Source organism: Adiantum capillus-veneris, chromosome 18 (assembly GCF_014529385.1).
Source record: "Adiantum capillus-veneris isolate H3 chromosome 18, ASM1452938v2, whole genome shotgun sequence".
Classification (NCBI taxonomy): Eukaryota; Viridiplantae; Streptophyta; class Polypodiopsida; order Polypodiales; family Pteridaceae; genus Adiantum; species Adiantum capillus-veneris.
In genome coordinates this window covers 116,736,213-116,808,301 of record NC_140948.1, presented here as the reverse complement: position 1 = coordinate 116,808,301, position 72,089 = coordinate 116,736,213, and the positions used below count along the sequence as shown (strand labels likewise).

The 72,089-nt window shown below is 41.8% G+C and overlaps 1 protein-coding gene and 2 pseudogenes across 2 annotated transcripts; 2 read left to right on the top strand and 1 right to left on the bottom strand.

The window, feature by feature from the left end:
* Positions 1–11,396: 11,396 nt before the first annotated feature.
* Positions 11,397–30,292, bottom strand: ER (enhancer of rudimentary protein). Of its 2 annotated transcripts, none has more exons than XM_086489192.1 (5): positions 30,148–30,292; positions 12,535–12,628; positions 12,255–12,375; positions 11,835–11,977; positions 11,397–11,756 (listed from the first exon to the last, which is right to left on the bottom strand). In XM_086489192.1, the coding sequence occupies exons 1-4, from the start codon at positions 30,160–30,162 to the stop codon at positions 11,881–11,883; spliced, it is 327 nt and encodes a 108-aa protein (XP_086345318.1). In that variant the 5' UTR covers positions 30,163–30,292; the 3' UTR covers positions 11,397–11,756; positions 11,835–11,880. The 2 variants fall into 2 exon arrangements, with proteins under 2 accessions (XP_086345318.1, XP_086345317.1); XM_086489191.1 differs by lacking the exon at positions 30,148–30,292 and adding an exon at positions 12,741–12,761.
* Positions 30,293–30,862: 570 nt separating this feature from the next.
* Positions 30,863–34,300, top strand: LOC147436262 (uncharacterized; annotated as a pseudogene).
* Positions 34,301–36,527: 2,227 nt separating this feature from the next.
* On the top strand, positions 36,528–63,674 carry LOC147436261 (uncharacterized; annotated as a pseudogene).
* Positions 63,675–72,089: the final 8,415 nt, after the last annotated feature.

Here is a 72,089-nt window from a genome sequence, read left to right as displayed (position 1 = left end):
TCTTATGCCTATCAAACTTGACCTTCTGGCATACTAAACAACCACGTACAAAGTCATCCATATCCTTCTTGAGTCTCGGCCAAAAGAAGTAACGCTCCACACCTTTCAGGATGGTGTCGATGCCGCAGTGACTTGTAAAAGGTGTACAATGGCACTCAGTCAGAACCTTTTCCCTCAATGGTTGTGTAACGCACAACATCGTTTTCTTCATCAAGTATAGTCTCAATTTTGGCCGGGTCCATCTGTACTCCTACTGTTGAGATGATGTGTCCCAAGAAGTGTATCTCCGACAAGAAAAAAATCGCTCTTTTTGGCATTGATAACTAACTTGTAATCTCGCAATGCCTGAAAGACCTATAACAATAGGTGTCTGTGCTCTACTTCATCCTTGGAGAAGACTATAATGTCATCAAAGAAAGTGCCGACAAATGAGCTATACTCTCAAAAAATCCTATCCATTATTCGGTTGAAAGTGGCTGGAGCATTGGTAAGGCCAAAAGGCATCACCAAAAATTCATACAAACCGAAGCTCGTCCAAAAGGTTGTCTTGTAGACATCTCGTGGGGCGATTCAGATCTGCTGATATCCGCTTTTCAAATCAATCCTGCTGAAACAAGAGGATCCCTGAAGACTGTAAAGAATATCATCCTTGAAATCAAAAATTTGTTCTTGATGGTGATTTTATTGAGACCTCTGTAATCAATGCACATTCTTCAAGATCCGTCTTTCTCTAAAACTAACAGCACTGAAGAGCAGTAGGGTGAAGTACTCAGTTGGATAAGACCTTTTTCGAGGAGGTCTTTCACTTGGTTCATGATCTCTTCATTCTGGGCTCGGCTAACACGGTAAGGTGGCTGGTTCGGTGGTGTGCTTTCAGGAATCAAATCAATGGTGTGATCCTCATAGCATGTTAACTCTTTCAAGTAGATCGAGTAAACAAAGAGACTGGATTTCATTAATTTGGAAATGGTCGAAAACGATACGATAGGGACGGGATTCGCCCTTCAGGTTTACATCAAGTACAATTTTTTGACCCTTTTTATTTGTCAAAGTTGCTTTCCTTGCCCGATAATTGACCACGACGTTGTTCTTATGGTACCAAGGGACTCCTAGGAGGACGTCACAACCTTTCAAGGACATTATGTAGAAGTCCTCATGCCCTAAATATCCCTGATAATGCAACCAAAGTTTGTCAATGATAGTTGTAATGGCTATGTCCCGTCCGGGCCGCTAGAACTGCATCTGTTGGTGGTGGTCCCATCCTATCGGGGTTCTCAAACCGCGCCGCTAATTCAAGTGAAATGAAGTTGGCCTTGGCTCCTCCATCGAAGAAAATGAAGGCTTCTTGATCTTTCACTTTGCCCCAAGCTTGGCAAAGTTCTGTACTTTCATCAATCAGGCTTGGGTACCAATCCTGCTTTCATCTTGCCTTTTCTGCCACGTTCCTCTACTGCTCTAGAACTCTCTGGCCTGTCTTCAATTTGTTCCTGCGGTGCCTTTTTGGGGCACTTTGCGGAGATGTGCCCATGTTCCCTGCAACCAAAACACTTCCCCTCTCTGATGTAATTGGCCCTCTCTCGAAGAGTGAGCCAAAATCGTGTATCCTTATCCTTCTTTTCTTGGGAACTCTTTTTCTTTCTACTTTTATTATTGGAGGTCTATCGAGTTCTCTGAGTCAAGATCTCATCAATGGGGTAAGTCAAATTTCCCAAATGTATCAAGAAACCTCGTTTAGCATGACCCATCAATTCTTGTATAGAATTTGACTTTTGTTCAAAGTAGTAGTCTCGGATCTCTGTAGGGAGTCCACAGCAAAACCACTCAATCTGTTCCTTAAAAGAGACCTTTTTGAATGAAGAGGTTGGTAGAAAAGAGTCCCAAAATCTCTCGCAATAAGCGTCCAATCTCCCTTGGTCATCCGAAGATGGTTCCAAGCGTTTCGTATATCCCGTTCGTACTCCTAGGTCAACCAAGAAGAAATAAAGAGCCTTTTGAATTTCAACCACTTGATTGGAGCTTCCTTCCTCATAAGAAGAGTGGACCACCATGTTCAAGCATTGTCTTTTAGAAAAGATGCAGCCCTCCTAATCTTGGAGTGCTCTGAGTAATGCCCTCCAAAGAAGTCTATGTCAAACTGCTAGATGAAGGCCAAAGCCCTCGGAGCATCTCGGAACCCAGAAACGGATTCAAATTTAATCGACTATCCACCTTCTTTGAATTCTTTTGCTTTCTTGCTTTTGTCTTCGTAGAAGTCATATTGGTTGGCTCTGTAAAAATGCTCTTTCTTTGCATAAAACGTGTGGTCATGAGAGTCTGAACTGTCAAAGGATGACTCCTCTGTAGAATTGTCAGAAACTGGGTGAAATCTGGATTTCTTTGCCTTTTTCTTGCCAGCTTTTCTTTTTGCTTCGCTTTTTGCCTTTTCTTGTCCTCCTCGCTCGAGTCAGAAGAGCTAGAAGAACTATCAGAAAAAGAGGAAGAAGGAGAACTAGGTAGTCCTTCAGAGCGTACATGCTTCTTCTGTTTTCTTGCAGATGCAAAAGAAGATTGACGACCCAAATAATCAGGGTAGTCAGTCCCCTTCTTGCGCTTTTTCACTGGCTTTTTAAATTGATTGTTCACGTCCAATAACCGACTGATCTGAGTATGAACCACCTCCTGTAGTTCTTGTTTTGTAAACATCCTTAGAGAAGGAGGTTTCTAGATTGCCGGTTTGATGGGTGGTTCAGTGGCTGAGTATGCACTTCAGCCATGGATTACTCATACGAAAAATTTACAAACTGAGGGTCCTTTGCAACTTTAATCATCTGCTTCGTGCAATCATCAACTTGATGTTTATGTTCCATCTCTTGAAGTTCGTACTGAGTAGGCCGAGGTGGCCCGTTCTCTTCCTCTGTTAATTTGGTTGAATCTTTTTCGTGATCTCCTCCCGCATCAGCAAATGCAGAAGAAGTTGACTGATTCTTTTTGGAATCCAAAAGTGTCACGAGAAAAGGATTGGATTTCCCGGTAGAAGAGAAATCGGCCGCGCTCTGATACCACTGTAACAAACTTGGACACCCAAGTCTAAATTCTACCGCGACATTGCAGAGATTCACTTTAAAACAATTCACAAAAGATGACACGGTCGGCGTAGTTCCGTGCCGAGAGGTATTGGCCCCAAAGACTGGCGCCCCTTTCGGTATTTCTTTTTATATTAACCTGTGTGCAAAGTACAAGAGCCCGCGGGTGCTCACTCTCAGTCTCTGCGTCCAGACCCCCTGAGAAGTGAGCCCGTGAGGCTTATTTATTCTTACAAGGAATGGCCAAGAGCAGAGCCCCAAAAGTTAACTCAAAAGCAAAGTTTTCCAAAAGCTTCTCAAACTCAAAAGCTTTAATCTCCAAAAGCCGCCAAATTCAGCGAGCGTAATTTCCGTACGGCCTGTAAGTAGAAATCACAGAATTTTGTACATTGCCACGTCAGCATGTCAGCGGAGTTTGCGGAATATCCGTACGGCACTGCCATGTCAGCCTGTCGATGCGTTTTTCTGGTCCTGTACTATTGCCACGTAGCATTTCTAGTGTGTGAGTGTGTTCGGGGACGTGCCACGTCACCAATTTGTGGCAGTGGAAGTGGCTGGTCTGATAGCAGTCGAAACAGCGGTTCTTCTTCTAATCTTCCATACGAGCTACCTTTGATTTCCGTCATTCTTTGATTTCTTCTATGGAGGGTCCGATGACTGACTTGTGGCTGTCGAAGTGTTTGAACGCTTGTACTTTGACGTGGAGGGACCATGGCAAGGAGCTTCCCCATGCGCTGGGCCACCTTTAGAAGCTGCCAAGGTATTATCATGATTATTGGCGAACTTATAGATGTCCTCAATAGATGTTATCGGATTGCATGATACTTTGTTTTGATATACTGGCAGCAATCCAAAAAGGTACAGCATTCTACAATGATATTAGGATCATCAAGAGTCTTCATTTTGTGGAGAAGATCCTTGAAGGCCTGTGAGTAAGCATCTAGAGTTCGCGTTCCCATCTCACAACGAAAAAGCTTCTTAAATCATTCGATGCTATTGACCTGCATAAAGCGGCACGAGAGATCGGTTGGATCTCCGCCCAAGTTGCGGATTGCAATCATAATGCAACCCACCAAGAGTAGGCCTTCCCCTTTAGCATGAATAAAAGTTGCCCACCAAGATATTGGGGGTCTGTAAAACGATGCATGTCAAAGCAAGTGGTCCATTTTGCCAACCACGAGTCTATAGCGGTTTCCTCACACTCTTTCATTTCCCCTTTGAAGGGTTTGGGATTGAGCTGAAGAGGCAAAGCACTCATGGTAACGGCAAAAACGGGACCTACGTAGAGCGCAGCTCCGAGAGTTTCCTCATGCGTGTGTGTAGAATGGGAGAAGAAAGAGGCGCCTCCTCCATGGGTTGATGCGTGCCAGCGACCTCATTCTCGTGCGGAGAAGTGTCGTGTGACGCCATGGCGTGTGGATATGTAGCAGAAGGTAGAATGAAGAGAAAAAAAGATGGGGAGCTATACGCAGGAGAGAGGACACACGGTGATTAATGGATGTCACTTCCTTGCTCATCTACGCGATGAAACAGATGGAGAAAGAAGCGAAGAGAATCAAGAGAGGAGTGGGGTTGCTTAAGAGAGTGCTCAGAGTTTGCAGAAGTGGTAAAAATGTGGGTTTTTCTATAAGTGTGTGAACCTTTTTGGCCTCTAAAGGCCTTAGTATCCATATGGATGAAGGTCGTTCAAGTTTTGTTGCTTGAGATATGTCCCTCAAAAGATCCTTAAAAAGTCTTGAAGAGAATTGAAAAGAGAGAAACCATGTACTTTCAAATGATCTTTACCAAAACCATCTCCTTTCAAATGATCTTTCCTAAAAGTTGCATTCAGCTTTTCATTTTTTTTTTGGAGGGGGATGAAACAAATGATTTGAAGTTTGACTATAATAAATTTTTAAAAACTTTTGATTCTTTTTTATTATATACCATTAATCATTTTAAAATTAACTAGATTCCATAAAAGCATGGCACATTGCATATACGCAAGGATACTACTTTATATAGACTTAAAGTCTTCTGGTTTTCCCAATGCAAGAAGCTTTTCATTTTCTACACCCTTCACTTTTGTATTTTAGACGGAGTTTTTATTTTTTCCAAATTGTGGAGACCTAACCACTTCAGAAAACTACAAATCTACATTTGTTCTAGCTACTCGGTCCAAAACCCCAAGTACCCATTCATTTCTCAAATTCAGACTGGATCTCTGAATCTTAAAGGAAAAGAAGCCTCCCTCTGCCTCGTACGCACAGAGCTTCGCCACCTCTCTATCTCTATCTCCACCATTGCCTCCACACATATGGTTTCTCTCTGTGTTTTTGCCATCATGCTCGTACATATCAACTATCTCTCTAATTGTGTCCTTAGACTGGGCCGGGGCTCTCAACCACGCCCTCAGACACCAAGGCTCTCTGTATCTTCCACCACAAAGAAAATTTTTTTCCTGATCACGATGCCTAGCATTGCATCCTTACAAAGCCACTAGAAATTATTAATGAAGCACCATCGCCAAGGACCAGGGCCCTGCATCCAGATGATTGTGATAGCAAAAACAAATCTCTGTCTCTTGGCTCTAACACACAACATCAAGATGACCACGATAGCAAAAAAATCCTCTTTGTCTCTGTCGGTCGTTGCTCTGACACATAATCTCTCTCTCTCTCTCTCTCTCTCTCTCTCTCTCTCTCTCTCTCTCATGCACGTGTCATTCCCTCCCATTTTCTCTCAGGGCATCTTTGTATATTCCTATCTAAACAAAGGGTTCAAAATTGAACAAACATATTTACTTTGAAATTAAGACATTTGGTGAAGGGGTTTTTTTTTTAAATTGTATCCAATAAGAACAAAAAAATACAAAATTCATTTTAGTCAAGGCAAAAAGAGCGAGGCAAGTAAAGGCAATGCCCATGTGCATGCCAAAAATGAGTGAATGCGAAATTTTTATCTGAGATTTGTTTTATTTTATTTTTTACCAAACTCACAATTGTGAGTATATGATATGCAGGATGATTCGAACTTTGGAGGTTGGTAGTCTCATATTGTAAATGTTAAACCAAACATCTTTTTTAAAGTAGATTTTCAAATCTCTCTCTCTCTCTCTCTCTCTCTCTCTCTCTCTCTCTCTCTCCTCCCCACCCCCACACACATGTATAAAGTCATCTCATCAAATACATTAACTAGTTACAAAAAAAATAGATTCGATATTTTTGGATGATTTTGTGAAAGAGTACTTTTATATAGTGATATGCATGATTCTTTAAGGCTCCAATCTCCCTCCATGGCACATGAGATAGAGCAAGATGTACTCTAAGAAGACATGCTTTTAGATCCCTTTTAATGAGGTTCTCTAAAAATGCATAGGTAAACAATCAATAGCTCAAAGTCTTTAAAAAATGTGTATTTTTAAGCTTTGTAAGTGACTTCAATTAAAAATGATAATCATCCATTTTTATTTTTTGTATCTTAATTGTTACGTGTAAAGTCTGTGCACTTTTAATCATAAATTGCTTAAATTTTGTAAATCTACCATTACATTAAGGGTTAAGTAAAACGTTTTTTTTAAACACTATTGTGTGTGTGTATGTGTGTGTGTAGAGATTATTATGAATTTTAACCTTTTTAAAATAGATTTTTAACTCTCATGACCCTTCAATAGTCACTTTTTTTTTCCCTTTTGAAGGCCCATGTGAAGAATTAATTCACCTTATTTTAAAAAGGGACCGAGTTTACACTTCTTGTTTAAAATGGGGAGTTACTTAAAAAACTTGGGTGGTTACTCAAGACTATGAAGTCTAAAAACCTTAAAAGAAAGAAAAAGAAAAAAAAAAAAAAGAAACCCTTGGGGGCTGGGCCACCGCCTTTGATGTGTCGCGTGCCTGTAAGCCTGCCGTCTGCGCACAACCGACCGGCTCGCTATCGGCCGCTCTGCTCGCTGCCTCACGCCGCCGTCGTTGCTGCGCATGGCCTCACGCTGGCGCTCGGGCTAGCATGTTGCGCTGCACATACGGCCTCACGCTACCCCCTCTATCTACTGCGTATATATCAGCCAACGGAATTTTAAACCGTGGGTCGAGTACCTTAGCCACTGTGGCCACCAGGGGTACCACCCTAACAAAGGGAGTTGCCCCCCCCGCACTGATTAAGAAATTATTCCTCTGCCATGAATACCAATAAAGACATGCTCCATATACGAGAAGACCTCTCACTAATTGGTTGCCATGTCCTAATAGTCGCAGCTCTCGAGGACACCCTCATGCGATCATCGGCAATGGAGAGGCAAAACAAAGGCATACCAAGCATCCATGTGACTGCCACTGGCCATCAGCATTCCACACACGAAAATCTATGAAAAGGGACTTAGAAGATTCCCACCACCGGCTAGCATGTGCCCCTCTTGCCCTCCTCTCTTGCTAGTAGCGTCCCATACCACCCTATATAAGAGTTGGGAGAACCTGTGAAGTTGGGTCATCATGGCCCCATGAGCTCCAGTGGTTTTGTGCACGCTGTCAAGTCGTGCATACGAGTAGGAAGTAGGCTCTGATACCAATGTTAGTCCCTTGCCGGATCCATCCTACATACATGACATGACACAACCAAAACTCACGCGTAGTGAGCAAACATTCGGCTCATCTCCCAACCATAGAGCCAATACGAGCTCACCCCCGAGCATGGGAGCCTGATCCAAGCGGGCTAGCCTCTATCACAAGGGCCGATGTCCCATACCACCAAGCCTATACCAATACGGGTTTGCGGGCAGAGCTACCAAGGGCCAAGAGTCCAAGTGTGGTGATCACAGAAGATGTCTCACAAATGAGACTCAAGTCCTATTTATAGGACTTCATAACCCAAAGGACCGGGTTCACACTCGGACAACCCACTTGCGAGCTAGAAAGTTTTGAGGTGGTTGAGGGAGCTTGGACATCATTGCTTGATTGACCACCCACATGGAATGGGGAATGAGAAGCAGGGAGATAGGGAATGGTCAAGAATAAGGAATGAGAAATAGGGAATGGGAGGTGGGAACGGGCTTGAAAAATAGAGGAACGGTATTCATGTTATTCACATTGTTATATATGAGACAATGATGCTCTAGTAGTGTTACGTCCTCGGACATCAGGATGGGCACCTGTTTGAGCAAAAGCTAAACCACTATCCAATGTTAGAAAAGCTATTAGAGTAGGCAATGGAAAATGTGGCCCCTAGCCTCCACCTTGAGTCTCTAATTTTGTGGACACCTGGTTGCCGATCTAGCAATCTACTATAGGGTCGCCGACCACCTGAGAACACTTGCAATGCCATGAACACATTCAATTTTAGGGCAACTATGAAGGGAGAGTATAATTTGACACATACCATAATGAAAAGACACATGATTAGACCCCATGGTCATGACTACAATACCTACAATCAGTCGATGACAAGTTGTGGCCAATCACCAAAGGAACATAGTTAGTCATCGAAAGAATGTAGCTTTTGGTGAAGAGGTGTGTCTTTTTGGTGAAGAGTCGCTACCAATCAAGAGCAAGGGTCCTCTTGGCTAATCACTCCACATCTGCAAACATGAAGAATATAAAGGTAATGTGGTGGCAAGTCACAATCGTAAGAAGGGGGGAGAGAAACAAAAAGAAACAAAGATTACATCAACATCCTTAGGAGGACAAAGCTAACATTTAGGATAAATCAAATGCATCATTGGTCACATTCCACTTCGTGTATCATGCCATGAAGGCATATAAACTAAAAAGAAAACTAACTCTGAAAATTCTTATGATGAGAGAGAGAGAGAGAGAGAGAGAGAGAGATGAAATGAAATGTTATATTAACGTCTTCAAAAGGCCAAAGTGACCTATGAGACCAGAAAGTTACAATGTGGTGGATCTGGTGCAACGTAGGAGTAACAAAAATGACAAAATAAAATACTATGGAATCCTAAAGTGCTAGGTGTGAGCTAAGCAGCTAGGTGGGATAGCTAAATCACAAAAGATTCAGCATCGGCCGCTGGCGGATCTCAGCGAGAGATCTGAGAAAAACTCTCCATGCTAAAAACAAAGCAGCTTAGACAAGTACCAACATAAGTAAAATTTGGCATAGATAAAGCGTGCCCTCGTAGAATGACCCCTCGCATGAATAATGTAGCTACAATTGTCCCGTACATATTGCTGACAAGACCTATGGCAGCCACCACATAGGAAGATCGTAGTTAGCCATCCTCACAAGCTCTTGGAACAAGACAATGTTGTACCTCCTCGTAACTGCTAGGTTGAGACTTAGAGAGAGGAAAAGATTCATCAAGGCTGCTCTAAATGAACAATGCTCTAGAGGCTATGCTCTCCACTACCTCCACCACCCTTGCAACCTATTTTTTGATGTACAAGAAGTTCGGTGCATGCTTCCCCAAATGTACCATGTAGGTCTTATTGCTTCCTAAATTAAGCCATGAAATGTGTACATTATTCATTGAGAAATCTATTTAAATAAATCAATCAAGAAGGCATAAGAACTTAATAAGCGCACATACCATCAAAACTAACATCAGAGGATGAATATATACATACTTAAGTTGACTATGGTATCCATTTTGTCGACCTATACATGGTATTTACAAAGTGCGGTGCATGAATTTTATGTGTGAAAGTGATCTCCACACTCTCGTTTCCATCTAATAGCATGCTAGGCTTCACAATGTTTCTTTGTGCACAAGTATAAAACAAGATATGGAGCTTCCCAAAGAGAGTGAATGCATTTCCACTTCTATGATGTGTTGGACCAATCAAGGCTATGTAGGGTGGTTCTCAAAATGTGGGGTTATTCTTGGAATATAGTTAGGTAGAAGCTGTTGTCCACTAGTTTTTTAGGACGAAAACTCTTCTTCAAGGAGGGAGTAGTTAGGACAATGATCTTTTGGTTGACCCTTATAAGAGTTCACTCTTAGATAATCAAGGCTATGACTACAGAATCCCAAGTATTTCAATCATTTTACATCATATTTTTCTATGATTGATATCCCATTCAAACCTCTTTCAAGTGCTTGAAATTTTCATAATTGAAGTCGAGAAACTTTCTCCACATGCATGAAGCAAAGATATTGTACCAATAAACTATAGTATCTAATCTTCTTTAATAGACAATACAACTTCTCAGTTTTAAGTTTGATTTACTGGAAAGACTAAAAGTATGCTTCTTAGGCAAGCAATTGAAGCTACTTTCTCATCTGTTGTGACAACTACACAATATCTACAAGATTGCTTAGAAGATAATCCAAGTTACAGTCTCATTCAATCAAACACTTCAAAGATAATTTGCTCCCCTTCCTCATAATATGGTCTCATTCTATCAAACACTTCAAAGATAATTTGCTCCACTTCCTCAACACGAGCGTCTTCTATGTTAATCACTACAAGGTCCAATTCTATCTTTAGCCTTTCTCATTGCTCCTTTTAGGAAGTCAATTCTCAATCATATCTTATAGGAGTCCTCGCACTCAGCTTGAAAGTCCCACCCACCATACCATCAATTCTCTTGAGCTTAGGATTACAAAATGTCACTAATGATGATTAAATAAGTAAGCTGGTGCCATTATTATTAAGACCAAAAGTGATTGAACAACAATACATGCATGAAATTCCCTTGTGACTATAATTGCATAGAGACGTGTAACACCATCCCAAATCAAAAAGCTAACACAAGGTCCAGAACAAAATAAAGTGATTACCATTATCATATAATTTTTTCTATGTCTACAAAGTGGACTGTGAACACCTCACTACAACAAAAGACCATAAGCAATTTTTTGAAGGTGACACTCCAACTTAAACTTGTAAGCATCAAAGAAAGCCTTGAACACATTACCCTACAAAGGTGGAACAACTAGATATGGTAAGAACAAGGTGAAGGTCATGTTGACACTCCGAGGCACTTCAATGAAATGGACTCATATCAAAACAATTTAATAAAATGGACCCATTTGAAGCTCTTATATGAAAGGACTCTTTTACAAACTGAAATATCAAAAATTTCCATCTGTCAATACTTCACATTAAATGTATGCATAACTCTATTCTTCACTAAGGCTTGTTTTAGAAAGCCAAAAATGTGATGTCATTGCAAAGCATTGTCATCCACAAATGAAGATGGTGAAGACTGCAGTTCAAAGAACTCATGCAGAACAACCCAAGTATGGGACACTACAACTGGTGTGGAGGAGGTATTGGATAAATCATGGAAATCATAGCTGGGCTCAACAATGAAAGGATTGGAAATGCCACTTCTGACTCCAGGCCACCAATGCCTTAGTACAAGCTCTTCTACTGGCATAGTTGTAACCTCTACAAGGCAGGAAGCAAACAACGATAATCCTTAAATATATTTTTCAGTAATTTATTGGTTAAAACAACACAGCATGTGCAAATTCAAGGGGCTTATTTACAATATACTCAAAACTAGATATACTTTGATAAGTGGGTAGTCTACGTATGTCTATAAAGTCCCAAGAACACCACAAACCAGGCCTAGTTCAAACCTTAGTAGCTCTGGGGCATAGAACGTTGCATGGTTTATAGCTCCAGAGTACCATCAACAGGTAAACCAAGATAGTACACAGTGAACAAAATAATACGTCGTGTTAGTCTGGACCATTGTTGCTCCCAATCTATGAGTGTAACGATAGCTCATGGCTCTAGACTGAGACCCAAATTTTTCCTGCAAGAAAGTTGAGACAAAATAAGGGGGGGAAATATAAAGGCCACAAGGCTTCAAAAAAACCCAAAAAACAGTTACATAGAATCAGGTTGCATGCTTCCAACAAGAACTCTGTGGGGTCCTCCTAAGTCCTCCCTGCAAGCTTCTTCAGATGTTGAAAAGCACGCTGTTTAATCCACTGCCGATCATAAGGCAGATATGCCTGAACTGCAGGATCGAAACTGGGGAGAAAAGCCATAACAGTTAGGAAAACAAGCTAAAAGTCTGTGGCTCCTTTTGAACAACCCCAGCCATGATCATTCAATGTATAAAAGTAGAACATGCAAGCTTAAGCACTAAGCCAAGAGAAACGCAGAAGTTCACAAAGCATCCCACTTGGTAACAGGTTAACAAGAAAATAAACTTGCTTCTTTAAGGCACAGCTGCTCTCATACATTGACCAAGAGATACAGAGAGAAAGTTGAGTAGTCTCCTTTCTTTGATATGAGAGATACATACACTAAGGCGCTCATGTCCACCTGCCCATCAATGAATTTGTAAAGATCCGTTATATCATAGCTGATATTCCGGACATTTGGATTCAATTCCTTCAACTTTCTTTCAAATAAACCACAGATACCTACAAAATAAAAGCACGTGTGGTTAATCCGATATGCATACAAGCCATTCGGCTTTCTTTCAAAATTCAAACGAATCAAAGATACGCAAAACATCAAAGCACCTCTAAGGTATTCTGAATCAAGTAAACAGAAAACAGGTTTTAAAGCCTGGATCTTACCATCCATGGCTTGTGCAACAGTATCGAAGTCCATAAAAGTTCGAGTTGCTCTACTCTGATTAGGTTGAATCAAAATAATTGTATGCTTGCTTGCCTGAATTAACAGTTGCATAAGCAGTTAAAAGCATTGCAAAGTAACTTGTTGAATTTTAGATATTGTAAACACACTGAACAAAACGAAACAATAAAAGGTGATATTCCGTCACCAATTTGAGAATGAAATCCAACTGTGAAAAACAAGGCAACAAAAAAAAGGTGTATGAGCGCATGCAATGTATCATATATATTACAATAGAGCAGTAGTTTTTACCATAGACAATGAGTCCACATGACTGTATGAAAAAGGGGACACACACGTGCGCGTTTTTTGTGAACTGATTTTGTATTTATTTTACAAAGGAGTACAGATATAGCAACCAAAATGCATGGAACCATGCAAGAGAGCTAGAAATAATCGTAGGACAACGCTCAAATCCGGTGTGGCTAAACAAAGCCCAAATACCATAACTTCGTTCCTGCAGGGTCCTTTGGCTTTTGTCACAAACGGGAGCGCATAACAATATAAAATATATTCAGATAAGTAGAATTTATTACTTAATACTGAAGCTAGAGGGTATATAGAGAGAGATAAAGAGGAGAGAGAGATTGAGAGTGAGAAGATCGACACAGTACTAGGGACGAGAAGATGGGTTGGTCCCCCCCCCCCCCGTAATAGTATCTTTATTATTGAGGAGAAGTCTATACAAGCACTTGAACCGATCGAATTACCACGTTCGTTCTAGAATAAGACTTGATGGTTCCTGGAAGCCTTGGCTTCCTATTCCTAGGGCAAAACCCTATTCCAAAGAACTTCCGTTCCTTATTCCAAACCCTCGAGAACTAAGGTTCTTGCCTCTGGATCTCACCTTCCAGACTCAGAGCATGGTACCCCTGCAACTCTTTTCCGCCTTTGTTTCCAAGGTCCTCTTTCCGCAGAGCAACTCTACTTTTGTGGACACGATGTAAGGTGCAGCGGAAGTGAATGTTGAACTTTGCTCAAGATGAGTGCTCCGAATTGTGCTCGAGGGTTCCTTTAACTTACGGAAGGGAGAGCCTTCCGTTGCTTTAGTGAGAGACTGCAATGGATACAAACAAAGTGAATAGACACTGTGCGTGAAGGTGCATGAGACTGAGAGATAAGAGAGAGAAGAGAAGACGACACCGGGGATGTTGTAAAACCCTCCTCCAAGGGCCCCACTCTCGATGGCGAGAGTGGTCTACTATTGATTGCACAATCTGGTACAAGATCTGATGCAAGTCTAAATGATGCTATGGCTGAAAACTGTGCTGTACATACGACGGGGCGACGACTGTGATGGGCTGAATTGACTTGCCTTCTGCTACTTCTTATGGGCTGTTTTGTTGTCGCAAACGCTGCCCCTTGCTGGTCCCCAAAACGCTAACTGCTGCAGGTATAAAACGCTAGCTCATGCTGCTACAAAACATTGATGGCTGATAGCAAAAACGCTGAATTATGGCTGCCGAATCACTGCTGAAAAACGCTATGTTGCTGGCTGTATTGCTGCTGCAGAATCGCCAATTGCAGGCCTGATAATGCTGGGGAGTTGTTACTGAAAACGCCAAGGCCAGGGGCTGAATGACAGTGAGGTTCTTTGCTGAAAACGCCAGTGAGTTCAGGCTGAAAACGTTGGTGTGTTTAGGCTGAAAACGCTAGGGGGGTCTAGGGTAAAACGCCAGATTCTTGGGGGTAGTCTTGCTTAAGAAGGTGCTTGTTGAGCAATGCTCTTGCTGCCTCTTCTGCCAAAAAGTGCTAGCTCTAGTTTGCTTATATATTTCATTGACAAAATTGCCCTACCTAGTTTCCAACAAAACTCACTTAATAAATAAGTGAAAAATGTCAAAAATAGGGAAAATAGGTTTTAATGCACTGGAAAATTCCCTTGATGGATTTTGATGGATTCTAATGAGAATGTTGATGATCATGCTGTGTGCAACCGGAGGATATGCATCTACTCTACGTGTCTCGTCATGCACGGTCTGCGAACAGACTCACAAAAGTGCTAGATCGCTTCCTATTCTAGACTGACTTGACTGAACGGAACCCTGGTCATGCTGTAGCTTGTCCACGGGCACATAGGGTTGGATGTGTCATGTGACATCCCCTCCTTTTCAAAGTGAGGTACTGGTACCGAACTGTATGGCGTCGAGGGAGATTGCCAACAACTTCTAGAATCCTGGGAAGGACTCTTCGTCGGCCCACTCTGATGCGTAGGTCGTGCGATACTTGAACTTCATAAATGTCAGCAACGCTTGCTTCTTTGGGCCGCGCCGAAAGCGACACAAAGTCTTATGCGGCTCCTTCGATGCTTCATCTTTGTCCATAGTCATGCTTCTTCTTTCTTCAAGAATCTCCGAGGCTGAAAATTCTTGAAACCACTTCCAACACAAAACCATGAACATACTCATTCCATGTAAAGTGATTGGAAAAATTCTACTCTTCTGTAAAGCCTCTGCATGCAATGTAGATGAACATAGAGACGGAGTGCCAAACCGTTCATCAAACACACGCAAACAATGAGATCGAATCTTGACTTTCTGATCTAAATCAATCAACTGTAGCAAATCACAATGGACATGCCCATGCTTGGTGCTCATACTTTCTTGTGCTCTTTCTAGAATTGTGTCGTGCCAAGCAAGAGACATGAAATGTGACTTCCTTGAATTCATACTTTTCAGCTTTTCATGAATAATCCGCATACATCCGTGCTCATTCATGAGTGAAACGTGCTCAACGTACAATATGTCATGCCTAGGAAAAGGGATCACATAAAGACGCTGACTAAAATACAGGAAACGATCACGAATGAAACACTCGAACAATGCTTGTTGACTAATCATTCGAAAACATAGTACTTTCGGTAAGGGTTCTTTGGACCTAGGCTCAAGAGCCAAGATCGGTTCGTCGTGTTTGATCAAATCTACCTGGGGGGGTGTTGTGGACCTCGATTCGAGAGCCAAGATCGATTCTTCGTGATTGCTCAAATCTGCAACGAGATTAGCTTCGCTAGAAAAAGCATCAACTAAACCATCATCCTTGTGAACAATCACGTCTTGATCATACAAATCATCATGCTTGTGAGAAATCACATCTTGATCATGCAAATCATCATGCTCATCATTATCATTCAAATCATCATGCTTATCATCATGCAAATCCTGTGTGTCATGCTTTGGAGAAGAAGAGACTGAGAGAGTCTCCTTTTCCATAATCCGTTCAATCTTCGCCTGCACATTAGAAATGAGAGATGAAGAATGAACAACTTGCTCTCCACGAATGACAATAGGAGTCACTTTTGGCATTGAAAGTGAACGTATTATCTGCCCAATCAATGAGAGGGTTATGCTCACGAAACCATCGAATGCCCAAAATCATATCACATCCTGAGAGAGGAGAGACTAAAAATTTTCTACGGAAAGCAGCTTGTTGAACTGTAAACAACACATCAAGGCACTCCTTCGTGATGAGAGTCCATACCGAGAGCGAAGCCAAAGACCTCAAGAGGAGATTTCTGACTAACCTCTAGGCGGGCTCTCTCAACAAGAGAGGGACTAATCACATCATGCATACTGCCTGGGTCAAACAATATGACAAAACGCCGCCCGTCATATGAACATAACATTTAACGAGAGATTCATCAATGGGAGGGTCATGAGAAACTTGGGACACACTTGTGTTGTCATTTATTGCATTGACAGAGGAAGTGGGTTCTGTGGATTCTTTAAATTCATTCGATTCAACCTTAGGACATGTTCTTTTTATGTGACCCTTAATGTGACAATGAAAACAACGACCTTTCCTTAGAATAAGTGCTACCTTTTCATCTAGAGTGAACTTAGGTTTAGCAATTGTGTTCGCTTTACTCTTAGGTTCATTGGAAGAGTTCTTTTCTGACAGACTATTGGAAGATTGGTTAGAAGAGTTACCGTTCTTACCGTTCTTATCGTTCTGAGGGTTCTGAGAGGTCTGAGAGGTACTTGTCGAAGTCTTGTTTTCCTTAGGCTTTCCCTTGTTGTGCTTCATCTCCTGTGTAAGAGCAATCGCTACCGCCTTGTTGAGATCGATTGGATCGAGCACCTCGACATCATACTTGATATACTCGTCCAATCCATAAAGAACTGCCTCCTTGCGCTCTGCATCCGATTTGCGAAATTAGTGCCGAGCTGTAGAACACGATTAGAGAAAGACATAACTGGCATACCATTTTGCTTGAAACCGCGCCAATTGTCCTTCAATCGTGCTAGGTACTGTGGAGGCATAAACCGCAGCTTGAGCTTGTCTTGGAAATCGGCCCAATTGAAGGAAAGGGACGTGAATTCGTCGGTTTCCTCTAGGTGCGCGGCTAACTGTGCCTCTTGCCATGCGTGGTACCAATTGATGGCATCACCGGCAAGGTACATAGCTACCGTCAAAACCTTGCTATTTCTTGTCTTCTTAGTTGTCGCAACATAAGCATTAAATTGATGTAACCAAGAATGAATAACCGTAGCATCCATCTTACCATCATACTTACTGAACTGAATCTTCTCTGTGACTGGGTTGATAGAGTCCGAATCTTGGCTTGCACCTCTTGATGAACTACCAACATCTTTGGTTGGCTCGGACTTCGAGGCGAGAACATGTCAGACCAACTTTTGCATGCACCGTTCACTCTGTGCTGCACGCTCTGCTTGTCTTTCTTCGGCCGCCAAACGATTCGCTTCTTGTTGTGCGGTCATGTCCAGCATTGTCTTGACCAAAGCCTCCATAGGATTTGGTACAATCCGTGGCATAGATGGGGAAGGGTAGGAAAATGAAACCGGCTCGTGGGACGGTAGGCTTTAGCTTTCACCCGAAATTCTTTACTTTAGACACACACAGTGAGAACGTGCAAAGGAAACCTGCGACGGGAATTAACACTTAAGCACACACACGGCTCAGAAGCTAGAATGCTCCGAGCAGACGCCGACAACCTGTAGGCCCCAAAATTGGCACCCCTTTCAGTATTTCTTTATACTTTGAGAGGGTAAATTACAAAGTAGAGTCCTGGGAATCCTTTATCAGTATCCCGCTAGATACCACCTCTTTTGGCCAAATTTCGGCAACACAACAGCCCCAAAACTTGCGCGAAATCAATTCCCCTGCTGAAACTCACTTCCACTCGTATAAACCCTCTGATTCCTACCCAAAAACAGTAAATTCAGCACGCTGTATTTACTGGTTTTTGCCCTGTTTTCAGCCCCAAACAGTCCCCTAACTGTCCTCTGCCAGTGGGGCACTATTCCCAATGGTTCTGGCGTCTGTATGGCTGAAAAACAGTCAATATACAGGCATACACAGCGCTGAAAACGCACCTGTATGGTGAGGTTATGACCCTCACCGGTGCCTGCTTTGGAGTAGCATTTAGCTACCCCTGTTCCTGCTCAAGGAGGCTCTTGCCTCAGCACAAAAGCATGAACCCACACAGCTGTACATCAGTCAAATGAAGAGCCCTCTTGTGGGGCATCACATAACTGCACGTAGGGGGGAGAGAGAGAGAGAGAGCAGTGTGTAGTGTGCAGGGTATCACTCCTAGCACCACATTGTGCATGAGAGGAAAAGAAAGCACTCCATAGCTCTTAACCTGTGACAGGTTCTCAATGAAGCATCCCCCTAGCATAAATCGAGCGCCCCCTCTTCTGCGCTTGACTTGTAATGCATCTGTAAACAAATAGATGCAAAAAGGGAAGATTTCCATGGCTGCCAAAACCAGCGTATCACTGAAAACGTAACAAAACAGCTCTGTAAACACGCATTTGATGCCTTCCAATGCTGAAAATGAGCTCCTTAGTCCTAGGTAAAGTCATGGGAAGCTCAAAAATGGAGAGAAATGGCTGAAAATCAGAGTTATCAGCCTCCAAAACTGCTCCAAAAAGTCAGTTACGAATTCTCTTCTCCAAGACTTGGTAAATTGACCAAAAAAATGCCACTTGGCACTTATACAAGCAATTTCCCCGCATTGGGCTTCCTGCTTAAAAATCTCTCAACTAGTGCATCAGTTGACTTTGCAACAGAGTAATAAAATGTTCCCCTTGTCATTCTGAAGCTAATGACACGAACAGATTTCGTGGCCCAAAATAGCAATTCCCTAAATATTAGGGGATGCTTCCGTTGGACTCCCATTGGTCATCTAACCATTAATGCCCAAGGAGACCGCATCCAAAAATGCAATGTAACCGAGCTATCGGGTACTCTCCTTTGGTGACTCCACCTTGACATTGTACCTTTATTGAGTTCACTTCCTAGTATCCACCAACTTGCTAAGTGTGACGAGGTAACCTACATGATCTTGAGCTGAGCCTATACATCCTTTTACTTTACGAGTTCCAATGCCGACCAACTTCCCGTCTCCATGTGAAACTACCGTTCACATTGACCATACAATGTCCGACCATTTGCAACTTCAAAAAGAGGGTCTCAAAAATTAAACAAAAATTATTAGAAAGAAACAAACAACTAAGGTTAGCAGTTGCCACGTCCTCGTGACAGAAAACCTCCTGGTGGGGAAAACTCTTCTTCGCCACTCCCATGCTCACCACCTCCATGCGAAGTATCCATACCGCTTCAAGTGATGACCATACACTGTGATCTTGGTTCTTAAGTTCTCAAGAAACTTGGGTTCTTGTGGGTCTTGGGTTCTTAAGGGCCTTGAGTTCGTGAGGTTCTTGAGGTTCTTGAGGTTCTTCTTTCGCTTGCAATCTGTGTTAGAGAAGGATCTTCTCTTCACCCGAGTTTTGCTCTTTTCCGCGGGCACACACCTTGGCGGTCTTGTGCTCACACCAAGGTTGCTTTTTCCCACCTCACGTCGATTGGCCGGCCGCTAAGTGCACGGTCCGCTCTCAATGAGTAAAAAGAGGCACAAGGGGAGGCTGGTGTCACGTGACACATCCAACCCTATGTGTCCATGGACAAGCTACAGCATGATCAGGGTTCAGTCAGTCCAGTCAATCTAGATTTAGCAGTGATCTGGCCCCAGACACTTAGTGTAGATGCATATCCTCTAGTTGCACACAGCGTGATCATAAGCATTCCCATCAAAATCCTTCAGGGGAATTTTCCAGTGCATTTAGCCTATTTTACCTATTTTTGACATTTTTCACTTATTATTTTTAAGTGACTTTTGTTGGAAAGTAGGTAGGGCAAATTGAGTAAGTTTATATATAAGCAAACCTAGACTAGCACTAATTGGCAGAAGAGGCAACAGGAGCCAAGCTCAGCAGGCAACTTCTCAACAAGACCCCTTGGCGGTTTCCCCCTCCAGGCAAGAAGAACCATCAGACCCTTGCCCCTAGCGTTTTCTCATCAGCAGATCGTCGCCAGAAGCAAGCTCAAACTAGCATTTTGCATCAGAAGATCATCGCCACAGTACCCCCATCAGCTAGCGTTTTTGAAGACCTTCCCTAGCGTTTTCAGAAACACATCAACCTAGCGTTTTTGCATGTCCCAGCGTTTGCAGATTTGTAGCGTTTTCAGCCACAGCAATGCAGCGTTTTCAGCAATGAAGAAACTAGTCAACCCCTAAAAGAGTAGCAGAATCAGCTCGGAAAGACCATCAGTTTTCAGCCTAAAGAAACCTCAGTTTTCAGCCCTAAACCTGCAGATTTTCAGCGACAAAGACCCACAGAAACAGCCCCAAAATCAGCATTTTTGGACTAGCCGTAGATTTCAGCCCATAGCGTTTTTGGACAGCAGTAGAAAAATTGTAGATTTCAGCCCTAGTGTCAGCCTCGTCATCCCCCTCGTCGTCGTCTACATAGCCTAGACTTGTATCAACACATGCATTCAATTTGTACCGGTTTGTGCAATCATAAGTAGACCACTCTCGCCAACGAGAGTGGGGCCTTCAGAGGAGGGTTTTACAACATCTCTGGTGTCGTATTCTCTTCTCTCTCTATCTCTCAGTCTCATACACTTGCACGCACAGTGTCCATTCACTTTGTTTGTGATCATTGCACTCTCTCATTAAGAACGAAAGGCTCTCCCTTCTATAAGAACAAAAAGGAACCTTGAGCACAGTTCGGAGCACTCATCTTGAGCAAAGCGCAAACATTCATTCCGCTGCACCTAACATTGATATCAGAGCTTTGACAGTGTTCTGTATCGCTCAAGGAAAGAACCACAAGAATCACAAGAATTTCTTTTGCTTGTTGCGGTCGCACGAACCCAAGTTCGCTTGGGCATGTAGATTCCTGATCGTGTTTTTGAAAAGTGACAGGAATCCCAGGAAAGAAGGGCTTGTCCAGCCTCCCCTTGTCTCTCTTTTTCACTCATTGAGAGCGGACCATGCACTTAGCGGCCGGCCAATCGACGTGAGGTGGTAAAAAGCAACCTTGGTGTGAGCGCAAGGCCGCCAAGGGGTGCGCCCGCGAAAAGGAGTAGAACTTGGGTGAAGAGAAGATCCTTCTCAAACACAGATTACAAGCGAAAGAAAACCTCAAGACCCTCAAGAACCTCAAGAACCCAAGACCTAGTGCATGGTCATCACCCGAAGCGGAATGGATACTTCGCATACAGGTGGTGAGCATGAGAGAGGCGACGAAGAGTTCTCCCCACCAAGAGATTTTTCCGACCCTCCCCCTTCGCCATCTACGCTACGAGTTGTACCAACTTCTATGGAGGTGATGGTCAAGTCGATGTTGGAGATGATGGCACAACAAGAAGAAACGAATCGAGTTGCGTTGGCACAACTAGCAAGAAAAGCAAAACAACAAGAAGCCAAGGACCGCGAGCGTGAAGAAAGAAACGAAAGAATTGCCGCACAACAAGAAGCAAATCGCATTGCTTTAGAACGCGAGCGCGATGAACGAAACGAAAGAAAAGCAGAAAAAAAGGCCGAGCGTGAAGCTCAAAGAGTGGCCGTAGAGGTCGAGCGTGAGGCTCAAAGAGAACTACGCACTCAAGAATTGGCTCAACAAGTACGTGCCTCGAAGTCCGAACCAGCCAAAGATCTTGGAAGTTCCTCAAGTGGCGCAAGCCACGATACGGATTCCAACCATCCAGTCACAGAGAAGTTGACTTTCAGTAAGTATGATGTAAGATGGATGCTACGGTTATTCATTCTTGGTTGCATCAATTTAATGCTTATTTTGCGACAACTAAGAAGACAGGGAATAGCAAGGTATTGACGGCAGCTATGTAGCTTGTCGGTGATGCCATCAATTGGTACCACGCATGGCAAGAGACACAGCTAGCCGCGCACCTAGAGGAAGCCGACGAACTCACGCCCCTGTCCTTCAGTTGGGCTGATTTCCAAGACAAGCTCAAGGCGCGGTTTATGCCACCTAGTACCTCGCACGATTGAAGGATGATTGGTGCGCTCTCAAGCAAAATGGTATGCCGGTTATGTCTTTTTCTAATCGTGTTTTGCAGCTAGGTACCCAATTGCGCAAGTCGGATGATGAACGCAAAGAGGCATTCCTTTATGGATTGGACGAGTATATCAAGTACGATGTCGAGGTGCACAGGAGATGAAGCACAACAAAGGAAAGCCTAAGGAGAACAAGATTTCCACAAGTACCTCGCACACTTCTCAGAACCCTTAGAACAGTAAGAACAGTAAGAATGGTAAGAATGGTAACTCTTCTAACCAATCTTCCAACAGTCTCTCAGAAAAGAATTCTCCCAATGAACCTAAGGGTAAGGCTAACACAATTGCTAAACCTATACTTACTCCAAATGAAAAGGTAGCACAAGGAATTGTAGGAGGATACATCACGTCGGAAGAGCAAAGCACTTATCCTAGAAAGGTCGTTGTTTTCATTGTCACATTAAGGGTCACATAAAAAGAACATGTCCTAAGCTTCAAGCGAATGAATCTAAAGAATCCACAGAACCCACTTCCTCTGTCAATGCAATTAATAATAACACGAGTGTGTCCCAAGTTTCTGTTTGATCCAGGTAGTATGCATGATGTGATCAATCCCTCTCTTGTTGAGAGAGCCCGCCTAGAAGTTAGTCAGAAATCTCCTCTCGAGGTCTCTGGCTTTGTTCCCGGTATGGACTCTCTCATCACGCAGGAGTGTCTTGGTGTGTTGTTTACAATTCAACAAGCTGCCTTCACTAGAAGATTTTTTGTCTCTCCTCTCTCAGGATGTGATATGATTTTGGGCATTCGATGGTTTCGTGATCTTAACCCTCTCATTGATTGGGAGGCTAACACTATCACTCTCTATGCCAAAGGTGATTGTTCCATTGTCATTCGTGGAGAGGACATTGTTCATTCTCCCTCTCTCATTGCTAATATGCAAGACAAGATTGAAAGGATTCAGGAGAAGGAGACTCTCTCAGTCTCTTCTTCTCCAAAGCATGACACACAGGGATTTGCATGATTATGAGAAGCATGATGATTTGAATGACAATAATTTGCATGATGATTTGAATGATAATGATGAGCATGATGATTTGCATGATCAAGATGTGATTTCTCACAAGCATGATGATTTGAATGACAATAATTTGCATGATGATTTGAATGATAATGATGAGCATGATGATTTGCATGATCAAGATGTGATTTCTCACAAGCATGATGATTTGCATGATCAAGATGTGATTTCTCACAAGCATCATGATTTGCATAAAGAAGATATGATTGTTCACAAGAAGGATGATGTGTTAGTTGATGCTTTTTCTAGCGAAGCTAACCTCGTTGTAGATTCGATCAATCACGAAGGAACGATCTTGGCTCTCGAGCCTAGGTCCAAAGAACCCTCACAGGAAGTATTATGTGTTCACATGATTGATACGCACGCATTGTTCGAGTGTTTCATTCGTAATCGTTTCATGTATTTTAGTCAGCGTCTTTATGTGATCCCTTTTCCTAGGCATGAAATATTGTACGTTGAGCACGTTTCACTCATGAATGAGCACGAATGTATGCGGATTGTTCATGAAAAGCTGAAAAGTATGCATTCAAGGACGCCACATTCCATGTCTCTTCCTAGGCATGACACATTTACAAAACGAGCACATGAAAGTATGAGCACCAAGCATGGGCATTTCCGTTGTGAATTGCCACAGTTCATTAATTTAGATCAGAAAGAAAAGATTCGATCTCATTGTTTGCATGTGTTTGATGAACGGTTTGTCACTCTGTCTCTATGTTCATCTACATTGTATACACAATCTTTAAAGAAGACAAGATTTTTTCCAGTAACTTTACATGGAATGGGTATGTTCATGGTTTTGTGTTGGAAATGGTTTCAGGAATTTTCAGCCATGGAGACTCTTGAAGAAGAAAGAAGCATGACTCTAGACGAAGTTGAAGCATCGAAGGAGCCACAGAAGACTTTGTGTCGCTTTCGGCGCGGCCCAGAGAAGCAAGCATTGCAGACCTTTATGAAGTTCAAGTACCACACGACCCACACATCAGAGTGGGCCGACAAAGAGTCCCTTCCAGGATTCCGGATGCTATTGGCGATCTCCCTCGACGCCATACAGTTCGGTACCAGTACCTCACTTTGAAAAGGAGGGGATGTCACGTGACACATCCAACCCTATGTGTCCGTGGACAAGCTACAGCATGATCAGGGTTCACTCAGTCCAGTCAGTCTAGATTTAGCAGTGATCTGGCACTTTTGGGAGTCTATTCGTTGACCGTGCATGCCCAGACACTTAGTGTAGATGCATATCCTCTAGTTGCACACAGCGTGATCATAAAAATTCCCATCAGAATCCTTCAGGGGAATTTTCCAGTGCATTTAGCCTATTTTACCTATTTTTGACATTTTTCACTCATTATTTTTAAGTGACTTTTGTTGGAAAGTAGGTAGGGCAAATTGAGTAAGTTTGTATATAAGCAAACCTAAACTAGCACTAATTGGCAGAAGAGGCAACAGGAGCCAAGCTCAACACGCAACTTCTCAACAAGACCCCTTGGCGGTTTCCCCCTCCAAGCAAGAAGAACCATCAGACCCTTGCCCCTAGCGTTTTCCCATCAGCAGATCATCGCCAGAAGCAAGCTCAAACCTAGCGTTTTGCATCAAAAGATCATCGCCACATTACCCCCTTCAGCTAGTGTTTTAGAAGACCTTCCCTAGCGTTTTCAGAAACACATCAACCTAGCGTTTTTGCATGTCCCAACGTTTGCAGATTTGCAGCGTTTTCAGCCACAGCAATGCAGCGTTTTCAGCAATGAAGAAACTGCAAGTCAACCCCTAAAAGAGTAGCAGAATCAGCTCGGAAAGACCATCAGTTTTCAGCCTAAAGAAACCTCAGCTTTCAGCCCTAAACTTGCAGATTTTCAATGACAAAGACCCACAGAAACAGCCCCAAAATCAGCGTTTTTGGACTAGCCACAGATTTCAGCTCATATCGTTTTCGGACAGCAGTAGAAAGATTGCAGATTTCAGCCCTAGTGTCAGCTTCGTCATCCCTGTCGTCGTCGTCTATGTAGCCTAGACTTGCATCAGCACATGCATTTAGTTTGTACCGGTTTGTGCAATCATAAGTAGACCACTCTCGCCGACGAGAGTGGGGCCTTTGGAGGAGGGTTTTACATCTCTGGTGTCGTATTCTCTTCTCTCTCTCTATCTCTCAGTCTCATACACTTGCACACACAGTGTCCATTCACTTTGTTTGTGATCATTGCACTCTCTCATTAAGAACGGAAGGCTCTCCCTTCCATAAGAACAAAAGGAACCTTGAGCACAGTTCGGAGCACTCATCTTGAGCAAAGCGCAAACATTCATTCCGCTGCACCCAACAATTGGACAAGCCCTTCTTTCTTGGGATTCCTGTCACTCTTCAAAAACACGAAGAGGAATCGACACGCCCAAGAAGTCTTGGGTTACGTGTGACAACCGCAACAAGCAAAAACAAATTCTTGTGGTTCTTTCCTTGAGTGATACAGAACACTGCCAAAGCTCTAATACCAATGCAAGGTACAGCGGAAGTGAATGTTGAACTTTGCTCGAGATGAGTGCTCCGAATTGTGCTCAAGGGTTCCTTTTACTTACGGAAAAAGAGCCTTCCGTTCGTTTAGTGAGAGAGTGCAATGGACACAAACAAAGTGAATAGACATTGTGCATGAAGGTGCATGAGACTGAGAGATAGAGAGAGAAGAGAATACGACACCGAGGATATTGTAAAACCCTCCTCCAAGGGCCCCACTCTCAATGGCGAGAGTGGTCTACTATTGATTGCTCAATCTGGTACAATATCTGATGCAAGTCTAAATGATGCTATGGCTGAAAACTGTGTTGTACAGATGACGGGACGACGATTGTGATGGGCTGGACTGACTTGCCTTATACTACTTCTTATGGGCTGTTTTGCTGCCGCAAACGCTGCCCCTTGCTGGTCCCCAAAACGCTAATTGATGCAGGTATAAAACGCTGGCTCATGCTGCTACAAAACGCTGATGGCTGATAGCAAAAACGATGAATTATGGCTGCCGAATCACTGCTGAAAAACGATATGCTGCTGGCTGTATTGCTGCTGCAGAATCGCCAATTGCAGGGCTGATAAACGTTGGAAAGTTGTTGCTGAAAACGCCAAGGCCAGGGGCTGAATGACGCTGAGGTTCTTTGCTGAAAACGCTGATGGGTACAGGCTGAAAACGCTGGTGTGTTTAGGCTGAAAACGCTAGGGGGGTCTAGGGTAAAACGCCAGGTTCTTGGGGGTAGTCTCGCTTGAGAAGGTGCCTGTTGAGCAATGCTCTTGTTGCCTCTTTTGCCAGAAAGTGCTAGCTCTGGTTTGCTTATATATTTCATTAGCAAAATTGCCCTACCTAGTTCCCAACAAAAGTCACTTAATAAATAAGTGAAAAATGTCAAAAATAGGAAAAATAGGTTTTGATGCACTGGAAAATTCCATTGATGGATTCTGATGGGAATGCTGATGATCATGCTGTGTGCAACCGGAGGATATGCATCTACTCTACGTGTCTCGTCATGCACGGTCTGCGAACAGACTCACCAAAGTGCCGGATCACTTCCTATTCTAGACTGACTTGACTGAACTGAACCCTGGTCATGTTGTAGCTTGTCCACGGACACACAAGGTTGGATGTGTCACGTGACACACGAAGTCCTTACTTGGGAATCTCAACTAGCTCTCTCCGGTCCATGGAACTACTTCCCAAACTCAGGTACGAAACGCTTGGGCTGATCTCGCTCTAATTCCTCAGAGCGCTTTTCTCCTACAAAGGCTCATGCCTTCCTCTGCTCCTATTCCCTCACGTAGAGGAAGTTCACCTGCAAACAAACACTCAGAGATCATAACATGGAAATCGTTACCTTCAAAGTCCTGACGCTCGAAACACAACTCGGTTCTCAAAAAGCATCTTCCCGGAAGAGATCTCTACACAGAGGATCCTCTCTTCCAATCCCACACACATACGAGGTGTGCTCTTAGGTTTCCTTCTCGTAAATCAGCGCCGTCTACGACGTTTACGGGCTGAAAACAGAGAAAACAGCAACTTGTCGCGATGGAAACACACATTGTAGGCACTTCTTCGCGATAGCGGCATCTCTATGGCTGAAATCTGCAGCAACCTCCCCTTCTTGCTAGCGCTGGCCTTTTTCTCCATCTTCCTCGCAGCAGAGTTTTGCTCCCATCACTGGCACATCTATCCCCCTGAGAGGGAACGCCTTGTGTGCTTTTATAGGCCCCAAAGGCGGTTAGAATAGGGGTGACGGGGGCTCCACAGAAAGAGAGAGAGAGGGTCGTTGGCCGCCAAGAAAAGCAAGGAGAAGGGGTGCCCAGGTCCTATTTTTGCAGATGGCACACAAGGAAAGGACAGTGAAGGGTAAGCTAGTACGCAAGTGTTTTGTCAAGCTCAAAAACTATCCCGCTCTTAATGCAAAGTAGATGGAGGAGGAATTGGCAAATACTTCTTAGATGTTGGTGCTTCACCTTGAGGTTTTTGGTCTAGCTGCAACTATTCCAAAAGTCCATGTTGAATCAGCAGGTTGAATAAGTTACACAAAAGGGGAGCCACTGCACTCCTGTGTCGTAGATTGTCTAGATGGGAATAAAGTCAACTGATTTATCCTTGACATTTTGGGGTGTTACACGGTGATAGTACTTTGCTGAGTGACTTTATATGATATGTACATAGTTTGATTTCTATAATATGAAAATGTTATGGTTGTAATTGCTTAAACAAAGTTCTTGGGAAAGCAGTGTTTCCGAGGGAGGGAGGCCTCCCAAGTTGTTTGGTGGGTCTCGAAGTTCTCTCTTCTTTTTTCCACAAATTTGCATTTGCCATCAAGAAATGACTCTCCTGTCAATCTCAATTCTCAGGTAGTTTGAACCTAGTCTAAGGCGACCTTGGTAACCAACCTTGGTGAGACTTTAGTTGCGATCTCACGGAGCATGCCAATGATTGAGAGATGATCAACCTTACTTTGTACTCACAATAATCCAGCTTTTTGAGGACTCACCTTAAAAAGTCGCTTTCGAACTTCCTATCAATATTTGATCTATCTGTGCAGGCTGACCGTGTAACTTGTAGAGATGCTCAACAAATAAGTTTTTGCATCCTCCCTAGTAGGTATAAACGTTGCCATCTCAGTCAACCTATCCATCACAACCCAAATCAAATCATTGAATCATTCCCTTTTTTAGATTTATGCGATCACGCTTTGAAATCCATGGAAATGCTTTCTTATTTCCCTTGAAGAATATGCCACGACTATCATGAACTTCCAGCCTTGAGAAGCTCAGTTTTATTCACCTGAAACTCCTTGCTTTGCATCGCAAAGTTTTGGATATCTTGCCGATGTAACCATCTCTTCACTAGTGCATAGGTCCTTTGAAATTCATGATAACTTGCACTTGAGCGATTGGGACTAGCAACGAGAAAGCACCGGAGGAAGAGGCATAAACTCTTCCCTTGTAGATAAGTTGCCCATTGTCCAAGGAGTAGTTGGAAAATCTATCCCTCCCTTGACAAAGTTTATCAAACCCCCCTCCTCCCCAATGTTAGAGTTCAGTTTCCTTTCCGGTGGTAGCTCGAGTATCTTCCAGAGCAGATTAGGTAGTGAGGGTTGTTTTGTGGCTGTGCCCGGGCATACTTGAGATAGACGTACTTGTTCACGGTGTTGCTCACCCGGTAGGCTGGCAGGAGACAGGACCCCAATTCCTAGGGTTTCCCGAGGTCAAAGTTTCGAGTCTTCTAAAATTCTGCTACTAATTGTGTGTCAAGTCACTTTTAGTGAGTTTACATATTTATTAGCGTTTTAGGTCATTTATCAAGGATCGTGGGGTTTTGCAGTAGACATGGCAAATATGGGATTTGCCTATATATGCAACCTCTCCCCTTGTACTTTTGGCATATGTTGTGTTGTGCATTGCAGAGATCCAACGTTTGGACACTCTCTCTCTCTCTCTCTCTCTCTCTCTCTCTCTCTCTCTCTCTCTCTCTCTCTCTCTCTCTCTCTCTCTCTCTCTCTCTCTATCATTTTGCAGTTTGCTAGGGTTTTTTGTGTTCGCCACATTCTCTCTCTAGCGTTCTCTCTCTCTCTCTCTCTCTCTCTCTCTCTCTCTCTCTCTCTCTCTCTCTCTCTCTCTCTCTCTCTCTCTCTCGTGTTTTTCCCTCAGCAATCCCTCTTCCAACAACTAGCGCTCCCTCTCCCTTGCCGTGTACACACTCTCGGTGTGGCATTGCGCGCGGTGAGTTCCCGTGCCCGTTCTGTGGGCGGTACATGCTAAGAGCTTGAGATGAGGAGATCCATCGCGATAGATACAAGATCTATTGGTTGCACAGTACGTAGAGGAGGTTTAAGTTGGGATTCGGCGACTCATACCCTTATCCCAGCAGAAAAGAAGGCATGCAACATCTTCAAGAGTAGAATCGACACCAACATCATCTAAAGAATCAAGACTCAACTCTCGTGTATGACTATTACACAATCGCTAAGTTTTGCAATAGAAAGTGACCCATTTCAGCCTTGTGGTTGTCTGTTCAAGCCCAATCATGATATCTTGACACATTGACACCAATTGGAATGCAAAAGATTAAGCACTCAAGTGACATGATGGTGTGCTTATGCATCCCTACAATTGATACACCCGTGGCAATAATGGTGTCACTAACGATGAAATGCTCTCTTGGTTAAGCACCCTTTTTTGACTCAGTTGATCAAAGTTAAATCTCAAGGGTGTTTGGGAAGCTTGTTCACTCCCATATACAGCTTGTAAAGGCTGTGTTTCTACCCTAAACCCTCAACGGTCAACAAGCACCATGAGACCATTTCGAGAGGAATACTCTTCCATTGCTGCATCTGATTTTATCACTTCGCTTGGCAGAATGATCGTGTTCACTGGCCTTTGATGGGTATGCACTCCTTTGAGCCCTTGTAATTTCATGAAATTCCCGAGGTTCTACTGTCTCAGGAATCCACATTACATTAAGAAATTGTTGTTCAGCCTATGAGACCCATCCCAACAGCACCACCCCAAGGCTCAACTCCTCATCAACACGCCCTTCTATGTGTGTGTGTGTGTGTGTGTGTGTGTGTGTGTGTGTGTGTGTGTGTGTGAGAGAGAGAGAGAGAGAGAGAGAGAGAGAGAGAGAGAGAGAGAGACTCCACCTGAGCGCCCGCCATCCTGCGCCTCCCGATCCCGAGCGCTCGCCCTTCCCCTCGTCTTGCGCGCTAAGCAGAAGAAGAAGAGGAGAATATATTTAACTATCCCACAGATCTATCCGACGAGAGTTGAACTCAAGACTTGTTCTTCAAGAGCATAACTACCACACAGCGCTGCCTGTGGGTTGGTGGGCATTTCTGGAGCCGTTCATTTTTGAGGGTGAAGATCAGTGCCACGTGGATAGAGGCATAAAGTTTAGGTTTTCTGGGTGTAGAAGGTCTTTTCGGGCTGAGGGGATGTCTGCAGCGCGTGGAAGAGGGGAGGTCTGCAACGCATGCGCCCATCTGGAACGCATGCCGAAACGCTGGTGGACGTAACGCTGGTCTGCAGATGAAGACAGGCGGCGTTTTTGCATGCGTGCTATACAATGCTCTCCCCTCGTAAGCTAAGGCACCGTATTTGCATGTTGCGCCTTGCAAGGCATTCAATGCGTGATGGCAAGCCTGTCTTTTCCGCATTGCAGCACATTTAATGTGATGCGAGCTCACTGCAATGCAGAAACGTGCCGTTTCGGGCTTCTAGCGAGTAGGACAGTAAAGACTCGGCATTTGCTAAACGCCACAATGCAAGGACTGTTATGAAATTGTATAAAAGCAGCGATTGTTCTGCGTTTGTGTATCTCAAAGACTGTATATTGTAGTAAAATTACTTTGCTTGCCAATGGCTTCCAAACAAAACAGTGGGAGTTCTTTTGCTCCTGAAGGACGAGAATGGTACATAAGCACTGGAGATTCTGATGGTGCTGACAACATGGATTTTGAAGGTGGTGAGAGCTATTGAAGACTTTTGTGTTGTTCTACTTTCTGTTTTTGCTTGGCCAAACTCTTTAAGAATTTGTATCACGCAATCTATTGCTGAGCAACATTACAAATATGTTACTCGCTGCGAGATTGTTGGAATATTATTGTCTGATCATGCTTATTTTGATTACTGTTTTGGAAATTTGATGATTGCTTCGCACATTGCTTTGTTGTCGTCTTGTCCTACTGTTGAGTCCTTGCATAGTCTTGGCTTTTTTCTTGTGATGCGGTGAGTCGTTGTTCGTTTTTTTATATCTAGCTTTCATAGCGCTTGAGTAGTAGCAATTTCAATTGCTATGCTCATCTCTTAAACATCTCGAGGAGCGTTCCAAGTGGAGAAAATAGAATTACGTGGTAGAATTCTTGCAATACGTATAGATTGTGAGATTACATAGAGCTCTTTCTATGTGATGACCATTTTATCACCACAGCCCCAGCGAAGCGGAAATTTGGAAGCTCATTAGTGCCACGATATCTGTCTAGGCTCGAATCCATTTCACTATTGTCGATTTGATTTCTCTCTCGTTTGTACTTTTTGTGTTGTATCTTGTCCCATCGTGACGTCAGCAGAAAAGCAACAGCACCTCGAATTTCGACTCACATCAACCAAACAGAGTCGAAATGGCTTGACCATTTCATATGCATGTACATTTTGTGACACGCTTTAGGCTTTATTTTGCATCGCCGCATCGTGCCTTCTCTCCATGATCATAGGCTTGCACGCCTACAATGCTTGTACTATGTAGTTCAAAGACCAATGTTCTAGGTGCATGCCCTCTTCTCCATGTTTGTGAATACATACATGCGTTTCTTAAGTTTGTTAGCTTTTAACAAGCCAATTGGTAGGCAGCTCTTAAGCAATCGCACTTGGTCGGCATCCACTCCTTTCGATAGGCCATCTATGAAGAAGTTGTAGTCATCATATTTTGTGTGGAACTTCCTTGCATCATAACCATGCTACCTACGTAATATATGAAGATAAGAATTATTATCTTGTGTTGTGTCATGTCATCTACGGTGCTTAATATGTCGTCATTCTCGCCACATAATCATTGAATCTCTCTCTCTCTCTCTCTCTCTCTCTCTCTCTCTCTCTCTCTCTCTCTCTCTCTCTCTCTCTCTCTCTCTCTCTCTCTCTCTCTCTCTCTGTAGCACACACAAACATACATAGACCCGTATCACAAGAACATTTTCCACTCTCATATGATTACCACCTTCCTATAATTGCAAGCACCTCTTTGCCTTCTAGGTGCTTTGATATGCAAGGAGTAGTTATACGACAAGGTTGTCATCTTGAACAATTCGTATGACAAATGATTGCTTGTGTTTCTAGCTATCGTTATCAAATGTTTCATTATATATGGAAACGTTAGGTCCCCATCAGAAGGTACTCCTATCTCGAGTGGTAAATGTATCGACGCGCCCCCAACTGCATGCACATCATCGCCGCCTCACAAAAGATCGAAGCAGGAGCTTCGTAGGCCTCACAAGCCTATTGCACGTGCATTGTTTCATTTGAACGTGCAGAGTGAACTCTGCACGTGAGCATTCATTATTGCAAAAGCATGTTTGTTTGAGAGCGATTTCATCAACTCATAGAGGTGTTTGCTTATGTTGCTATGTTTTGGATAATGTAGGCAAGCAAGCCGTGGTGGAGCCCATTAATATCAAGAAGGAAGCATATGTTGAAACAATTGTTCCGTCCCATTTGTTAAACAGTTGTTCCGTCCCATTTATTAAACAAGGCAAGACCTCTTGATATTGAGCCTTTGTCTGCCTCCCTTGCCACTCCAAGCAACAATTGTCCCAAACCCTATTGAGGACATACCTGTTAACAATGCTAATGATCCGAGTCCGATTGAAATTGAGTCTTCTATTCAATCTTCTGGCATGTATGGAGTGGGGGAATCATCTCAACTAGATAGCAAGGCTATTGATCATAGCATTGTTCCATTTCCTCAAAGTCTTCTCTCACAATATTGATTACTGATATCTCTGACTCAAGCCCACGATTCTGTATTGAGGGCCAGATATTGAATCTATATGGGACCTACAAAGTTGGCCTTGACCAACTGAAATACAACTGTTACTTGAAGCTCGACTTGGTTGATGAAGAATGCACCGACACTATTACGGTGGTGGTCAATGATCCATACATAGAGCTCTACATCGACAAGCTCCACCTCGGTGACTTTGTTCACATTGACAGCCCAGTTGTCAAGTGCAAAAATAGGGCAGACTGGGGGTCAGCATTGTATTCCTTGTACATCGGTGCTACTACTACTGTAAGCGCAAGAGAACCTTTCCCAGTGTCTCTTACATTCGCCCCTGATTTCAAGATACGTGCATTTCTTGATGACACAGGTGCACAACAATCTTCAAGTGAACATTCTCAATTGAGCACACTTGCTTTTGTTATTTTACAAAAGCACAACTCGCAATCAAGATTTGGTGGGTCTGTTGGTGACCCTCTGGTTGCAGATGGTCCTCTCCCATCAGATAGGGCATTTGTAAGAATTGACCTATCTTGCTTATTGTTTTCTAGTCTTTTATTATACATTTAAAAATCTTCCATGATATATTCATGCTCTTTTTTATTTCGTTTCCATATTTAATATTTTCTTGTAGCTGAGTTTTGTGAACTCTCGCAAAGATGATTGCCAACAATTGCTTCAAGAAATGGTTGTTGATGGCCCTGTAATGTGCATTGCAAGAAACATTGGTGCATTCCTTGGCAAGCCCAATACCTTGTCTATAGTGGATGTTACAATTCTAGTGCATGTGCGTAGTGCGCGCCTCAGAGAGGAGCTTGATGCTGTCTTTTAGGCTCAAACCGAAAATTTGGGCTACAATCGTGAGGTGTGCTCATATAGTATAAAGTTATATATTAGAAGTGACTTCTCTCATTTTCTTACATAGTTACCTTGTCTAGGTTGTTGGTACCCTCCGATTCATCAACTTCAACAGTGTGCTACTGGAGAAGCATTATTCGAATTGTAAATCCACAAAAGTGTATAGATTTAGGCAAGCACCTTATTGTGGATCTTGCAATAACAACACCACAATAATCACAACATCGAAGCTGGAAGCACGTATTGCAACAAAAGACAAAAAGCTTCTTGATGTGCAAGTCATTGGTACAGCAGTCGATTTAGTCCTTGCATTGGATAGAACCTTCAACCAAATTTACATTGAGTCCATTTCTAAGGCAAGAGATACCTTGGCAACAACCTCACGCTTTGGCTGTTTCAAAATCAATGCGATTGGCCATGTAGTGGCGTATCAAAATGAATCTTAGTGTTGTGAATGTTCGCCTTTCATTATTAGGTGCCCTTTACTTTGCTTGCTTGTTCCAACTATATCCTCAAACGAAACCAATGCTTCCGTCCTCTACTTCTTTGTAACGTGCTTTTGCACACTTTTGTTGTGCTCCTAAGTATTGTGGTTATGCTTCTAAGTATTGTTCACTTCCTCTCCGTATTGAGAACTCAAAGTTTCTCTTCTCTCTCTCTCTCTCTCTCTCTATGTGTGTGTGTGTGTGGGTGGGTGTGTACTCCTCAATTCCTCTCTCTATCTACCTGTCCTCTTCCTCTCTCTATAATGGAAAATCCTACTGGTTTGAGTATTCCAAAAGAGATAGACATTGACATGGTATTTATGTAGACACACCTTTTTAATCAGCAATTGTTTCTAGCACTCCATAGCGTATTGCAAACAAACTTAAGCTTTGAATCATTTAAGCTTATGATGCAACAATGCTTGTTTGAGAACCACTTAACGAATTTTATCACACACTCTTCAGCTTCATTCTCCTTTTGATCACAATTGGAGTCATTAAGTAAAAGAGCTACACAATTCCATGCTCTATACGAAACTTGTAAAACATCGATGAGTCTCACAATGGAAGTCATCAATATTTTGGCTCACAAATTCGAAAAACACTTACTGTAATCCTTCACAATGCTACAAGTGGACACAACAAACAACAAGTATTGGAAAATTGATTGAACAGTTTAAAAAAGGACTTCTGACTTGGCAATCACGTCGTAAGCTTGTCCATTGGACAATTAGAGAGTGTGATGCATTAACCCACTTGTGGAGAGAGAACATGCATAAGCCAGCTACTCAAATCGCAAATCTATTCATTGAAAAGGAACCACTTTGTGTCCATACACACTCTACAATTACAACAAAACTAAAGCGACTAAGGCATATAAAGCTGACAGAGACTGCTTCATTGGCGCAACATCCTTCCATTCATCCACAACAAAAAACCAAGATTGTAAACAAATTCCTCAAGAGGCTGAATGACACACCTACATATCCATGCAAAAAATGTAGTCGATTGTTTTTCCGCTCGCAAGACACGCAATTCGCTCCTCCACTGTGCTTACATGCTGGAGGTGGAAAACGAAAAAGATGTTGCTCTATATTATGTTGTTGTGCATGCAAACGCAAATCAAAGAAATATAAGCTTCCATTTGAGAGCTTGCATACATTGGGCTTTAACGAGCCTCTGCTGCCAATCTTGCAATTGAACAATGTCGAAGCACGCCTAGTCTCCATTCGCATACCGTTTGCAAAGATTCAAGAACTAACTTATGATGGCCAATATGGTTTGTGAGGAGGCTTCTTCCTCGATTTATCCAAAATGAGGCTTCAGTCTTGATAGGCCTCAAACGCAAGCTCGAGTACACACATTGCTACTTATCTGGCCTTGTTAGACCATTTGTAACACTAAAGGCCACACACGCTCATCTTGATACCTCTTTGTATCAAGCACATATGAGATGGACGATGAAAAAACTATTTGACACTGATGTGCTCTTGCACAACATCACTACTACTGAGCAAGTTGTTGATTACAACGATAAAATTTTGCATGTTGCACCATCAGAGGGGAACAGTCCACTTGGTTTATTTGCTTGAGTTCTGTGAGGAGCTTAGTTTTCCTACGATCTTGTTTGGAGAGCCTAGAAAATACCACCAACATGTATCTAAAAATTACCAAACAGTAGCCAAATGGGAGCTCATGCGCAAAGATAGACGTTTTGCCCTCAACACGAAAACTTATTTTTCAAATTAGTGAAAATCATGACACAAAAAATAATATCTTCCATTTGGATACGCCTACGCAAAGAAAAACTTGAGGGAGCAACCTTGTCTACTGGACATGTTTGTTAGGACACAAACATAGAAAAAGTACTCTCATCACAACTAGGCTACAAGGACTTCGAAGCGCTTTGTACCTCACCGAATTACAAGGAAAAATAATAAAAAAATATTTTTGGCATGATTCAACAACTAGGGCCACCAACCTTCTTTGTGACATTCTCTTCAGCTAAAAAACGTTGGAAAAAATTTGTTGATGCCTTGGAACAAATAGTCCCACTTAAACAAGATAGCAATGAAAGCGATAGCTCCTTCCATAGACGTTTGTTGTGGGCAGATCTAATAACAACAGCTCGCTTCTACCTTAACCGCTTCACAGCCATGAAAAGAATACTACTTAACGATAGCAAATTATGCGAAAAAATTCTCAATTATTTCTTCGTGTGACAGAGTTCCAAAGCCATGGTAGACAGCATGATCATGGTCTTTTATGGGTTGAAAAAGCTCCTGTATTCGAACATGACACAGATGTAACTATTGTGACATTTGTGGATAGGTACATAAGTACAGACAGCTCCAAGCTTCCATCAGACCTTTGTGAAATATGAACACATCGTCATAGAAAAACTTGCCTCAAGAAAGGCAGATGATGTCGCTTTGCTTTCCCAAGGTTCCCCATGCCATTCACAATCATTCTCATACCCACTACCAATGACTGCGAAAACCAAATGAGAAGCAAAAAAACTTTTAAATGCAATAAGAATAGCCTTGATATACTTCCCACTAAAACTAGCATTTCCTTTGAGGAATGGCTACAAAGCATGCATTTGACGTTCGAAGAATATACTTTGGCAATAACAAACTCACTATCCACAGCAACAATCTTCTTGAATCAAAATATGAAGGACATTTATACAAACAATTTCAATCCCATGATTGCAACACTATGGGATGCAAACACTGATATTCAGTTTGTCTTGAACGCACATGGTGCAACAAGTTATTGCACATCACACATGACAAAAATCGACAACACATTGATAGCAACAATAAAATCTCAATTTGATATTTGTATGGCCAACAACGCAACAACAATTGAGCGGCTACGTAAGGTCGGCAACACTATTCTCAACACACAACAAATTAGTGCACAACAAGCATCTTACATAGCACTATCGTTACCACTCCATATTACAACTCGTGACTTTGTATACATAAGTACTAACCCTCCTGATCAACGTGCATTAGTTCTCAAAGAAAAGCATCTCTACAGAAACTACACTCATCTGGCACAAACATATTCTTCCAAAACATTATTGATAAATATGTTGAAAGACCACAAAGTCTCCATCATCTATGTTTGGATGAATATGCATCAACAAAACAAGAGGGAACAACATACAAACAATTGTGCCAAGCTAAGAGCATAAGATTTGTGAAATATAACATCCTTAAAAACCCAGAAGACCACTATAGAGAGCAATGCTTGTTATATCTTCCTTAAATCAATAACGAAAACCAACATTTGACAGAATCCTCTACATGGAGTGATGTATATAACCAATATATACAAGCCATAAAATCAAAGGAACTCATCTTCAATAAAGACCCAAGCCCAATAGAAAAATTCCAAGCACTACATTTCCTCCCCAACCACAACTAGTACAACCAACAACAACTCACATGCCTCGCATCATACATACATTCTTAATGACCTACACATTAATATGCACTCTAAAAACCCTTTCCACTTGCAAAATTTCAAGTACCTCCATGAAAAATGACGACTTCCATGCAGGCATTGACAAATTAAATGACCAACAAAGACACATATTTGACGACATAATGTTGAAAAAATGAATTCAGTTCAACAAACAGATACACCTCTTTCTCGCAGGAGGTGCAAGTACAGGAAAAAAACATTCACATCACTATTGTTAGTAGAAGGATTACAAAGATTTTACAACCATAGAAGCACACCAAATCCAGAATCTCCAACAACATTGCTAATGGCATACACTGAAAAGGAAACTTTTAGTATTGGTGGCACCACAATCCACTGAGCACTTCACTTGCCTCTAATTACTTCTACACAAACAAGATTGAGTGCCGAAAAATTTGATGCGCTTTCTCTCCTTTATAAAGACTTGAGAATTGTAGTTTTTGATGAGGTGTCCTTGATAGGTTCAAGCGTGCTCCCCCCCCATGCCATAGCATACCAAATGGGAGCTATATAAGAAAAAATCATGGACAATCAATGGGGCTAGATAGATACATTTGAATAAAGATGGAAATGAAGGCTGATGATGAGATATAAGCACAAACATATAGCCACATCATAAGTGAAGGAGTACGAGCGGAAGTGCGACGCGAGAGAGAGTGCGAGAAGAAGAGCACGACGATATGGTGAACTCGCTCTACTGTAATGTGTAGAGCATAGTGAGTTCTTATTAGGTTTTTACAAAAGAATATGTGTACATACCTGGCGGCCCGCCCACTTACCTAGGCGACCACATTGGGCTTTATACCCCAACAACCTCCCACTTAAAGTCCAATGTGATACTTTAAGTGTGAGAGAAGCTACTATACAAGCTAATATACAAGAGATGTAGAGAAGTGATGTACTACCCTACACCTATCTGCTTGCGAAAATGCGCAAAGCTCTCTGAGGGAAGTCCTTTTGTAAGTAGATCAGTAGGATTTTTTGTGGTGTGAACTTTGACAAGCTGAAGTTGCTTATCCTCGAGCATTTCCCTGATGAAATGATACTTCACATCCACATGCTTTGTCTTTGAGTGATAAACTGGATTGCGAGCCAATTGTATAGCACTTTGACTATCACAATATAACACAGGCATCTCTTCTTTGATTCCCAAATCTGTTACTAGTCGATTAAGCCAAATTGATTCTTTGCATGCCTCTGATGCTGCAACATATTCAGCCTCTGTAGTAGACTGAGTAACACAATCTTGTAATCTAGAACGCCATGATACTGCTCCACCAGCCAATGTAAAGACATACCCTAATGTAGACCTTCGGTTGTCTAAGTCACCTGCATAATCTGAGTTTGTAAAACCCTTTACACTTAACTCCTGACTCCCATAGCATATACGCATACTCTTTGTAGCTTTCAGGTATCTCAATATTCCTTTCACTGCCTCCCAATGTTTCTTGCCTGGGTTTGACATGTATCGACTTACTACTCCCACTGCAAATGCAATGTCTGGGCGAGTAGCAATCATTGCATACATCAAACTACCCACTGCAGACGCATATGGAATCTTATCCATTTCAGCATGTTCTTCCTCAGACACAGGACAATCTTGTTTGCTAAGTTTCACATATGGTGGCAATGGAACACTCAATGCCTTTCCCTTCTCCATATTCAAACGTTGCAAAACCTTGTCAATATACTCTGTTTGAGATAACCAAATCAACTTCTTTGATCTGTCTCTCTCAATGCACATACCAAGTATATGACTTGCCTCACCCATGTATTTCATGTCAAACGATTTTGCCATCTTTGACTTCAAAGCTGAAATTTCTTCCAAGTGCTTGCCAACAATCAACATGTCATCCACATACAAAATAAGGATCAGCCAACTGCCATCCTTAGCCTTCTTTGTATATAGACAGTGATCGAACTCACTACGTTTGTAGCCTTGAGAAAGCATAAACTTGTGGAATTTATGGTACCATGCCCTCGGTGATTGTTTTAAGCCATAAAGACTCTTTAACAACTGGCATACCCAATCTTCTTTGCCTTTCTCAACAAACCCTTCTGGCTGATGCATGTAAATTTCCACATCTAAATCACCATGCAAGAACGCTGTCTTGACATCCATTTGGTGCAACACCAAATCTAATATGGCAACCAATGCAAGAAAGCATCTCAATGTAATCATCTTGACCACCGGAGAGAAGACTTCATCAAAGTCAATGCCTTGTTCTTGCTTAAAGCCCTTGGCAACAAGCCTTGCTTTGTACTTTGGCTGACTATCATGAGCGGTGATCTTATACCTGTAAACCCATTTACAAGGTAGAGCCTTTTTGCCCCGTGGTAATTTAACTAGCTTCCATGTCTGGTTTTTATGCAGAGCTGTCATCTCTGAGTGCATGGCCAATTGCCAATTCCCGGAGTCCTTCATTTGCACTGCTTCCTTGTAACATGAAGGCTCATTGCAATCAGTCAACATGACATAGTTCATAGATGGAACAAACCTATCAGGAGGTCGTGTGACACGTCCAGATCTACGCACAATAGGTGGCTCAGGCTCAGCCACAACCTGTGGTTCCACTCTATCCTGTCCTTGCGCCTCTTGAGCCATGACATTATGTCTTGCACGTGCAGGTCCATCTTCTTGGAAGACAACTCTTCTAATCTCCTCAACCCTCTCTGGTTTAGAATGATATTTGGATTCATTAAAGTGAACATCATTGCTGCGGACAACCTTTCTGGATTCGGGATCCCAAAGTCTGTACCCCATCTCACCAGATTACCATAGCCTAGAAAGATGCACTTTCTACTCTTTGCCTCAAGTTTGTTCCTAAATTCTTTTGGAACATGAGTATATGCCTCACAGCCAAAGACTCTGAGATGCTTGTATGAGGGCATTTTGCCTGACCATACCATCTCTGGCACTGAATCCTTCTGCAAAACCTTGCTAGGAGATCTATTTACAAGATGAGCAGTTGTGCATTAGACAACATACTTCTGACCTTCTCTTGTATGGTCCTATTCATCCTCTCAACAACACCATTTTGAGGAGGATTGTAAGGAGCAGTAAGTTCACGTTTTATACCTTTTGACTCACAAAAGTCCTGAAAGGCCTTTGAAACATACTCTCCACCATTGTCAGTGCGTAAGCATTTAAGCTTCTTGCCACTCTGATTCTCCACAAGTGTCACAAACGTTTTGAAAACACTAAACGCTTCATCCTTGTGCTTGAGAAAGTAAACCCATAATTTCCTCGAGTAATCATCTATAAATGTCATAAAGTAAGAAGCTCCCCCTAGAGATAGGTTAGGCATAGGTCCACACAAATCACTATGAACCAGTGCCAACTGTGTATCTCTTCTACTGCTTCTATGCTTATGTGGCTGCTGTGTTTGCTTACCATACAGACAATGTTCACAAAATTCAAAATCATTAAATGAAAAGCCAGGCAAATAACCAGAACGAGACAAGATTTCCATTCCCTTCTTGGACATATGTCCTAACCGGCTATGCCACAAAGAAACGTTCGGCTGCTCGGTTACATTGATTACATTTTTAGAGACATTTGATACATAAATCATGTAAAGTCCTCCAGAATTTACTCCATGTGCTACTGTCATAGATCCCTTGGATATCTTCCACATGTTCTGTCCAAAAGTGGTGACGTAGCCAGCATCATCAAGTAAACCTGTGTTGATCAATCTCTTTGTAATTGCGGGAACATGTCTCACATTCTTCATCGGAAAGAAGAGCCATTTTGAAACTTCAATTGAACATCTCCAACACCTAAGATCTCACATGTCTGCCCATTGCCTAGCCGAACATGATCTTTAGTGGTCACATAAGAAGTAAACCACTCCTTGTTTGGAGACACATGAAGTGATGCCCCTGAGTCTATAATCCAGTCACTCAGTGCATTTTCATCAGATGCTGTAAGAAGAGCTGAGTCCATTGTATTCTTCAAGAAGTAGATGTCTCCTGACACTAGACTGTCATCCTCTGCAACAGTGTTTGTCACATTTATTTCTTGAATCTTCACTGAGGACTTGTTCTTCTCACCATGGTCTTCAGCTTTCTCTTTGCCTTTTTCTGCTTTCCATTCTCTGCAGTCTCTTTTCATGTGACCCTTCTTGCCACAATGGTAGCATTCTATGTCACTCTTGCCTTTAGCACTGCGGGACTTGCTACGAGACTGATTCCTCTTTCCACCTTTGTACTTTTCTTTGGTCCTTTCCCTGACAACTAAGGCTGTTCCTTTGCCTTTGTCCATTGTCTTTCTATTGGTTTCTTCAGTAAACAGACTTCCTTCTACACCTGCTATGTTCAAACCATCTGGAGGTGCAGAATTACTCAAAGCTATGCGAAAAGTGTCCCAACTTTTCGGCAATGTGATCAACAGGAACATAGCTCTAGCAGGTTCATCAAACTTGACACCTTGAGCTGACAACTGACTATAGATTGTGTTGAATTCATTCAGATGATTGGACATAGGTGTCCCTTCTTTCATCTTCAAGTCAACAAGCTTCTTAAGCCAGTATACCTGTGAAGCTGCACTCTGCTTCTCTTAAAGATCACTCAGCTTTAACCATGCTTGATAAGCCGACATCTCGTCTGCTACATTGAAGTAAATGCTTTCTGCCAAAGTCAGCATAATGGTAGAAAGTGCCAATTCATCCATTTCGCTCCATTCATTTTCGTCCATATCTTCTGGTTTTATCCCCTTGAGCTTTATAGGTTTTATCTGCTTCTTTTGTACCAACACGTGATAGCTACGCTTCACAGTAGTTTACTTTTCTGGGAAAAATTCGGCAGAGTTTCCCCTGTAAACTGACCTCTGAACCAATATCAACCTGTCAAATGAACCAAGAAAGCTTCAGATTCTGCAGAATTTTTGGCAGAGTCTCCTTTGTAAAATGGCTCTGGTGTACTAAAAACAGACCAAAAAATAGCTCAAAAAACACTGTCTCTCTGACACTGTAAGCTGTGGGTAAACCTGTCCTGCACCTGTACTGTCTCTGAGTTTCCTGTAAGCATAGACTGCGGCAATGCCTCAACGGCAGTAAAGCAAAGATGCAATCCCAACTGTCTAACTCACAGTCAATACATCCTAGCTGCCTATCTAAGGGTGCTCGAGGGATCGCTCCAAGACTTGTATCACCGAAAGGATCTCAACATTCGAGAATCCCCTAGCTCAATAAAACCTCACTCGACCCTCAACAAAGGCTGCAGTAAATCTGACAGTACATAGACTTCCCACAAAGTCATACATCCACAAATTTCCCACTGTATGCTATAACCGCTGCTGCGGTTGTTTGCTGTGTGACTCACAGCCAACAAACCCTCAACAAACATACATCATCTCTGACAATACATCCCATGTGGAAGTACCTGCAATGTCAGGATGAAATCTGGAATATCAAGCAGCAAACACAAGCTACCTGATGAACTAGTGGATGTCGCCTACAGTCTGTGTGTAGATGCGCCCGTGTCGTATGTGACACGCCTCCAAGAACTGTGAGCCGTCCTTCGATGTGTAGACAGCCACAAATCAACACTCTGGGAGTGTCGATATCCTCAACACCTGCAGTTGTAGGCCGAAAAACCCCAAATTTGCAGAGTCGGATCTGCACCCGCCGAGACCACGTAATCGAAAATGGCCTGCGCAGACCTTTGTCGAAGCCGAACGGTGGCCGAGATGACCTCAGAATGAAATTCTTAGAACACCGAGTCCTACGGGATATCCCACAGGATTTGGGGCCGTGTCTTCGCCTGTCGAATTTCACTCCAATCTGAGTTGGTGACTCTAGCCTCCTGCAGTGCTGCCCCGAGCCTCGATCTGAGCTCTGATACCAGTTGAAGGAGTACGAGCGGAAGTGCGACGCGAGAGAGAGTGTGAGAAGAAGAGCACGACGATATGGTGAACTCGCTCTACTGTAATGTGTAGAGCATAGTGAGTTCTTATTAGGTTTTTACAAAAGAACATGTGTACATACCTGGCGGCCCGCCCACTTACCTGGGCGACCACATTGGGCTTTATACCCCAACAATAAGGAGGACAAGAGACGAATGAAGGGAGGGGGTTGGGAGGCCAATCTAGTTTAGGGCCTGTACTGAGGTCCACCAAGTCAATGATTCCTTGCAAATCCATTTGAAAATATGAAAAAACCCCAAATCAAAACGCAGTGCTACGGTTTGGAGGGGTTTCTGTTATTGCTTCCTACGATGGCCTTGGCAAATGGTGCGCACACCATGGCCAAAACGGCCAAGAGCATGAGTTTGAGAACCACCGTCTTGGAGACTGCCATCCTCAGATTCTTTGTAGGCAATGTAGTTACTATGTTGCAATTCTCTCTCTCTCTCTCTCTCTCTCTCTCTCTCTCTCTCTCTCTCTCTCTATCACAAAATGAAATAAGTGGATTTTTATTTTAGTTTCACATTGCAAATACTCTGAACAAATGAATAAGGCACACAACACTGGGCCGATAGCGATAGTGGGCCGTACGTCCAACCTAGCGATAGTTCATAAAGCCAATGTCCTCGAAAGTTGGAATAGATGCGGAAGCATTGTGCCATTGCCTACAACACATTAGATTGTACTTTCATACAGTGTTCAGGAAACATAATTTTTCAAACATACAAAATTCCTTTCCTTGAATTTACCAAGAGGAAACCTCCGCCCACAACCCTGGCGGGTCCCCCACTGCCATACCAAACAGCCTGCTCCCTTTTGTCTTCAATTGGCCGTACACAGGCCCTTACCATGCAGCCCCTACGTCTATAGCCGGCCACACAACCCCTCTGTCATCCTCGGCCACCCTTGGCCCTTCACCTTCTCGTGCTCAGGCCCACCACCCCTCGTTGCCTCACATGATGGTGCCCCCACCCTACAGCCCGTCTTCCTTCAACTGGGTCCACCCTTGCCACTGGCTGCCTCCTCCACATGCGCCCCTTCCTCCTCGTCACCACTTGCATGCAACAACAAGTGGCGCTCTTTCCTTCTTGCCTGCAGCTTGCCCTCGATTTTTTTAGCATGGCAAGCTTTTTTTAAAAAGTTCACTTTGCGACTTGGGCCGCCTTCCCACGAGAGGCAACCCGCGTTCCTCCGTGTATAGCTTTGCATCCCGTACCATAACCTGAGGACCCGCTTTGGAACCACGGCTTTCACGGCTTTAAGTACACACAATTGATTTTTAGAAAATTAAGGATATTTTTTGAGTTTTTATATTATTTTGGGGGGGGAATTTTCTTAACCATACATGCTACCCCTGCTTGCCCTCTTTGTTGCTTGAGATTCTTTGACCACATCAATGAATGTACATTGTAATCCTCCAAGCTGTTAATTCTTTGTGTATCATGCTCCCAAGTTTCAACAAGAAGTACAACATCGGCTTTGCTTGTTAGTTCATCAATGCCAACCCCCGCATTCCATGGGTATCCATTACAATTCCAAAAGCATATTTTCAATTGTAACTCGGTCTCATATGTCACGCATCCCTATTTTCTCAAGGGACTTGCCTCCTCCTTGGGCACATTTACTTCGTGAGAGATCTCCTTGTTTTTCTTATTCTTTTCCTCATATGCCTTGCAACGCTTATTTTGTTTCTTAATAGTGCAAAATTCACATACAAAACATTTTGTATCCCTCAACTAGATCCAACTATTATCAAGGATAATCTTTCGTTTGGTCTCATCCGGCATAGTGCATACAATTGGCCATTCTCCCGAGCAAGGAGCTCCTTGCTTACCCACTCTATGTGCTCCATAGACCATAACACCGGACATGCCAAAGTGGGTTTTGAAGAAATCTTTGATAACAATGCCAACAAAAGGAGGTGTCTCTAACTTCTCTTTGGGAATTCCACGAATAACAATGTTCTTGAAATGTCGCTCTCGTTCGTTGAACTCCTCCACATCCACATTCTCAACATTCTTTGTTGGAACCATAGCTTGCATGAGTGAGGAATTAGGAACCACATTGTTACCACATACATAAGCCCAAGACTTGTTTGTGCATACATCTTTCATGTCTCATACATCCTAGGTCATGGTGTCAAATTTCTCCTCTTTTCAATACATGGTCATGCTCTACTTTGCTCATGTGCTCCTTCAAAGCATTTAAGTCCACAAGAGAGCGTTTACATTCCTTGACTTCCTCTTCAAGTTGCATCAAACGTGTTGTTTGCATCTCAAGTGTCCTCTTGAGATTCTCATTCTCAACCATAAGTACCCTTAGTGTGACATTCTCCATTGCAAGTGCCCGTAAGTCTTCACCTTGTTTGTTTACAGTCTCTTGCAAAGATGCCAAGTATGCATGATCATGGTTTCCGATGTCGTTGGTTGGGTGGTTGTGTTGCTATCTCCATAATTAGGAGATTTTGGAACATTTTTCACAATGGTTGTGGACCTTGTTGAAGAAGAAGAACCCTTGCGAGTGCCGAAAGACATTGTATGTAAAATAAGAGACGAGAGTCAACTTTCCTGAACCTATTCACTTAAAAAATGCTACTAGTGGCTATGGTTATGCCTGCCCCACGATCCAGTATTGCCATGGTTTTTATATCATTATATCTCACTGGAAGGGTTGTGTTTCCTTCTTCCCCTTCGTAATATTCTCCGACTTTGTTCATTGGAACGGATCTAATCTCTTTGTCCAATTCGTGTTTCAATTTTCCCAAATTCCTTGCGATTAGCCCTGTTATCCCACCTTCTCTAGAGTTTTTGTAGATCATTCCATAAATATGGTTTGATTTTTAATAGTTCTCCTAAAGCAAGAGTGCATTGAATGGGTGTAGGCATGATTGAATGGATGTTGGCTACCTCTAGGGTCTGTTTAGCTCCTTTTACCTGAGTGGTTTTACACACTATGGATTCATCTTCGTTATCTCCCAAGTAAGAGGGTAGTGTTTTCAAAGTCAATGGTTTAAACATTCCTGAAGCTTCAGAGCCGCAATCCCCATACAAGGATTGTATATCCATGTCCATATCAGGAGATAGGTTGTCTAACCAAACTTCCTCTATAGGAGCTGCCTTCAAAGTTAGGCTCCCATCATTAATCCCTCTAACTTTTTCCCATAAGTGTCCTGGCCAGTCTTCTTCTACGAATGGAATTCTGTCTAAGGCATCTTCGCTGTCCGACACTATAAGTTCTGGCTCTTTTGTTTCAAGGTGGGGTTCTACCACCACTTTGGATTTTTCTTTATTGGTTCCTACCACAAGCTCTTCAGGCTTTGCTGTACTCTTGAGCTTGGGTTTTTGTTTCTCCAGCATCTCTTGAGTAATTTTTACTAAATTTTGATAAGCTTCAAGCTTAGCTGCTTCCATGTCTGGAGAAGGATAGTTTTTCCATTTGTTTTCCATGTTTTGGCCTGCTTTAAGTCACGCTTGGTAAGCTTCCAAGGCTGCATTAATTGGCTCAAAAATTTTGTCTACCAAAATTGATCCTCCAGATTTTACAGTGGTTTCCTTGATTTCATTTCCAGTTTCTTTCACCTTTTCCTGGAATAATTTCTTTGCTTTCTCCTCGATTTCAGCCCGTTGTTTCTGTTTTCTCATTTCATACCTTTTGTTTCTACTTCTTTTGGTCTTTTGAGAGAAAATTTTAGTATTCTCAGAATCATCAGAGGAGTTATGTTTCTTTTTCTTAGCCTGGCCTCTGGTGATTACCTTGATTGGAACAATCGGTTCACTCTCGGATGAGCTACTAGGTATCACTTGGACTACGTTCACTACTGTTTTATCCTTGTTTAAAGGATTTTTTCGACAATCTTTAGGGAAGTGTCCTCCTTTTTGCAACATTGTATGCAATAAGCTTCAACTGGCTTAAGGTTCTCGTCAGGATCTGGGCATTCATTTTTCCAATGATCATTTGCACCACAATTATGATAGTTTCCAGTTCTTGGCTTAATCATGGGTCGTACCATCAGAGGTCTAACACCTTCATTAGCTACATATAGTACATCAATGCAAGCTCTGGTGTAGTATAAGTCACAGGTTCTTCCATTGGTGGTGGATGTGAATTATACCAATCTCCTTCTACCATTACTGTAGATGGACTAGGCTCAGCATAGAGTGTAACATGCACTAGTGCTTGTTCATCTGTGACTCCCTCTGGATGCATGTACTTTACAGATATTGCATTATGTCCCGGATATGGAGGTTGTTGACCCAACACAGGCTGAGGTCTTTCCATACCCATTGGTGGTCTTTGAGCTGGGGCCTTATTAGGCTGATATATGTACATGGGTTGTCCTTGTGGCCTTATAGGCACGTATTGAATATTCCCATCATTCTTTGGTTGGTAATAGCACTCATTGGTCTCATGGTTGGTCCATTTTCCCTCGGTTGTACACTATTTTTGCGGCCTAATTGGTTGTTCCTGTTGAGGAATCCCTTGCCCTGGTCCACTCATAGGTGCTTTTTGCATGTTATTCATCATGTCATTCATCCTTTTAAGCATGTCTTCTATGGCTAAAAGCGATGCTGCAGCAGTCGTTCCCACTTGTGTTGGTTTGGTGGATGCTGTTTTCTCGCTTTGGTTACCCTTAGGGACATCTTCTTCGTTGAAAATATCACAATTGTCTCCTCCTAAGCCAATATCATATGACACACACTCTTCTAGGGTCGTATGCTTCTTGCTATACATTATAGAATGAAGTTCTTTGTTTAGTAGTCCCTCTAGAAATAATGATACTAGTCTTTCCTCTGCAGGTATCTCTAGCTCTAGGCATCTTGCAATGTATTGTTTCATTCTAGTTACACAATCCCTAACAGACTCACCTTGTTTCTGTTTGAAGCTATAGATTTGAGCTAGCGTACTATGTTTGATCCCCGTTTTAGAATATGCAGCTACAAATCCTTAAGCTAATGTATTTAAGTCCATGATTGGCCTTGGTAAAATGTTTTGGAACCATGTCAGTGCTTTTCCTTCTAATGTCATTCCAAATCCCTCGAATTGAGTATAGAAATCCAATATGTGTTTTGCTCTTAGCACTTACTTAAAGCTTGCTAAGTGATCATATGGATCCCCAGATCCACTGTATTTTCTGACCCATTTCTGAAAATCAGATGGTTTGACACGTCTATTTGGTTCAACTCCCGGTCTCCTGGCAGTTGGTCCTGTTCCGAGTCCTTCAAACCAGTCTATTGGAAATAGTGACTCATGTATCCTTGGACTAGCTTTAGTGGTGAGATGGTTTTTGGTTTTTTAACATTACTCTCAAAAGATCTCTCGCAGAGTCTTCTCTTGGAATAGTTTCTGGTCCCAATATCCAATCCCTTATGAAGTACCCTTGATATTTGGTCTGTTCCACCTCCTCAGAAGTCATCATAACAAAGTTACTGTTATAAAAATCCCTAAACAGGTAGGTTGGTAGATCTGTTGATCCCTTGTCTTTGATTTTGAAGATATAAATGATCTTCATGGGTGTTACCTGTCCTGATTTGGCATGAGAAGTCCATAGAAGATCTTTGACGTTTCTATCCTCCCAACAATAGACTCCGATCCTAGGATTATCCGTGCTAAGCCATTTCAAAGGCTTCAAATCAACTTGACCGTATCCCTCAAATTCTAAAGTTGATTGTCCTTCTTTTGCTACCATATCTGAAACTATGGTATTTACTTCTAACCCCCATGTGTCTATCAGGTTAGGGTTTCCGACTTGTAAATACTGAGTTTCGTTTTTATCCATGTACATTTTTCCTTGTTTGTTTGCCTGATTTCTTCTTCAAACTCTATGTCATGGTCATCAATGCAAATGGCATACTCTTCATTAGGATCTAGGTAAACCTGAGCTCCATGGTGATTAGTCTTATAAAAAGAGAGTATATGCTTATAACGCACCGTCGTTCCGATTTTTGAATAAGTCGAATAGGAAGACATTTCAGATTTTGATTATGAAAAAGTATTTACGACTTCTTCAAGGATAGTGGGCAAGTGATTGCGTTGATTCACACTTTGTTCGGTGGATACTCTACTAGCGGTCTCTCCAAATATGCCTTGATTTGCTAGTATACGACCAGATCTAGGGTTCATATAGACTTGTGAAGCCCTGGATAGAGTACTTACCGTCAGATTGACTTGTTGTCAATTTCTGTCAATCTTTCAATTCCTTGTTAGCAACCTGATTCCTTTATCAATTTTAATCAAGTTAGCTATTCTTTCACAAAGACTGTACAATTCTTGCTAACTATTGTGAGTGGTTTATGTGTATCACTTCAAATTGAGCTAAGTGAGTCAGCAATTGAGACTTTCAAATTCTACTTTTGCAAAAGCCAAAAGACTAATTTGCAACCTGAAAACTGAGTGAACATGTATTAATTTGGATCCATTTGAACCCAAAATTGCCCGGTGGCCTTGTATTATGTTGGTCTAACACTGGAAAAGTTTAAAAGTAAAAAATGGTGTCTCTGTGTAACAGTAGTAAATAATCGCAATTATTTTCTTTTCTCAGTTTTTTACGCTTTTTGGCTTGATTTGCCAAGCATACAACTTGTTAAGGTCTCTGGACAAATTTTACTAAGTTTGAACAAAATTTGTTCAAGTTATCAACTGTTTCGTGTTCGCAAACTCAATTTTCAATAATCTGGCTTAAGTCTCACTTTTGTAATCTAGATTTTACCAAAATTGATTTGTGTGGTCTACTTGATATGCTTGACCTTGTGGTATACTCCAATGTGCAAGAATACCAATTTTTGTAGCAGGTGTAAATAATCGCGATTATTTACTCATGCTATTTTTTAATAAGTTTTTGCAACAATCTTGACACAGATCTATTAAGCAGCTTAACTTAAGCTCCCTAGCCAAGTTTCATCAAGTTTGGACAATTTTTGTTCAAATGGTCATTAGTTTTGTATCTGCAAGACTGACTTTGCAATTTTGTCCACAATTTTCAATCCAATGATCCAAATCTTACCAAATTTGGTTTGTGGGCTTAATGCAACATGCTAAAGCTAGTGGTATGCTAACTTGGTCAAAAAAGTAGAAAATTGGGACAGTAGTAAATAATCGTGATTATTTACTTCTGACAAATTTTTACATCTTTTTGGTCAACTGAGCATGTACACTTGTCTATCACATCAATAGAAGCCTACAAGTCAAGTTTCATAATTTTCTCAATTTACACTCAAGTTCTCGAAAGTTAGTACAGAATTTAGTTTTTCCCCAGTTTTTGGTCAATTTGGTGATCCAAATTCTATGGGCCTTTACAATAGTTGTTTGTACACATGCATAGAGTCTCTGGTATCAACCTTGGTCACTTTTGAGCTGAAAGTAAATAATCGTGATTATATCATTTAAGCTTAAAATGAACACTTATTTGAACTTTTTCCTTGGACAGTCTTTTCATGAGGTATTTTAAGCCTCTGAGTCAAGTCAAAGCTTAATTTGGCCTAAATTATCAAGAAAAAGTAAATAATTTGAGTTTTTGCAAACTCTTAAAATTTTACCTCAACGTGTCCTTGAGCTTACCCACTGGTTCTTAGTACTTTTAAGGCATACTCTCCAGTCGGATTGAGTGATTGACAATCTTTTGGTATTATTTCTAGCCGTAGACCTGAAATTCTGCAACTTCACATAACAACTCACAATTGATTCTTTTGGAGAGAGCAATGTCTTAAAATCCACCTTGGATTCTACTTACCCTACTCCTAGATTCTACAGCAATGGGGTTGTGGAAAGTGTCTACAAACACTCGTTTTCTTGTTTTTTATGGTTTCTTGAGCATTGATCTTAAGACTTGTATTGTCCATCAATTATTCTCAAAATCCTAACCTAATCCTACAATCCTACAATCCTACAATCCTAAAGGTACTTAACAAGTATGACTTACTTCCAAGCTACCTCTACACAGCAAAAGACGACAATCTTAAGCTATGCGATTTTAAAAAGAAAGTTTTTACTCTAGGAGATCATAGAGAAAGTTAAAGGATAACTTCACAAGACGCTTGTGTTTTTACTAGTTTAGGTCTCTTCGATCCCCGCCAATGGCGCCAAATGTGGGATGGGTGTCTAACTTCACTCCCATCTTATTGCAAATATAGCGAGAACCACGAATATAATTGTCAATCCATGGGACAAAGCTGACTCGACTAGTGCATAGAGGCTACAAGAGGTTGATAGTCTCTTGGAAAACAACAAACAACTCGCATCTAACTCAGGCTACACTCAAATGACAGAAATCACCAAAAGCTAATCGCTCATCGACAAACAAATCACATCCGTTACAGCATCAAACGACATCCAAACGTTACGAAACTTCTAGGACATGTTTATAAGACCTAAGCACACATGCTTATGGTCTCAAATCTCACTTTAGGTCAAGTGCAAAACCGTGATTATTAGCAGCAATGAGTTTTTGACCTAGTCCTTCTCGACCTAGAATGCATCTAAATGCTTAGCAATGATGCCCCAGTACCCCGTCTATACTTAGTTTTTGATTTTTAACCTTAAATTCTACTTATAATGAAATTAGGCCGCGGGTCGGCGACGCCAAAAGCTACAAAATATTGTGAAATGCTTACGTCAATGCATAGAGCTCTTACCTGCGATTGCAACACAACAGACACGACTGCAATGTGACAATCGGGGAGGGAGTAGGAAGCGCGAGAAGGAGAGAGTGAGTGCCATTAACTCACGTTGTGTTTCATTATCCAAAAAACTCCTAAAAAACTTACAAAAATTGGCTTTTATACCTTAGCCAAGGTTTTTGGTGGTCAAAACTAATAATCTGGGAGCTCTAACTAAAGACAGGTTGATACAATTTGGAAGTTTGTAGCCCCGACTCATCAATTACAAAGTTTATTTGAAAAATAGGAGTTACAATATTCTCGATTCATCAAAATAATAAATGTTTTTACAATGAGAGCTCGGAAAAATGGTATCCGAGTTAGCTTGCTGCTAACAAGATATAACTAGCTCAATTTGTATTTGCATATACATCATAACCAAGAAGCACTAAACCAAGTTCTATAACCTCTTTGTAATCCCACAAAATCTCAATGTGTACAAAATCACATCCGAATGTGTATCAATCCAAAAGACACATTCCAAAACAACACTTGCATGCATGAAAACAAGGTAAATCATCTTTCAAATAGCACCATAGTGTGACATACATATCCAAAGATGCAAATTGCATAATGCTTTGTAGTGTAGGAGTCCAACTTTGAAAGAGTGCAAGTTGTTGCAAAAAACTCAACGCTCATGGCTTCAAAATTTTGATATCTCCAATGCATCTATCTAAAACAATGAGAAACCTTTAGGTAGACTCTTTGATCATAAAGACTTGAGTTTGAGTGTGAGAGATACGCCAAAAAACAATGTTTGTCGGCTTAAAAATGCAGAACAAACATGTTATTATTGCACCTACTGTAATTTTGAATAGAATTTTAGAAAATAAACATCGTCGTCGCATCCAAAATGTCCCAAAATCCCAACCTAGACTCCTACATTAGATCCATCTGACTTGTGTGATTGTGATATGCAAAAAAGTGTTTTGGAGCTCGAAAATGGCAAAAATAGACCATGAAAAATCTTATTCTTGCTTTTGCTATGCTCTCCATGATGCAATGTCAATATTTTCATTGCCACTCCCCTTGTGCTCTGATACCAATTAAAGAGCATGCTAATGTGGAAGTTGTGTGGTGCGGGTGCGCGATATGGTGAGTGCAGAGTGATAGACCATGTGTTTGAATGGAGTGATCACTAGCAAGTAAGTAAGACCCCTTATTCTTTTATGCAGAAAGACTAAGGTCAATGGTTAGTGAAGTCAGTGGACACCCCGATGGACACCAAAATTCCAACTCTAGGGCAAGGCACCTGTTGCATTTACCCCAACATGCATATTGTTGAGTGCTTATGTGCCCAGGGTAGAGACTCTACTTACCTTGTACTTATGCTCATAGCTTTCTTCTAGGAGAGACTATTGGGGTAAATGCCCAGTGTGCCTGGTTGGTAGACATGGTATGTCGGCCACCTATTTCACTAATCCCTAATTGAAAATTTGTATAATATCTCATGTAGATCAATAAGGATCTGCACATTTGCTACCGTAGAGCTCCACCTACAAACTCATTTACTCTTCCTCTTACTTCCTATGCCCCTTCGACGCAAATGACTTCACCATCTAGCTCTCTAAATCTTGAGTTTTCTAAGGACCACTAAAATGCATTATGTATGCTCCTTGTTGTGCACAAAAATGGATAGACATATAACAGTTACACACAAAGAGTCTACGCTAAACTCAAACAAAGAAGATGATGTGAACAGATTGGGTCCAATCCGGCCCCATGCTTGAGAGAGATCCTCCCTTGTGCATGTATTTACTTTTTTTTTAGTTAAATAGAAAAGCCAACTCAAAAAAGAGCATTTCACTTCCAATATAACCTGTGAACTATTTTATTTAAGATATACTTTAAGAGGGGTCCCTATGAACTCACAGCTAAATGATAGCTAAATAGATTTTTCTATTTTGGTAAATGAGAGCTAAATAGGTTTTTCTAAACGAGTCTCCCAAAGAAAATGAATCCATGTAGTGAATCATATATATGCCAAAGTGAAGGTAATCTTAGTCTATAAGCATTATCATTAACCTTTTAAAGGATTTTAAGATTCGAGAAGTTATGGCCTTAAAATAGTAGAATAAAGCCAACACAATAATTAATGATCATGTATAGACAATATCTCTCAATGTAGAGATAAGGACTCAAAAAACAAAAAGATCATGATTATGAATGAAACACACGGCATAAAGAAACCACTTTTTTAATACAACTTACAATAAGGTAATACCTAGAGATTTCAACAAGGCAATACTTGCACGCCCTTCCTACATAAGTATGATAAGTAGTCCAATCACAATAAATTACACATGAGGTGACAAAATTTTGGTTGCATCTCCATTGTTTAAGTTGTCCTCTCTCCAAATTGAGCGAGATAAAAATAAAAAGAGTTATTTTTATCAAGAGATAAATCATGAAAGAAAATCAAATTCATATTAATCTCACAAAACTAGAGATATAAATTTGATGGTAAAGAAACATTAGCCAAAAGTTACAATCACATTGAAACAAAAATGCTCAACCAAAGGTTATTACTACTTACTCACACATGCATAAACAAAAAAAACATTAACACACATAGAATGTACACACACATGCGTAAGCAAAGAACGCATACACATACACATTGAGAGAGAGAGAGAAGAGAGAACAAAGAGAGAGTGAGAGAGAAATAATCACATAAAGTCCATGTGTCATTTTCTATAAGTGCATCATATTTTGATTGCATGGAAGCCATCCAATTTTCTGAATTTTGTGCTTCATCAAAAGACAGAGGTTCCTCAACATCATGTAAGCTAGACACAACCAAAGCATAACAATCTGATGCATAAGATGCATGGCAAGAGCATGAACGAGTACGACTAGACAAAGGTGCATCCAATTTACTGTCACGAAGTGTATGTCCCAACCATTTTGGCATACTTCTAGCCTGCTCATTTTCAGCCCTTTCCTCATCAAGTACATCATGTACATCTACATCAGTAATAGGCTGATTTGTAACATTTTCAGAAACCCCCATACTAGGCTGTACATTTGCCTCATTGTAGTTTACATTCATATTTCCACCACTGAAAAGAGGCAACAAAGTGTCATAAATGTCCTGTGAGATTACATTCTGTCTCTAGTACATGACAACAAGGGCTGAACAGAATCTTCCACAAACACTACATCCCGTGAAACCAGAATACGCTTTGTTTGCGGATGATACAACCTGTAACCTTTGCTTTCAGCACTATAACCAACAAAATATATTTGACAACATTATCATCCAATTTTTTGCACTGTGTTTGTGGCACCAAAGCATATGCCAAACAACCAAAAACACGCATGTGTTCAATAGAAGGCTTTCTATCATGCGATGCTTCATATGGAGTAATAGACTACAAAGCTTTCGTGGGACACTTGTTTAGTACATAAGTGGCACACATGATGGCCTCAAGCCAAAAAGGATGCGGTAAAGCTTGACTTTTGACCATACATCGTGCCATTTCCGTCAGTGACCTGTTTTTCCTCTCAGCAACACCATTTTGCTGAGGTGTATAAGGCACTGTACATTGGTGGTTTATACCACGACTAGCCAGAAATGCATTGAATTCATGAGACATATACTCCCCCCCTCGATCGGAACGGAGGGTGCCCATAGTACATTTCGAGACATTTTCAACCATAGCCAGAAATTGTTTGAAGCACATAAAAACTTCGGACTTCGCTTTAAGCGGAAATACCCATGCATGCCTGGAGTAATCATCAATGAAAGTCACGAAGTATAGGTAATTGCCCAAGGAGGGAGTTGGCATGGGCCCACAAACATCACTATACACAAGCTGCAACCTGCGTGTGGCCCGAACTAAACCATCCTTTGGAAACTTAGAACGCTGCATCTTACCCAAAATACAACCTTCACAAACATGTTTGACAGGTGCTTCAAGAGGCGGCAAAGAAGCAACCGTATCAGATTTCTGCAAACGCAGCAAACTGGCAAAATTCAGATGACCAAAACGTGCATGCCAAAGTTTTGCATCTGAAATAGCCCTTGAATCTGTAACTGCATTTGCAAAATTTTGTCCACTCTTGTCATACAAAGTGAGCTTATACAACCCACGACACAAAAGCCCAGATGCAACAATTTCATCACTAAAACTGAGATCATGAATTGTACATCTGTCATCCACAAATTTGACTACAAGTCCAAGTCTAGCAAGTGCGGATACAGACAAGAGATTTTTGTTGATCCCAGGTACATAAAGTGCATCAACAAGTGTGAAGGAACTGCCATTTGCAGCAGTACACCTAATCTTTCCAACTCCCTGAACCGGATAAGAGGCATTATTGGCACAAGTGACTGAATTCCCATTAGGGATAGACTCGAGAGAGGTGAACAATTCACGATGTGAGGTAATGTGCTTTGTAGCACCACTGTCAAAATACCACACATGTGAATTTGCAGCAACTGACATGCATGCATCATGGACACAGGATTGCAAGTGCACTTTGCACTAAAAGCCCATTCTGCATCAACATCAGCATCACAGTCTCCTTTCACAGAAGACGCAACAATGGCTGCATTTGTAGTGGGACCAGTGTTTGCGGTGGAACCACCCTCTTTCTTCTTAGCCTCTTTGCCCTTCACACACTGCTTGATCAAATGACCATTAGCTTTACGATAATGGCAACGCATCTTCTTTTTTCCCTTATCACCTGAATTTCTAGATGAATTGCTACCAGCAGAAGCATTAGGAACAAAAGTTTTACCACTCGCAGCAGAACCATAAGAAGTGGTTGCATTGCTGTTACCACCCTTTCTTTGAGAAGCAATAAAAGCCTGTTCAACTACACGCTGCCTAGTCCTATCTTTTTTGGAAAGTGACTCTTGCAATAGCAATGTGCATAATGCATCAAACTTAACAACTTCAGGATTTTTTTGGGTCATCAGTCTCCAAGTACTAGCAAAAGTCTGGTATGAATTTGGTAAGGCATCAAGAACAGTCTGCACAAGGGAACTGTCTGAAATGACTTCACCTGCAGAAATAAGCTGCTCATTGTTATCCTTGACACCAGCAAGGAAAGTGTCCATATCATCTTCCTCATGCATAATCTTCGACTCCAGCTCTTTACGCAACAAAGAAATGTTAACCTCATTGCGACTTGCATAAAGACCAGCCAAAATAACCCAAGCCTGCTTTGCAGATTTTGCTGAAGAATGTGAGGAACAATGGTGCACTTCACAGACAACGCAATCAATGCATGAGCCTACGCATCCTTTACATCCCAACGAGATTGTTCTGCCGTAGGCAAAACAACTCTAATAGCAGCAATTCTTGTAGCAAGACCTGCAACATTGTCAACATCGCCTACATCCTCAGAACCAGGACGTACATCAATGCCCTGCACAATATTCTAGATGCCCTTTGACACAAGAACATGTTGCATCATATAAGCCCACATAGGGTAATTGTCCCATCCAACTTGTCCTCAACAACAAACATCTTGAACACATCTGTGTTGTTGTTAGCCATGGTAAATGCTGCAACTGATGTGAAAACTATCCAAAAAGAGGAGAAACGAAGCAAGAACAACACGCACTATATAGCACAAATCGTAGAAGATTGTAAGGCACATGTTATGCAAAAATGGCACTAACAAAAATTCTGCACAAAATGATGAAATAGACTGTGCAGTACTGCCTGTAGTGGAAACAGAGGTTGAAATGAGCCCAAATTAGAAATCTAAGCAGATTGAACTCTAGGAGCTTTCTTGAAATTTTTATTGACGTACGAACTCTTGACAAAGCTCACAAAGATCGGAGAAAATGAGTAGGCGTGTGCTGGAGATGCTGGCGACTAAGCTCGAGAGGATGCAACCTGCTCTGATACCAATTGTTGGAATTAGGGTTGCAGAGAAATGCACACAGCTTGGAGAAGACGAAGGAAGCTCAAGGCACACAATAGAGAGTGTGTTACTTAGTGTGCAATGGAGAGATAGATAGCCCTAGAGTGATGGGCGTATATACAATGCACAAGGGAAAACACCTCCTAAAGAGGGAAAAAATGCCCCGGTGGTCCTAGTGTGTTCGCACACATCACTACCACATGTATATGGTAACGATTAGATTAGATTTAGGTTTAGGTTAGATTTAAGATTAGATTAGATTTAGGTTTATGTTAATTTTACGATTAGGTTAGACTTAACATTACGTTAGATTTGAGATTACGTTGAGATTAGATTATATTTAGATTTAGGTTAGATTTAAGATTAGATTTTGGATTTATTATATATTAAAGTTTACCTTCAGGATTACGGTTTAGGGTTAGAGTTGGGTTATGGTGATCCCTCTCTTCCTCTCCACGGATACGAAATTAAGTTGGAAAGCTTTCAACGGCATGATACTCATAATGGAGGCAGACATGTAATGTGCACAGTAATCCCTCGAACAAGGAGCTGCTGTGAAGAGATGTTAAGCTGTTGTGAATTGCTACAGCTGAACAAGAGACAAAGGGGTTTTTTCCACTACATGCATTGTCATGTAGACATGGGTGTGTAGATTTCTCGTACCCACAAATATAGGCATTGACCAATAAAGACGGGATTATAACACGGTGGTTCTGATCTCCGTGCACTTCTAGACCGAGGTGTGCAGTGATCGGACATGGCTATAGAATTTGAGGTAGTTTACAGTGTGATCTATGGTTTCTTGATTGTGAGGGGGAGAGAGAGAGAGAGAGAGAGAGAGAGAGAGAGAGAGAGAGAGAGAGAGAGAGAGAGAGAGAGAAGAGATGGAGGATGCCAATATAAGATAAAATTTATGTTTAGGTTATAAGGTTTTAACATTCATTATGAGTAGTGACGACGATCTAGGACCGTCCAATCGAAACGCCTATCTCTCAACAAGGATCTTATGTCCGTGTAATCAATGCAAACTTGTTGTGCAATGAAAAAGACGCGTTTCTTTGCAGCATGTTTGTGAATTTGGCAAGTTTGATCCATCTATTATAGATCGAGTTGTTGCCAATTACAACTCGTCGGCCTCTGACACTGGCCAACAGACAGCAATCTTGCAACCCAATAGACGTGTTCATGGGCGCTTCGATCAAGCAGCATACGTGAGGCCATAGGATGTAGCTTCTGACAGATCGGAGGGTGATCATGCAGACCACATTCCCAACGAGGCTATGTTTGAGCCCGAGATCGATGAAATGATCGAGACGATCATAGATTCAGAAAGGCGTATCTATGATGACATGAAAAGTGAAGCCGATACGCCATTGTCTGGTGGAGCACGTGTATCTAGATTGAAGGCACTCCTAGTTATTCCCAACATGCAATCAAATTTTGGATGGAGTGACACTAGCATCACAACACTTTTTAGATGATCTATTTCAATGTGTTTACTTCAATAAAAAACTTTAAATGTATAATGATCCGATAGATTACTTACACAAGTGTACCACATTTTTTCGCTATGTAGATTGCTCAAAGAGCACATACTGCCAGCTGATAATGTGATGCCAGATTCCAGAGAGGAAGCAAGAATGATCTTGCAAAACTTAGGGATGGATTACATTTCTATTCACTCTTACACTAACGACTGCATTCTTTTCAAAGGGGAATACATAGACATGGAGAAGTGTGCAATGTGATTCCGAGGGATATCGAGTAGATCTCCACGGATAAAAATTTCACAAAAGGTTTTGCGACACTTTCCTTTGTTGCCTCGCATCAAACATTTCTTCGAATGTAAGTCCATGGCCGCCCTAGCATCATGGCACGAGGAGAATAGATCTTTGGATGGTGTGCAGCAGATTCTTGCAGATTGCACGGCTTGGAAGCATATAGACAACACATGGCCAAATTTTTCCAGGGAAGCTTGAAATTTGCGCCTCGGCCTGGCTATGGATGGCATAAATCCATATGGTCAAAGGTCAACATCTTACAGTGTATGGCCAATTGTCATGGTCAACTACAACATTCCCTCGTGGTTGACTACCAAAAAGGGGCACCCGTTTCTAAGCTTGATTGTGTCGGGGCAGTATAAAGTGAAGAATATGGATGTGCATCTTTCTCCACTATTGGAAGAGCTATAACAATTGTGGATTGGCATAGAAGTGGTGGATATGAGCCGACACACAGGTCGGCGCAATGCTTTGATCAGAGGCATTCTAATGTGGATCATGCATGACTACCCGGACTAACAAAATGCTCAGGTGATATATACTCAAACTCAAACACTATAAATCTTGGTTTTTCTCAATCTTATCTATTGTCATGTGTATACATGCAGGGCTTCAAACAAGCAGATACAAAGCATGTGTCACATGTGGACCTTAGAATTAATGCACGTCGGGCGTCCTCACTAAAGAAGCAAATCTACAAAGGTCATCAAGCGTATGTTCCAGAGAATCTCGAGTTACACTATGGTTTTTTGGGAAGAGAGCCACCGAGGATGTCTACTCGAGCATGGTTAGAGCAAAAGAAGATGTGTGATGACGGTTTTCCCCCAGGGATGAAGAGACTCTCTCTATGGTACGATTTACCATATTGGCCCAGATTCATAATCAATCACTTGCTTGGTCCAATGAACATATTCAAGAATGTGGGTAATCTACCGTGGGACCATCTCATCGGCAAGAAAGATACTTTGAGGGCCAGAATTGACCTTAGAAATGTGGATCGTATGGAGCAATATTGGCCACAGACAGCACTCGATGGATCAATAAAACTCCCTAATGCGCCATGGATTTTGACGGGAGGCCAAGAATGCAAAGTAAAAGAGATCATTCGATCCGTGCAGATGCCCACTGGCGTAATGCACTCGCTTCGAACATGTTTCACTAAAGAAGGGAAGCTTACTAGTTTGAAGTCACACAACTGGCATAAAATGTGCTAGGTATGGTTGAAGTTGAATATATCATAGTGGGAATTATGTAATATATTCGTATGTGGACTTTGATATCACTTCTAGACGTGTTTTAGAGTTTATATTACCGGTGGCCATTGAGGGATGTTTGTCTCCTGACGCCTGTACCACAATCTACAAACTTGTGAAGTTGGTGCAATGGATCTCACAAAAGGAGATCCACATACCATCCACCAAGCTAAACGGTGTGGAGGTTGAATGTATGTTTGAGAAACACTTTTCTACTACCATGCTAACCATTCAAGTGCATCTTCTTATTCACATAGTTGATGAGGTGGAAATAGCTGGCACAATGCATTCCAGATGGATGTTCTTTTTATAACGTTTCATGAAAACTCTCAAGGGATATGTGCGTCAGAAGGCACATCCGGAGGGTAGCATGACAGAAGGTTGGCTAGTATTAGAGTCCCTAGTTTACATTGGAGAGTGGCTAGACGGATTTGATAAAGCCCGAGATACGCTATGACAAACCATAGATGATGAGCGCATATCTGGGATTGTCATGTGCAATCTCGGTGTTGAGAAAAAAATGACAGAAGATCTAGAGATTAAAATCAATCAATTTTGCATGCTTCACAATCGAATGATGCAAAAGTGGATTTCACAATATGAGGATGCAAAGCAAGAGCGACAAAGGGCACAAATCGAGTGGAGATGACCACCGATGCATTATCCGGCGGCTCTTGAGAGCCTACCAACATTCATGAGCTTAAGATGGTTGTACAACCAATTGAAAAGCGCACAACAATGCGGCGAACAATTGACTGGGGAGGAGTTTGGAAGGCCACTCATAATCTTTGTTGGCTGTAGTATAAGTCATACACGGCAGCATGGTGTAAAGGTTGACATTTTAGGGTGGAATGGATCGACAAAAATCCATAAACATTGTATTTAAGCAATTTTGCTCCTGTTTATAATATATATTGTATTCACATGGAGTTTTGTCCATTCTTGTCTATATGCTATACTTGAGAAATTTAAATTGTGTTTAATCAAATTATAACTTGTTTAGATTTTCTTCTCCATTCATCATTAAAATTTAATGTTCGTGTGATCAGTTTCTTTCTTCATTGTCACCCGAGCAGAGGAGGTGGTACGAGGAGCATCATTGCTCTGGAGCACTGTCGCGTCGTTCACCTTTAGCATCTCCCTCTATTTTGGAGCGATTAGTGCGCTCTGAGAGTTTGGTGTCGACTAGAAAATCTACACACTCTTCTAGGCATCGACGCTCTAGTGGTGGCAGTGGCGGTTGATGTGGAGATGCCACCGCTGATGCTTTGACACCGCCTTGAGGATCCTTACCTTCCCCTTCTTTTCCCGCCTCCACACCAGCCACGACATCACCATCTACTCCAGGTTTTATGCGGCTAACGGCCGTTCCTGGCTATACACCACTTGCTACTCCTTCGGGAGTCACCCTAGTCGACACTCCTTGCTTCGGGACCCAGACTCCAGTGGAGACACCTGTCATCCGTACCCCCATGGAGATGCCACTTGAGACCCCTGTTGAGACCCCCAGGTACACGTCACAGGCAAGAGGGCTTATCGTACTCGATCGACATCAGTGTGACGACATCATCTTGGATGACGACGGCAAGAAGGTGATCTCGTGCATGCGCGGCCTTTTCCCTCAGGTGTTTTGACACTACATACTAAACACTTGGAGTGAAGTGCCAAATGAATTAAAATATAGAGTCATCAGCATATTGCATGACGAGTTTTTCGTGTCAAGTCAGGATGAGCGCTTCAATGAAGACCTGATGAAGGTGCGGATGCGCGAATACTGCAAGCACAAGCGTTCTGAATTACAAAAAGCAATAAAGCATGGGTGGAACATGCCAGATTGGCTGGCCAAAGAAGGTTGTAATAATGCAAACCGAGTAGCGCGCGAGAATCCTAACAAGTGGAAGCAACAAAAGGAGCCAGTCAAAGCACGAGTAGAGACAGGGAGCTCGCACCACTTGGGGAGCGGCGGGTGGGCATTATTTGAGGCCGATTTTGTTAGTGTTTTTGCATTTCCCTTTAGGTTTGGTAGTATGGATAATTGTACTTTTAAATTCTAACATAATGTATTCTTTGTATGTTTTGAACAGTGGTCGATGATAGGACAAGATCCCACACCGTACGAGCGCGAATATGCGGGCAGAAAGGGCTTAAATGCCCTTATGGACATTCTCAGTTCTCGCGCCGGCATGGTTAGTATTTCACTTTACTCTCTTACATTTGTTGTATTTTAATGATAAGCTAAGAAAATAGATTGTTTTGTGATTATATGTTTATAGTTACAGAAAGTCTTATTGTTTTTTTTTGCAGAATTTGACGGAGATGTCGCTTGGACGTGATGAGACGTCTGATCAGACGACGTCAATCTAGTCGTAGCCAAATAGCACTAGTTTTCTTTTGTCATAGCATGCATAATGAGATTACATGTGTACGTCTTTTTTGTAACTATTAGTCAACGACTTATTTTCTCAATAATGACAATTATGTTGTAACTATTACATTTTGGTAAAAGCTTAACAATCAAGTGATTTTGCCTATGATGTGTATAATTTTGTCATTGTATTAATTTCCTCAATTTAGTTTCATCGAAATACTTTCGTCAGTTTTGCATCTTTATTCTAGAAATAATGTAAAATATGCTTGATGGGTGGCAGGGCATTCAGTGCTCTGCCACCCAAATTTTTTTAAATTCTCGAGCATTGCTATAGGCGTCTTTATATAAGGTTCTACAACATTGCTATTTGCATCGATAAAGTAGGATTGTATGCATTGCTATGAGTGTCGCTATAGCGACGTCCTCGTTGTGACACTTTTCACGACGCTTGTAGCGACTCTGTGGGGTAAAAAAAACCCATTGTTGTTTCATCGCTACAGCCATCACAAGTGCACATAACCTCTTGTAGTGGTAGCGAACAACCCTAAATTTGATGATGAAAATGATAAAATGGACAAGATTTTATATGCTTCAGCTGTTAGTAGTTTGATCTATGCTATGGTGACTACATGTCTCGATATTGCATCTCCGTGGGAGTGGTTAGTGAGTACATGGAAAATCCTGGCAAAAAGAATTGGGAAGTAGTGAAGGGTATTATGAGACACCTCAAGGGCACAAAGGATTTGTGCATTTGCTTTGGCAAGCAGAAGGAATCTGTGGCAGGCTTTACGGATGCAGACTATGTCGGTCATGTGGACTGCAACAAGTCTACTTTAGTGTATGTTTTCACATTCACACAGGGGGAGAAGTCTCTTAGGTAGCATGTCTCATTGGTGTTGATTTGTTGATTTAGGCAACACCGATCACAATATCATGTTGCAGAGTTGGCTACCATTGTCCTTAGTATGATTTTGTTATCCGATTATATAATGGAAATGATTTGGATTTGGAATTGGAGTTGGATTTTGATTTGGTTTATGATGGTTGATTGTTGATACTATGTATGGAATTAAACTTGAAATTAATTTACGAGAATTGATTATTGGCCAACAAGTGTGACCAATGATATTGTGATCCATCAGGATATGACATATGCAGCTTATTCTCATGGTATGGGACACTACAATATGTAGTATGTGTATGAGGATAGGCATAAGAAAATTTAGTTGTTTAAGTTTATGAATATTTATGGCACACAATGTTAACCATCTTTTTGATGAGTATGGTTTGCAAATTCTTATCTTAGCAATTGAGGACAATTGCTTTCTAAAGGAGAGGTATATAGTGAAAAGTGATAATTAGTTATTTATTGCAAATGACAGGTGGCAAAAGCATAAGTAAACATTGGAAAATACAAAAGGATATCAAGTTTTTTGACATTGTCTTATAAAAGAGCTCATTTATGAGCTATGGTGACTTTATGTCAGGGTGGATAGTTTGTATACATTTTGAGCATTCAAGAAATCTATAAATAAATACACGCAAGAGAAAATGCTCACTCTTGCACAAGGGAGATTGCACCCAGTGCCTGTGTCATTATTCTCTTCTCTCACCTCTCCTCTCTTGTCGTGCTGGTGTATCACTCCTCTTTAGGAGGTGCATCTACACGTGTTCTCTCTCTCTCTCTCTCTCTCTATATATATATATATATATGTTTGTCTCTCTCAGTTTGATTATGTGCTTGTGGTATTTTCCAGGTATGTAGATTTGTTGGTTTTATCGCTCATAGCATGTTGTTTTATGTATTTTGAAAGCCCTCCACGCTCTCAACTCTAGCACTATGTTAGCCTTGTGTATGATGGAGATTGTTTTTTGCAATCATTGAATGGAATAGAAACTCTACTCAACAATCTTGGAAGGATCCAAATATGGAGGTTCCATCATGCAAAGTATTGGGGTCAGCCCAACTTGGATGCCCACTTAGTGTGTGAACACCTTGTAAATGCCTTTTTAAGGCTCATGAAAACCTAATGCAAATCCTCTTTTTGTGTGCCTCTATGACGTGCTACCTTATCCTTATCTCTCAGTGGAGTCTATGGCTCTCTAATGCTTCCATCCTCCATAGTTGAGCTCCAACAACTGGTATTAGAGCCTTGGGAAGGCTAATCTTGGAAATCTTGGAGAGAGAGGTGGTAGCCAAAAGGCGCACACACTCAGGGGCAATTTCAGCCCACTACTAGAGGGCCCTTGGTAGCGGTGGTAGGCAGTGTCTTCAATGTTGGCTAGACAATAGTGTTTTAGCCCTTCAAGGGAAGATGCACAAGCCACAAGGCGAGGTGGAATTATGCCCATGCTGGTTCAATTGCCCATATCACAACTGTTGCAGTATCTAGTACAACAAAGCATGTAGAGAAGGGGCTATGACCGTTGATTAGACTAGCTATGAGTTTTATCATGAATGGCCAACATGGGTGAGTATACGTTTGACATGTTCTGGTCTCATAATGGTGAACAAAAAGACTTTGTCACATCAAGCTTGATAGCCGTCTCTGCAATCTGCATGTCTGGTGGAAGCACGAATTCAACAACTTCCTGGATACTAAACACAACATCGTGCCTGTAGGCCAAAACTTCCCCCCCAACATCAAGAAGGCCATGCTCACCTCCAAGAGCTTTTCTTTGGCGTTGGTGGCCCATGAAGGAACTCAATGACTTCCAAAAGACTCGTGCAATCATTCTGTCGGTGTTCTGCAGTGTGAAGCCAAGCGTGTTGGTCACACACAACACTGATGCCAGAGTTGCACAATGGAGGCAAATGTATCCCCACCTCACCAATAAAATCTCCATGAGATGGATCAACGCCTTGGATAATATGAGCTCAAAGAGTGGTTATGAAATTCCTGCAGAGACCTAGCTTGGCGAGGGAAGCTTGAAGCTCGGAGATGAAGCCATTGTCATCTCTATTCAAGAGTACCTCTGTCGATGGCACCATAATCCTTCGCTTAAAAAGCCAGAGAAGAGTGACATCACTCATTCACACACACAGTGACGTCATCACTGATGCCATGATGACTGCACGTCAATTTTCTTTTCTCCTTTTATCATAATTTTCAAATTTCCTCGTTTTATTTTTTAAGAATATGTTCACACTACAATGATGTAATGACGAATATGCTCATATGATGACGATGTGTATGAGAACCAAGTCAAACCCCTAAGCCACTTTTATGTTTTCTCAATGAAATCTTATGTGAAGGGATTAGAAACTACCCCAATGCATACAATTACGCTAGTGGTAAGACCTTCCCTCACAAATTATCAAAAGCCCCATGTAATGTACCCAACATTTTTCAATAAAAGTATTTTATACATTTTGCAAATATTTAAGGTTCACATTTTGTTAAGTCTTAAAGCGTTCCAACGGAACGATCCGATTGAAAATCGGACTCTTGAACTATGAATTATGATCCTCATTCACTTGAAAACTATAAGGTTGATGGGAAACTTAAGCCTCAAGATTGTATATAGAGATAAGAGTTGACTCTTGGGAAAGAAGGAGCAATTTTAGGAAAGAGAGAGCAATTTTAGGAAAGGAGGAGTATTTTTAGGAAAGAAAGAGGAGTGAGTTAAATTTAGAGTTCTTGTCTTGGAGCCCAAGCTTCTTCTAAAATTGGAGAACCGAAATCGTGCATCGGAATCCGTATATGCAAAAAATAAATTTTTTTGGTAAACCGTGAACGTACGCGAACTTATCCCTCTATTCTTAGCTCGCCTTGAGAGCCTATATAAAGATCCTCTCCCTTCACTTTGAGGAGACATGCACATACTCTCAGAAGCAGAAGCTCTCTTGCCTTGACGTCGGAGTTATCTTCTCTCCCTCAACCTCTCTCCCTCAAGCTCTTACCTTCAAGCCATCTCCATCTCCAAGTCTTTCTCTACCATCGTCGTGTTGCCCTTGAATTTCAGGAGTTCTCTTCTCTCTTTCTCTCTTCTCTACATCGATACGATGGCCCCGAAGCGAGTGACTTGAAGCTCGAAGGATGCTCATGTCGCTCCACCTCCAAGGAAGGTGCAAAAGAAGGCATCAACTACTCCAAATGTTGCTCAAGCGGAGGTATTGGTTGCAGAAGAAGTCAAAGCCGTCCAACCTCAAAGACGGGAGGTAATCGAAACATGTCGCTGATCTGGTAAGACAAATTTATAATTCTGTATTGTTATTCATGTTGACTTGGGAAGCTAAGCATAGGGAACCCCTTTATCTATCCGAGTAACGTGATTCTATCACAAGAAACAAGCATATGTTTTCATAGATTAGTGAAAGAACTGTTTGATAAAATTGTCACTGTTTGATAGATTGTTATTGTTGATAAGTTGTTATTGACTGATATGAAGAATTGGTTAATCATGTTGAAGAATCATTTAAAGAGGAGAATTGTTGAAAGAATGTCCTTTGTTCCTCACGGGTAGCGAGATGATTCAGCGGTTAGCGGAGATTAAGCTGAGGTTATCGGCTCTCTTTTGTTCCTCACGGTTAGCAAGATGCCTCGCGGTTAGCAGGATGCCTCATGGTTAGCAAGATGGGAAGGTTGCGCAATTTGCGGTTAGCGAATAAATCCTTTGCAAAGGCTCTGTTGGTTAGACAAAGAAAGTCCTCGGGTAGCGGCAACTCATAAGAAATTGGAAAAGTTATTTTTGTTGAATAATAGGGCTGTCTTCATTAGGCCTTGTTTGAATTGTTTTGGTATTGTTTGAAGGGCTGTATAAAAGAACCTGTGTTTGGAATTAATTAAAGAACACTACTTGTATATGTTAAACAGTGTGGTAAAAAGTGTAATTGTGGGGTGGAAAGTGGGGGCTGACTCAAGTTGCCAGTCAACGATGGGTGGTCTCGATTAGTCGAGAAACTCTCCACTCCCTCTTATTAAGAGAAATGAAATTAGAGACTCATTGAGCCAAGAGTCGAGATGTCCCAAATCTACGTGACATAAGATTACTATTTAGTTTAGACTAAGTCTCATATCATATTTATGGTTTATGGATGGCCGTCATGCCTCTTAAACATGGGAAAAAAGGTGTTGTTTATGGATTCTAAATATGTCAATTGAATTTCATCTTTATGTTAGGAAACAGCTTCATTAGAATCTTAGATTTATCGACCTGGCTTGTCGCGTATGACCCTTATAACCACGTAAACGATGGATAGAGGACTTTTCTCTCTTCTGTTGCTCGTATCTCTACTTTGTGGAAATGGAGTAGGGTGTCGTGAACAGAAAAAGAGAATAAAGGAAGGCCATCTATCAAGTCGTCCCAATCTTCTCGGGGTTGGGGACCTCACACCCCATGTAACATTTAATGGTCTAGTAACTTGTGTGTAGCGGAAAATAGCATGAACATAGTGAGCATTTCATTAGATTAGCCTCCTAATGAGAAGAACAAGAGTGCTTGGGTGGAGAGAGCAACAAAAAGCATAACACCTAGTTAGATAGCATGAACAATACTTCAAAAGAGAAAGAAATTAAGAAATTGACAACAGTTGAGGACCGAATTTGCATGGAGCCGGTCCCCCCTCCAAAAGGCTTTGTATTATGGTTTCTCCCATCAAGAGAGACATTTTACAATACAATTCTTTGTGTTCCTTCAATACTAGCTAGTGCAATGAAGATGGAAACTTTATGAACTAAGCAAAATACTTTTCAAACACAACATCAATTCCCTCACGGTCTCAGACCCAAGACCTCACACACCTTCGAAGATGGTGAGAGCTAGCGGGGTATGAGAGTAGATTGAGAGGAAGAAGGAGTATTCTTACGAGAAAGATGTACATCTCCTCACATAATCACTCATATTAGCATAGCTTAGCTTAGTAATTAGCATGGTAGAGGAGATGAGCATGCATTGAAGCTTGCCTCTTGGTTGGATTTGCATCACAAAGCCAAGAGTTGTTGGTGTAGGCCTTCCTTCTCACAAGCTTGGAATAAGTGATAAGCTTTCCATTAAAGCTTGAGAAGGAGAGAGAGTCTTCTTTACTTCACACATGAGATAGTGTGAGTGTGTGTGTCAATAATGCCTTGCAAAAATCAGCCCCCTCTCTCTCTTGGTCGACCCCCCTTGCTAATTACTCATGCTAGCATCCTATTGGACCTCCCCAGGCCTAGCCAATGAGAATTAAGTAGCATAAGTGATAGCCTTCTGACATGTGTCCCCCTTTCCCCTTTTGTGAGAGCTTTAGGTAATTTAATAATTCAACTTAACTCTCATTGGGCCTCTTTGTCTCCTGGCCAATAGGAATCAGGCAAGCCATTGGGCTGTTGAATGCTCATTGGTCCCCTTGGGAGACTGTCCAATAGTATTCTAGAGAGCTAAATTCTTATTGGTTCTTTTATTAAGTGTTTTTAAATTAATTAAACTAGATTTACTTTAGCCTAATTCTCATTGGTCCACCTCCAAGGCCATCCAATAGGATTTGAGTACACCTTGTGGGCATCTAGGCTAGGGAGCTGACATGTGTCCCTCTTTCCCCTTGTGTACAAAGGGAGCTTGTGTGTGTGTGTATGAGTTTCTCTCTCATCCCCTACTTCTTGGGCTCGCTCCCTCCTATGTAGAGCTTGACAAAGACTTTTGGGACACACACAAAGCATCCAATTTTCCCTAAAGTTGACCTTTGGACACAACCTTTGAATTTTGGAACCTTAGCATTTTGGAAGTCTTAATGAACTGAACCTTAAGGTCTTTTAATCCCATTGTTGCACATAGCTCTTTTGCAAATCCCCCCCCCCCCCCCCTTTGGATCCCTATTTTCCCTCCTTTGGATCCCTACTGCAGCCGGTCTGCTAACTTAACCAATATTCTAGCTTTTTCTCCCCTAGCACTTCCCCATATTAAATGATCAGTTTAACATGATAAAATCATTTAGGAGAATTAGATATTGATTATTATGACATTACCTCTCTCTTGAAATCATAGTCGTCCTCGAATATGGTGTAGAGAAGATAAAGCATATTCATGAGTCCTTTTTCTTAGCGGGTAGAGGATCCCTATGTTACCCTATGACATCGTTCCAGAATGGATGACTAGTCCATTTGGCGCTTGAGAGCCTGAGTCTGCCGCAACCATGTCTGCACATTAGTCCTATCAATCTTCCATAGTAGAGTGACAAGCTCTACTTGGTGTTCGGGAGACGTCTTCTCCGCAAACTTGATCGAAGCATGCATATTACTTCATTTTTGTGCACAATAAAGAAAAAGAGAGTCTTACAAGACAAAACCTTTGTTCATTTTTAACATTTGTACATTAGCTTACTCTAGGGAAGCATTGTAAGCATTGACAAGGTTTAGGTTATCCTTTAATTGTAGGCCTTGCATCCATCTAGCATCTTCAAAAGGATAATTGTTAAACTTAATAAGATATCGTCGGATAGTCTTACCACCTCTTAGTACCTTGTCTTCATGTCGGAGAATGGAGTCGGGCTGCATCACCTCTTCTTGGTCCTTGATCTCCAGTGGGTCTTCAATAGTTGGTTCTTGAGGTGGCTCTCCTTTGTAAGGCTTTAGCAGGCTCAGATGGAAAGCATTGTGTATGAGCCAATGGTTGGGCAACTTGAGTTGATAGGCCATCTCATTGATTGGCCTAAGAATCTGGAAGGGACCATAGTACCTTTTTGCTATCTTGCCATAGTACTTTTGGTGTCCCGTAGGATTCTTGCCCGTCGTGTGCCTTAATCGAGCCTTGGGAAATTTGAGTAAGACCCAATCATCTTCTTTAAAGGCTTGGGCTCTTCTGTGCTTTTCAGCAACAACCTTTTGCCTTTGCTGTGAGTTAGAGATAGCATCCTTAATCTTTTGGAAAGATTCTTGTAGGTCTCAGCTATACTCATCTGCAACGAAGATCTTCCCGTGTACCTTAAGTAGGAAGGGACTTTTTGATCTTCCCTCAATTACCTCAAAAGGTGCTTTTCCCGTGGAAGTATGTACAGTTTTATTGTAGGCATACTCCACTAAGGATAAGTACTTCTCCCATTGGGATCTTTGATCTACTTCCATTACATAGGCTTTTAGTAGATCGAGAATTGTTAGGTTAGCTATTTCACTTTGGCCATCCGTTTGCAGGTGATAGGCCGAAGAGAAGTTTAGCCTTGTTCCTAAATTCTCAAAGAGACCCTTCCAAAAATTACTGGTCATTCTAGGATCTCTATCCGACACTATGGATATTGGCAAGCCATGGTACTTGAAAATTTGTGAAATGAAGAGGGTTGCCATTTGATGGGCTTTGATAGTCTTTTTGACAGGTATAAAATGAGCTTGTGTACTGAACTTGTCTACTATCGTCCATATTCCCGTATTCCCATGGATAGACTTAGGCAATCCAAAGATAAAATCCATGGATATGCTCTCCCATGGTGAATTAGGGATTGG

Coding starts and splice junctions, on each gene's coding strand:
- ER (XM_086489192.1), bottom strand. Junction 12,376..12,534: donor TGTTGCACAAGCCATGGATG/GTAAGATCCAGG, acceptor TTTATTTTGTAG/GTATCTGTGGTTTATTTGAA. Junction 11,978..12,254: donor GTGGACATGAGCGCCTTAGT/GTATGTATCTCT, acceptor TTTTCTCCCCAG/TTTCGATCCTGCAGTTCAGG.